We start from the raw sequence: 72,089 nt of genomic DNA, 5'->3' as shown, positions 1-72,089 counted from the left end.
ACTGTGAAATTCAAATTAAAACAGAAATATTCAGTCTGATAATTATTATTATTATTATTTATTTCTTAGCAGACGCCCTTATCCAGGGCGACTTACAATCGCAAGCAAATACAAATACATTCAAGTGTTACAATATAAGTCATACAATAAGAACAAGAAATACAATAATTCTCAAGTGTGACAAACCACAATTCAATAATACAGCAGATAATAAATGTGCTCTAACAAACTTAAGCTGACAAAATGTCAAATTAAAATAAACAACAGCAGTAACCTCATTTTTACTACAATATTTTGTATTACAATATGTCTTGGAAAGATTAAACTTTTCACTTGTGATTTAAAAAATGTTTTCTTCAGTCTCTTAAACCCAACTGAACATGTGGTCCTCTGGCAAAGTACTGTATTCTATAGTTGAAGCTAACTATTTGCAAGGGACAGCCTCTCTCTCTCTTTCTCTCTCTCTCTCTCTCTCTCTCTCTCTCTCTCTCTCTCTCTCTAACTGTGGATTTATTTTTATGTTTATACGGTTCAAGACCCTTCTTTTATTTTAATACATGTTGGTGTGATTTGTGGAAATGGTAACTTCATTTCCCTCCCAAAAGGTAAAACACCCCTGTGTTATATCTCTCCTTTCATTTACAGGACCATAAATTTCAGGAATTGTTAGATTTGAGCTGCCTAACAGAAACCACAAACTGGAAAGCTGCACAGTTTTTACAGCTTCTCAGAACGCACATCCTTGCCAAAAGATCTACACAAAGCCTCTAAACCTGCTTTCTGTTTGTGTTACTGCATGTTGGCAGGTTCTATTGTCTTTGAGTCAGAGAGTCTGCATTATTAGAGTAATGTACAACATGCTTCAAAAGAAGTACAGCTTTAAGAAAAAGAAAAAAAAAAGAAAAAATCCTACTGTAAAGGAAAAATGCTAATTATTTCACCACCATTTTCATTTCGATAAAGCAATCACACACACGCCTTTTTATTATTTCATTATTATTTTTCGTTTTTTAAATGTAATTTTCTAAAATAAGAATATTCAATCTAAAAAAAAATATTATTTTAATTCCTCTTTATTACTATTTGATGAAAAGAGTATTATTCTTTTAATCATTATTTTTATTATTATTATTATTTTGTGTGTGTGTGTGTGTGTGTGTGTGTGTGTGTGTTTATTTATTTAGGCATTTCCTAATGTTGTGATTTATTCTTAAGGGGGATTGAAGAGATCTTTCACAATTAGCTAGGGTAGGAGATTAATTCAAAATGATATGAATTTATATGAATTGAAAATATGTTTCATATTTCATCTGAAAACAAATAGGCGTTTGCCAGTTATTTTGCTATTATAAGCTACTAGAAATCAAATCAGCTCCATAGGGGACAAAAGTGATTTAACCTTAAAGTTTGAAGCTATGATAAATGGAAAGCAAGTCACAGTCTGTGTTATATTCACAACTGGTCTCTTCCTCAGGTTGATAGCGCAAAGTACAATGTTGAGGTCAGACCTGAGAGGGGTTCATTAGGCAGTCATACTCACCCTGTAGCTGTGGAATTTTCAAAGCAATGCTATACTGAACCAGCCCCCTCAACAGAACAGGCCAGATGCTACCATTACTGCCCTGGGTTCATGACAACAGAAGATAACAGAAATGAGTTTGTGCAAGCCAGGTGCAAGCTCAACCTATGACTTTCATTTTTCATTATTTGAGAGAAGCTGTACAGATTTCATCAGCCTTAAGCAATGGTTTTCCTCTATGTTCATTTCTATCAGTTTTTTTTTATTTAGGTTTTCTTAAAAAAAAAAAAAAAAGATATGGAACATATGAACATATAGATACGATATTGATGACATACATGGACAAAAATGAAAAACAAAAATATATAATTAATACTGTTCTTATGAAAGAACAATACACCCTAAACAGTAGTAAAAAAAGAATATATATATATATATATATATATATATATATTCTATAGTCTCCTATTTTTCAAGGAGACACATGGCAAAATAAGAATACTAGAATGTTCTGAAATCTGGCATTTTGATTGGCTGAGAGCGACTTCGTGCTGTATCATGTCAGTAATAGGTAATGGAGATCAACTATGTTTTCACAGGGTCTTATTAAACTCTTACTTTTGTTAGATAACAGTATTTTTTAATGTTCTGGGCTCTTCCCTGGGACACTGCAGAGTGACAGTGAGACGAAAGTCATATATACAGTACCAGGAAAACGGTTCAAAAGTGTCTTTTATCTCTGCAGTCCCTTTGTAGGTTTTAACCTGCATGTAAAACACTGCAACATGAAACACATTTACAATGTAAAACAGTTTGTCTGGACAGGAGTCAGAGTGATTTATAGAGGATTAGTGAGGCAGGTTAAGTTTGATTTATTCGTAATACCCAGATTTAATTTACACATCATTACATTTTGGTATTGCCAATGTATCAAATCAATGTCTACCTCTCCAGAAAAGTAAGCAAAACCTCAATGATAACATTTATTATTATTATTATTATTATTATTATTATTATTATACATGGTGAACAATAATTTTCCTATAAATGTTACAATCTTTTTATACACGATGGTGGTGCAAGACTAGGGTGAACAGATGTCCCTGTTTAGCCAGGAAAGTCCAAGTTTTCCATCGGTCCCTGTGTCCTGACATTTTGCTCAAAATCTTTAAAATTTACTGGTTTTCAGCCACTTCCTGTAGCACGCTACACTCTAAAACCTTTTCTCAAAATAGCGTAAATAACCATAGTTTATATCACCTGCAGTGAAAACAAAATAAATAAAATGCAAGGTACTAGGGTAATCAAGAACATATTTTTTATAAAGCGATTAACGCCATGCATTGTCATTTAGTTTATTTATTCACTATGAATCTACAATTGTGTGTTATACGGTAATTTTGTAGCTGTTTGGCAGAGCAGCGAGAAGTTGTAAGCACATCAACAATGTCAAGTATAAAGCCTGGTGCAGTGAGTAAAAAAAGAAAGAAAGAAAAATGCCTAAATGTAATGTATTTTTTTATGATTTATTATTATTATTATTATTATTATTATTATTATTATTAATAATAATAATAATAATAATAATAATAATAATAATAATAATAATAATAATAATAATAATAATAATAGTAGCAATACGTATATAACACAATATGGCAAGTTAAACTAATTAGCCAGAAATTATACACCTGGGAGCGTACTGAAATTAGCTAGCTGCTTAAAATAAAAAGACGCTAATACTAAGAGTGAGAGGGTGGCTATTTAAATAACCATTAACATAGCCTATATTTAAATGGTTTATAAATCTAATCAATTATTGAACAATGTTACCTGTGTATATGAAGATTAGGTGGTGGTGCGAGACCCATGTATAATAAGATTGCCTGTGTATATTAAAGTTAAAACTGCTAGCCTCAGTTTTTTAAAATAAACTGTACCACTCGTACATGAACACAACAAAATACTATCAATACCAAAACAATCAACAATGGCCTGCAGATTTAAAGTTTCTGTAGAAGACAGGGAGAAATTTGTGAAAGAGCAGAATAATGTGAAAAATGACGATATCATCCAACTCCACCCTAGAAAAAAAACCACGCGAATTGGGTTTCTGGTGACATTGATAAATCCATATGTCACCAGCTATTCCAAATGTTGGAAAGCCATCATTCTTATGCTTCTGCGCAGATCTAGATACTCTTATAACATTAATAAAAATGGTAACTCAAGACAAGGCAGTGACTTTAGCCTTTACTACTAGTCTAAATGCAGAGTTCAAGCTGCCATCTCTCCTGGAAGTGTGGGGCTTGAATCTTACTTATATGTACAGTATATTAGTCAAAGTTAGATTTACACCAACAAAACAAATGATTATTGTACAGTTTTGGATCCTTGAAATCCAGTATTGGATTTCAAACTTGTTCTATGCTATCTAAGCAATCACAGTATTGTTCTATATTTTTGATTGTATAGTGGAATTAAGTTAGGGGGGATCATATCAGATAAGCCTTTAATCCATCATTGTATATTGAAATCTCAAATTTAGGAGTTAAGGAGTAATAAAGAGAAAATGAAGGTTTCTCAGTGATGGATGGTGTCAGTAGACTAATAAGAAAGGTCTGCATTATACACACGCTCAATTTCAATTTGTGAATACCATCTGGAGCCTTACCATAATAAACACATTGGTTATCCAAAAAAAACACAGTTTTAAATAAGATATGACATATCCTAAGGCAGGTCAAAATGATGTCCACCGATATTTGATGCACAGGGGAAGAGATTACTCTTCTTACACATTGTTATATTGCGTGCCTTGTGTTTAATGTATTTTCAAGTATTCGTTCAAATTCAGTAGTAAAACCAGTGATTCATGTGTGTCATCTGCTTGAACAACCTAAAAGAATAACCTTTGGAGTTCAACTAAAATACTGTCCTCAATACATAAAGAAATACATAACGTAAAGAAATGCATAATGTATATCAAAGTGTGATGTGCGGAAAACAGCTGTTAATAGATAATTAATATAAAAAAAAGAGTTACTTAAAAAGACCCATAGAGAATGTTGTTGAATTGCTAGGAATGCCTTTTAGCAGTGCATTAAAAATAAAGTAATAATGCAATACACATTAATTGGACAATTGATAAACAAATACAAGCTTGCTGATGTTCATTCAGGATAGGGCAACTTCCTAAATCTATACCTGTATTTACCTGTGCCGCCACTGTGTTGTCTCTTGCCCTTCCCACCTTGCTCTTGTTTCTGTCTCATGCCATTATACAGCACATACCTTGAGGAAGACCAGCCCATGCGGCCCAAGACTGCCAGACCTCTACTCATTCCTGGGGTTCCAATCTCTCCTAGAACCAATGCTCCTACTGTACTCCCAAACTCATTGGCAGTCTTGATATCTACCTTTCTTTATGTTTGTATGATCTTATGCTTGCTGAACTTGATAAACCACTGGCAACATGCTTTTTACAGCTCATTTTGAAAAGTGTCACTGTATATTGTCCTCAGCAGGAATGTGACTTTGTTCCTTTAATTTTGTAATCTCTTCCTGTGTCAGTCTCACACCTCTAGTCTACCAGAATAATGTCTTCACAAGCTGAACCCAGACCAGTTCATATGCTTGACAGGATTAATTAGGTAAGTACTAGGAATCAGTGGGGTCTCTTTATCTCTATAATTTGTTACTTGGAACAACATTTGGAGAGCACAAACATCTCCAGCGCAAGAATAAAGGGATTGTGATCATGTTGCTGATCAGAACAAGAAACCCAAGGATGCAAGGATGTCAATGATGGAGTGAACACTGAGTACTGCTAAAAACAGATTTTCTCAACTTTGATGGACTGTGTGGGCAACCACATACACCAAGTTTGGGTGTTCACACAAAGAAAGCACATTCCAGTGAATCTCACATGTTTAGGGAATTCCTATTCATTAGAAGTCTTCAAAATTTATTCTGAGCAGATGTAGATTTGACAGGCTATCATTACTAGCAGATCCTCTGGTACCACACTGCTCCCTCTGGACTAAGACAGATTGCTGAATATGTATTAGCATTACGTGGTTTCATTAGGGTTTACTCTTTTTTGTGGAGGAAACTGAACGGCGAAGGAGCAGAAAAATTATGAGGTGGTAAAAAGAAATACATAAATCATTGATTTTTTAATGCTGTCAAAATTACTAAGCACAAGCAGTTTGCGACTTGGCAATAAATAACAAATGATTTTATATATATATATATATATATATATATATATATATATATATATATATATATATATATATATATATATATGGGCACCTAATTTGTTTTATTACTGATGCTATTATTATTATTATTATTATTATTATTATTGTTATTATTATTATTTTAAAGCTCTCCTTATTACCTATAAGGCCTTACATGGTATTCGACCTTCTTATCTTCAAGATCTGCTGACCCCACATGTCCCTGGTCGTTCCCTGAGATCGGAAGATGCTAATATTCTGACAGTCCCTAAAATTTGTTGAACTCTTTCGGAGCCAGAGCATTTAGTTATAATAACCCTCGTCTTTCGTCTTTCGATTCATATCTGGAATGCTAGCACAATTTAATCTTTTAAATCCAGTTTGAAAACATATTTGTTTGGGTCTGTTTATTTGTAGCTCGATTATATATTAGACACAGGCTTTTTTATATTTATTTGGTAAAGCGCTCTGGAATGCTTGCACTCTATATAAGTGAAATTTGTATTGTATTATTATTATTATTATTATTATTATTATTATTATTATTATTATTATTATTATTATTATTATTATTAATTTGGAGGCTTTAGGACCCTGGGGGTTAGGAGAGGACACTCCATCTTAGTAAGGGTTTAGTTACCAGACGGCCATCTTGGTAAATTGAATAATATGTTGATTAAGGATAATGATAAAATGCTAATCAGCTGCGACTGATTAAGTTGATGAATAAAAAGATCACAGTTTAAGTGTTCTGGTTGTTGGGGGTTGGAGACAGAGTTGGTGTGTGAACAAAGGAGAAAGTGGTGAAATAAAACTAAGAGAAATGTTTTGTTTGGAGACTGGTAAACTGCTTAGCCATCCGGCATAGTTAAAGTTTAGCTAGAGCTCTGGTTTTGGTTATTTTGTTTTTATATTTTTTATAATGACAAAAATCATCATTTTGTTTGGTTGTAATAAAAAATAAACACACAGGCACCGTCCTGTTTCCACAGAAAAACAATTGTGTTCATGCTTTATTGGACACAAGGAGACGGGGCTGGAACAGTAGGTACAAGGGTCAATGTCATCATATATGTATATGTATATATATATGAATTAGGCTAAGCATGATAATATAACACACATACATACATACATACATACATACATACATACATACATACATACATACATCGTAAAAAAACGGTGTATAAGTCGCACTGATGTATAAGTGTGTCGTCGTCCCGTCTGTCCTCCCCCTTTTTTGAGACAACAATTTCAGGAAAAAGCCTATAGGTCACACCGGTGTAAGTCATTCCCCCCTTTTTAAGACCTCCTAAAAATACCTAAAAAATTGACTTAAACAAAGGTTTTTAAAGTGTGTATATATATATATATATATATATATATATATATATATATATATATATATATATATATATATTTGTTTAACTTCCTATACTATTAAGGTAGTATACAGTCTAATTGTTGAATTAATATCATCTATTTCTACAGACCTGTATACAAATCTAGGAAATGTAACTGTAAATGTAAAAATGTAATTCCTGTAGCTGCAATGCTTTTATACAATATTGTTTAAAATGACAAAGATCATCAGTTCTCTTATACGCAGCTGTCATTTGGTTATTTGGTACTTTTTTTTTTTTTTTTTTTTAACAAGCCACTATATGGTTAGCAGTGTCATAATTAAAATGTAAGCCTAGGGTTAGTCCTGGCAGAGTTTGCAAGTCTTTCACACGGATATTCAACATTCCTTGATGGATGATATCCTTCAAGTGATTTTTTTTTTTTACAGCAGCATTTCAATGTGGTCAACAATCTTTCCCCTATTATAACATAAGCCACATTCCACATTAATTAGGGACAAATCGTATCCACAAATAAAGAATTGAGCAGAGGACAGCATCAAATACAAGATTAACTATCAAGTAACTAAGCACAACATATTAAACTGTGATGAATTAAAAGAATATCTTTCTTTTGACATGTTTCCGATGACCACAGTTAAGTTACAAAATAGCAACATCATCCTCTGAAATAGCGAGATAGCAGGCAACAGTGGTTAAAGGGTCTTACTTTAAATGTTGAGCACACTTTTTTTTTTTTTTTACCAAACTGGAAATGTTTAAATGAGTACTGAGGATTTAAAAATCTGGGGAACATTTTTCATTTCCGGGCACTTCATCAGCTGTCAGAAAACATCCATTACTTCCTTACCGAGAAACTGACAAACCTGCTCCCGAGAAGACAAGTACAGAGATATCTGTCTGGAAGATGAATTTGAAATGCAAAATAAAGGATACTGACATGTCAGAAGGGTTTTTCTTTCATTTTTAAAGAAGATATAAGAAATAGGGGCTATTTGGTAAAACACGCATCTTGTAACTGACCTATACTGTAGGTATTGGTCATCAGCTGTTAAAACTTCATATTTAATATATTTATTTCTAATATTACTAGTTAGTAGTTTGAGCTATTGTATCATATAACAATAATTGAAAAAAGAGAGGGAAAAAAAATTATGAGGAACCATTAACACTTAAGCACTTCTACCACACATCGATATCAACGTATGTATTCCTCATTACCTTTCACATTGATGTTCATAGTGACAGGATAACATGTCAATTGGAATCTCCTGGGTGATTTAAAAATGCTGTGAGGTTCAGGCGAGTTCAGGCAATGTCAAGCCAGAGGTTGATTCATATCATGACGCTCCTATCAAATGACATTCCATAGCTGGAAATGGAGTAAGAGGTATACAAATAGACCATGTGACATCTTGAAGTTCTATGATGATTTTTATGAAAAAAACCCAAAAACAAACATTTATCAAGTATCGTTTTTTTTTTTTTTTACATTTGCTTGGATTTGCAATCCCAAGGGGCTTTGATGTTCTCTTTATTCTACCACATTTGTCACTTCTGTCAGCTTTCTGGTATTGCTGGTCATAAATATTAGATAACTCAAAGCAATGGTTATCAATACTGGTATTCAAGTACCCACAACAGTTCAGTTTTTTGTTTTAAAGATGCATTATTGTGTGTTATGTGGACAGAAAGAAATATATGTTTTAAAGGTTATTGGAGCTGTTACAACAATCCTATAACCTCAATTGACCTACATTGTACCTACATTAAATAATTCTAAGAATGTCTTTGTTATATTGTTGTCAGCATACAATACATGCCTTTGTAAAACCTTGACATATGTTAGCGTTTAATTAAATGGTTAACAACAAACCTTGTGATACATGTGTATTTGATGGCTGAATGCTAAAACAGACCATCACAACACCAGCATGCTGCACAAAGAGCCGAAGTTCATATAACTTTAAATTGAATTCCAAACTTTCTCCCCAGCAGGATTATAGTCTCAAGAATACACTTTCATGAATAGAATCCATTAGTGTCAGGGCAAGAGAATCTGAACATATTACTGTACCCTCTAGAGAATATTCGAAAGGATTTAGGAACCCTGCAGCAAAATACCTTAAGAATCATAAAAGTACCAATGAAAATTTGTTACCACACATATAGCAGGGAACAATCCTGTTTCTTCGTTAAGGATGCAGCTTTTCCAGGCACTCGATTTCCATGACTATTTGATCTTTCCCTGGGGGAGGGGATTTTTGTCAATATATTTAAACAAGGGTGGGTCTATATACTGGGTCTATATAGTGCAGACTTTTAAATTATTAATTAGGACGCTCCATGGACTTGTACTTTTTTTTTTTTTTTACAAACATAACACTAAAAAGATGTGTATGCAAGTTAGATATTTGATTTTCTCCTCGATACACATTTCATGTTTAGATCTGCCACTGTTACTGGTGTTCTTCACTTAGTTTGAGATTATATGTGACTTGCCTGTAATTAATGGCAAAATAACTTTTTTTTATTTTTCATGAATCCTCAACCTGCTTGACATGAAGCACCAGAAAGAATGAAAAGTTTTATGTCGTATACCAATATCAAAATAAGAGTAAAATAAAGTAGAACAATACTGATCTATAAAGTGTCTCATCTTTGTGTACTGTGGCCATTTCTACTAGTGCACACTAATCAGTTTGGTTTACTTTTGCCTTTCAAAGCATGTGAGTGATGTTGATGGCACTGGAGAGAAGTATAATAAAGATGTAAAATGTATATTTGGTTTTGGTTGAAGCAAAGCTTCCAACTCCAGAGTTACCATGTGAGGAAATGGTCTCGACATATCTGAAGGAATCCCATCTGGACTGAAGATGAACAAGTTTTGATTTTGATGAGGCAGGACTGCGAAACAGTTGCTGACAATGACGTGATTATATATTTCAAAATGTATTATTGGAAAGAAATGATGGCTTTTTTTTTTTCCTTTCTAAAAAAATAGTCTTCTGTACCATACGTCATGACGCTGTATGAACTGAGGTCATTAGGGATGCAAAATACAGTTCTGCCTGTTCTATAAAAAAGATATGAATTCACAATTACTTATATGTTGCTAAAAGGGGTCAATTTGCATGCATCAACAAAATGTACTGCTGCTCTATCACAAGCCAACTTGTGGGACTGACAACCAGGTGACATCTTTACACATTCTTTCGTTCTTTTTTCCTCTAGCACCTGAAAGTTTTTTTTTTTTTTAATCTCCATTGTGCTCTATGGCTAACCCCCATTCAACAATTTAATTCCACCCCCTGAAAGTTAGGTCAGAATGGAATGTTTTATTTTATGATTCAGGCAACACATTTGAACTGGTAATGCTCTATGTAGCTCTTGATTTCTTTTGTCAGATATCATTAGTCAACGCGCAAAACGTTCCAGTAATATAGTGTTCCTGAATTTTCTCCAGCTCGGGAGAATTTACCTTTGATTGATGGCAGATCACTTGAAACCGGTTGACAGAATGTTCAATTTATTGTGAGGAAATTGCTCTTTTCTTAAAGCTATTCCCATCTTGGATTTAAAAAAAAAAAAAAAAACAGAAAGGTAGTCTGACACGCAACTGTACCTAACAACTAAATTTTGATTGATATTGCCCCATATAAACGGACAATTATTGACTCTTTGACTGTTATGGAATAGAAATTGCTTGAATAAAATATAAATGTTCTTTTAAGAATTGTAACAGCAAAATAGAAGACGACATTGAAGAATGTGTTAATTAATTAGGCTGTCAAGTCATATACACCCTACATATCCACGTTTAAACTCTTTGATATGTTAATGTACTGTGCTGAATTGCTGTACAACATCCACCTATTTCACTGTTTGTCATTTGATATCTCATATCTTTATACAACCCTTTCCACAATACATTAACCACTCCCCAAAATGTTATTTTTTTCTCATATACTGCATATTAAAACAAAATATTATCCAATACTAAATACAGTTCTCCAAAGTAATAGTCACCCACTGTCCTTAATTTCCAGAACAGCCATTAGACATTATTCAGAAATTCTTGCTATTGATACAGAATAGGTAAATATCTTAAACCAGAAAAACAACGATAAAACAATGAAAGTAACAACAATGGCACACAAACAGCTGCAGGAATCTTTCTCCCAACAGATATGTGAGTTAATCCACTAAACATAAGAACACAGCCTTTCCAACCAATCAAATCACTCTGTTGCCTTAGAATATGTCACTGCACAATGCCTTTGATTTCTGTAGTGTATGAAATAGAAGAAGTTTAAGCTGAAAAAAAAATGTATTCAGATATCTAGGCATAAACAGCAAAATAAAGTATTGAAATAATGGTGTATAGTAGCAAACATTCCAAATTCTAAATTGGCAGGTATCTCTGAAGGCGTTTGCTCTATTTTTAACAATATAACATTTGTATTTGTTTGTTTGTTCCCAGAGATACAGTGGGTCTTACAGATGGCATTAATAGTCTCCAGCTACTGTCTGCAGGTAGTAGCAGGAGAATGAATGGATTTCGGTGAGGGAGGAAACATGTATACCTTAAACTAAATTACCTTTTAAAAGGACTGTAAACAAACTGTTAACTGACAGTGGATACTGCAGTGCATACAAGGATATTTACATAGAGTCACCTAGAATTTTTGCAGTTTTAAAAATGACATTATAAATCCATTGATAGTCTCAACCAATCAGGTTCCGAGTGGAGTGGTCTTTGTCCTATTGGTTGATGCCCTCTATAAACTACATTTGAACATTAATACTTAAATAACCTTTTCCTGTATTCATACAGAAATTGTAATTAAGTGTGTGGTGTGTACAGTTCATGGTGATTTATAATGCACTTCACCACTATGCAATGCTTATTCTCTTGAAAACACACATCCAACCAAATTGAAGTGTGCCATCCATCAATATGTGGTGTGTGTCCCTGTACGACTGCATTTTGGATAGTATCTTGACAACGGAAGCTCATTGCAAGGTGAGTGGTTAATGCAAAAACACTATTAGGCTACTGTTACAGTGCCCTCTATAACCGTTGGTTGTAGTGCCTCCACCTGCCACCTTTCATTATTAAAAAAAAAAAAAAAAAAAAAATCACAATTACATTCTCTTTATAACAAGCTAATTACCAATCCCTGAAAATTATTAGCAGCCTATCAATCACTATTATAGCTTGAAGATTGATTAACACTTGGAGTGGGAAGTGGGTGGCCTTCCATCACATGTAAACACTTTTCACAACATCACTGCACAAAGATGTCAAACTAACTTCAAAGTCACTGAGCTTAAAGGCTGACAATACGCGGAGCTGACTTCATCAAATCACCAATAACCTGGCAAAATAAGGGTTGGAACAAATATGCCTGTTTGGCTATGGAACTAAAATACAGTAATAAGAATTGATTACAATAGTGCCCATTAATAAATATCTTTCGACATTACATTGTACAGGTACAACACAGTGTAATAACAAAAAACATAAAACTGTAAAAATACACGTTGCATTATCCTGTATACTGCATTGTGCTACCATACTTTATATTTATACTGTACACCAACATACTTACATGTAAACCTTCTAATCTTATGTGGCTTTTCACTTAATAACAACGTTCGGTTAATAACAACTTTTTTCTGGAACTGAGAGGTTGCTAATAAGCGGCATCTACTGTATATATATATATATATATATATATATATATATATATATATATATATATACAATTTAACTTGATTGTACATTATGTGTGATCTACAGGGAAAGCTGCATAAACGTGTTGATTTTGCATAAGATTTTAATGGCTTAGGATCCACATCTTTCTGGTATGACAGCGAGAAGGCAGGGGCCATTATTTATTCAGCTGCCTTTCACATTCAAGCATTCAATTCCATCAGACAGCCTCATAAGACCTGCATAAGGAGCTGGAGCTGGGGCTTGCCGAGACTCTTTTTGATGTCACAATCAGTGGAGGAAGAAATATCAAGACATAGCACAATAAGCAACTGACCTTTGTTTTGAAATTCCTAAACTAGTTTCCCGGGTGTAGAATGAGAAGTGACACTAGCCTGCAGCATCCTCCAGGCTCGTTACAGTCTATATCTCTCTAATACTTTCAAGCTGCTCCTGGTTTTTTTTCTGAATAACATCCATGTTTTCACAAGACATTCCAAACACATGATTGCAATATTATATTGATTTGCTTAGATTCACAATATATTTAAGGGTTTTCAAGGATTGTGTATAAATACTACTATGACTATGACTAGTACGACCACTACTACGACTACTACAACTACTACTACTAATAATAATAATAATAATAATAATAATAATAACAACAACAGACTATTTTACCACCATTTTTCTACCACATTTGAAATGCCACCTAACATCTGCAACCCACTTGTCTATCTGCAGGACTGATGAGCAATCTTCATTCCAGCAAGCCAATCTTTTCACCAGCCGGACATAAACAAGGGATGCTACCAAATTCCTGAACCCTGAATGCATAGGCCCAGACTGGGTGATCTCTGCCTGGACTTGTGGGGTGCTTGTTCAGTATGGGTCACTGAAATGCAATGAGGTGAATCATCCCCACACCATTTTACTTCTCAAACCACAGGAGTGCAAAAGTCAATGAATGCAGCACTCAGCATGACCAGGAAGCTCCATTTAAGCATTGCTTTTAGTAATTTTATCAAAACCAAAAAACAAAAATAAAGCATGCAACACACACAATACCAAAGGGACCTTATTGGTCACCCTTGGTCTACAGAACTCTTATTACTGGATCCTCTTACCGTTGAACAATGCATTCCCTGGACACCCATGTAAGCAGGCTGACACATTGAATATGATTTTCCAGGTTCAATATTTTAGATACATTATTTTTTTTTTTTTTATTTAATCTTTAAATCTTCTTCAAAGTTATTCATTTAGTGTGTGTCCCTTCTTTAGAAGGGTTTTATTCATCCTTTCATTTAATGAACATGTGTAGATGGCTTTATCAGCACCACATGGTTCACGAGTAAATTAAGGTTTTTTTTAATCAAGGTGTCCATAAAACCTCCTTCTCCTAATTAATTAATACAAAGGATGCACTATATAGAAGGCACTTGATAGGAAAACATGGCTGGCAAATGTTCATTGTCTACATTTGTTTAAAAACAAACCGTGTAATGCACCATGATGAGAGTTTGTTTTGTATGTATTTTCACTCAATCATCAGCTTGGAAAAAAGTGAGATATTAATCTTTAATTTAATGTATCAGCATACTTCCCTTTTGTTAGTTCTCATAAATCCCTCATTATGGTAATGCCATGATAACCTCTTTTGTTATGGGTCAAGAGTCAGTCCTCTAACTCATTCTCCTGCCATAATCACATTCACCACTGCTGCTTACAGATAATTAGCTATTTGAGATGCTGTTTTATATTTTATATTTAACAGATTTCTGTGAACTCTCTGTTCATTTCCTTTCAGCATTTAAAATAGAAAACTACATGCACATTACCTCATGTTTTATTCTTGGCATTGAGTGGCAGATTTCACATACTTGACTTATGAATTATGCACATGCTTATTTTAATCTTTTTATTCATTTAATAAAAGCAATGAACAATGTGAGAAAGTATCTTCGGCTTTGACAACAAATATGGGTAGAATTATTGTTTTATGGGTAATTTTGGGGAACACATGCTTTGCTTTAGTCATATTTAGACCATTATTTCCCTGAAGGAATTAGAGACAATATTTAATTTAAAATCAGTGACACCCTGGCTGCCTTTGAGGGACCTAACCTAGGATTACATTTGAAATCGGGTTCTGCTATCTTTAAAGTGTTTCTATTTTTTTAAAGTACCAAATAACATTAACAAACACTTTTAATTTATGATAACAATAATATATAATATTTTATTGGCATTTTATGCTGTATTAGCATTAATAGTACTTAATGTTGGGTAGTAAGTGTCTATATACAGTATATATATATATATATATATATATATATATATATATATATATAAACAAATCCAAAACAAACTGTGGCAATTCTTTAAAACATTTTCTTTTAGAATCATCACTTTTGGAACATCACAAGGCTTGTGTTTATCCCCCAAGTGTGCAGGTCTATTATACATGCTATTTGCCATTTGCCTCTTTGCTGCAGTTTTGTTCAATAAAAAAATAAAGAAAGAAAAACCTCAAGCCAGAACAAGGATTTATTACTTCTAACATCATTTGCATAATTGTATGCATCTCATTCAGAGTAAGTGCACAGTGGTTGCATGGGTGATCAGGTCTTATCTCAGAACTGCACCATAGAGATAAGAAGGCAGTTGAAAAAAATAAAAGTATTATCAGTTCTTGCCATATTTGTCAAATTATTTAGTGCCTAATACTCTTTAAACTATTACAACAGTAGCTTAACAATATTTTTTGCAATCGTATTGTGGTTTACTTTCTGAAGATTCCACCAGCTTAAAAATGTGTAGAGGAATCTAATTAAGCGATAGTGCCCGTCGATGATGGGTCTACCGTGTGGTAGTTGACCACGATGGGGTCATGCGTCCCGAGCCGATGGCGAGGGCGCTAACGAAAGTCAATTATTTTAACCATTGTTTTATTTTTTTTAAAAAAACACCTTAAAACCTAGATTTACCTTGAACTTGTACTGATTACTCAGGTACCTTTCCACTGAGTAAAGACGTTCTAAGAAATTTTTAAAATAAAAAAACCAGGATGACATACTGTACATATAAATAGAAAAACAATGAGTTTTTATTTAGTAAATCGATTTTTACTTTTTATTAATTTGTTAGGGTTTTAAACCCCTCTCTATAATCTGGACATTGGCTGAGGAATGAACAGAGCAATTACTGAACAGTCTGTGTACAATAGAGTCTGATCTACCAATACAACCAATCGGAAGACAGCATTCCCATTCTATTGATCTGACAGGTTTCAATAAGGTTTTTTTTTTCATTCTTTCACACATTTATATAGTGAAGGAGCTTCTGAGTATATGCAGTATGTCTTACATATAGAATAACAGAGGGTACAAGAATATTTAATCATGGACTAGTTGATACAGGAAAGTGATGGCAAAGCAACAATCATCATGGTTGAATATACTGAAAATATGTCATGATCATTACAGGCGCACGATTGTGTGTATTCAACAAAATGAGGGTGGCAGAATTCACAAAATATTACTGTATGTTATCCTTTACCTGTTTCTAAAATGTAATCAGATATATTTTAGCACTTCAAGGAAACCTAATATGTGGTTTATTTTTAAGATCAAAAAGGTTCCTGCGTTGGAAATAGGATTATTAATTCGCCTTTTCAGACAAAGAAAAAGTGACAGTCGAATTCTGTGATCATCATGAGTCATCAACACAAGCTTTACTTAACACTCCTAATTTAAACACCGTAGACCACAGTTTCCCTTTGATCTCTGTACTGCAATGTGGATCACAGGAGGTGAGCTCTGCGTAGTGCTTTTGAAGTGACATGGTGTACTTCATTTTAAAAAAAATCCAGTTTAACAGAAAACCTTGTAAAGATCAAGAAGAGGCTCTGGCCAACATTGATAATCTAGCTAGTTTTGGTTGTCCTCCTAGTGTAAACATTGGTTCTTTTAGCTTTCGTTGCTGAGTTACAAGTAGCATTCTTGTTGATCACCCATCACCTACAATGTTCTTCATCACACAGGTCCCGAGTATCTCCTCAACCTGCGGACCCGCTGTGTCCCTGCCCGCAAGCTGAAGTCCTCCGACGCTGGCCTGCTTGTTATCCCCAAGCAAAAGTGCACCACACTTGGAGAACGCTCGTTTAGCTTCATGGCTCCGACTCTCTGGAACTCTCTCCCAGCTTTGGTGCGTGATGCTCCCACCGTCGCTCGCTTTAAATCAACTCTCAAGACACACTTGTTCTCTCTTGCTTTCCATTCTCTTTAAGCCTGATATCTGCTATTAGCTGCTGTGTTTTTGCTACTATTTCATGTATTATGCTACTATATCATTTGATAGAAAGTTGTTAATAGAAAGTTGTGTCTTTAAATCCTTACTCTCCAGTAATGTACTGTTTTGATTTGCTATATCAGGTAAGAGTACCCATTAAAACTGTTCAGTAAGTATCTCTACACTGCAGTTACTCTATAATTGAAGGTGTGGTTACATAGTATTTAGAGTGTAAATACATACCCACATTTTAATAATAAAATACACTAGTTACACAAGCACTTTTGAAAATGACTTATTATTGGGTAGTTAGCTTTCATTTACTAAATTACATTTCGATCAGTAAAACGCTCCAGCCTTTGCTCACCTCTAAATAAAGATAAACGCATCAGCTGATATATTTTATATATATATTTTTTTGTATTATGCCCCTATATTTCAAATTATATTTTATGCCCTGGTTGGAACTCCGACAGAGATATCGTTTACTTCAGAAAAATTACTGTACAATTAAAACAATACTATCTTTAGCTCATTTTTAATTGCAAATGCTTTCAATAAGAAATGATGCTTTGAGCAAGTAACAATGCAAGTACGTTGAGAGTAAACCTAAATAATCAATACCTGTCTGTTTTAGTCATTACTTTTTTTCAAATATATGTGTTTGTGAAGCTATGGATATTTCTCTTAAAGCACAGATTTTAGCTTGGCGTGGTACCAAGAGTTTCTGATTACAAAGTGTAATAAAAAATCTAGGAATAAGTCAAACCTCCTCCAACCATCACAAACCACTGCTAAGCCTCTTTAAACCTTACTAAGAAACACTGAAGCTGAAGGGAGCTAAAGGACAATCACTGAGAAATCACCTAAAGAAGTCACTACAGCAGTCATGCCTCAAAGCCCCTAGGATTGCAGTGTGCTTCAATTATTCAAGTACTGTAAGTTGTAAGGTCCTGCTATTACCAACTAGAGCTTAGGACTAAATGAATCAGAGACAAGACACTGTAGCCCCTTCAAGCAATTGGTTCAGGGTCAGGTTAAAATACCACAAAGGGACAAACACATATTGATGTTCGTACATACAGTACAGTGAATAGTTCTTCCCATTCTGTTGCTTCAAGCATTTTTGTTTATGACAGATCAAAGGACAGTCACAAGTGTTTTTTTTTTTTTTTTTCAATAGTAAAAAGATATATTATAGAACCTAGGGCTCCAAACTGTCGAAAGTACAGACTTTTCAGAAAGGAAAATCTCACCCAATACATTTACCTTCTTAATCATGTATTTTACAGTTAGAGTATTGTAAAAAAAAAAAAAAAAAAAAGAAACCACATACATGTTTTTATACAGTGTAAATGGTTCATATTTGTCAATATGAAAAAAAAAAAACATTCCTCACACATTTAAATGACCTACAGTACTATGCAATGCTGTGCTACCAGTTGGCAATGTTGCATAGCAACAGCACCTTAGGGCAAGGACATTTTATGTAAGGGTAAATTGAAATTTGTTAGATACTCTGGGCCTCATTTACGAAAGGACACTAAATGGAGCTGTAATGTGCACATTAGGTAGTGAGCCTAACGTGCACCATATATCTAAATGTACTGTCCCGTTTACTAACAGAGAACGCATTAATTTACATGCACACTATTACCAAAACAAAAACAGACTCATCGCTGGGGCTGGTAGTCATTTGTAGTTTATTTTAGAATTTGAATTGGTGTTTTTACCTTTAAGTAAAAAAGCGCTCATTGTTAATACAAAAACAGAAAGAATGGTTTTCCATCTCAGCTCCATGTGGGCACTTTTAAGGAGATGTCAAGGATTGGATTTTCACCATCAAATATGCCCCCTAATGCGGGATAAAGGCACACTGGCAGGGCTGTGGGGAGACATTTGTTGAAGTTGCCCAAACAGTATCTATTCAGTGTTGTCAATCTAACACCTTTGACAGGTATTAACATATACATATAACCATACATTCTTCAGCACAAGAAAAGTATATTTTTAAAGCTACTTTAATGAATGTGCTATAATTGAGAGATTAATATAGTTAAATATATGTTGAATAACATTGTGGCAGGGCAATAGGAGAGAGCCCTGCACATATGAGAAAGGGCAGGGAAAAGCCCTGCTGATTTTAAAATGTATTATTATGTATTTGTTTATTATTATTATTATGATTTATGTACTATAAATATGATGACGAAAAGTAGTGTGTTTTGTTTATTGTTTGGCAGCAGGGATGGGGAAGCCCCATCCCACAAAACTTGGTGCAGAAGCTGGCCATCTCCCGATGGTCACCAGCATAAAAGCCTGCAGTTTTCCATGCTCAGGGTGGGTGTTTGACAGGAGCGAACGAGAGAGAGAGAGAGTCGGAAAACGAAACCGAAAGGAAAATGAAAAATAAAGGATCAGTGAAGGCAACTGCCCAGCCTGACCGTAGGTTTGTTTTTGTGTTCGAGATTTGTTTTTTGTTTCAACCTTTTATTTTGCTCTGTGAGCACTGTTTTTTTTTTTGTCAAACATATTTGATTTATTTTTGCTTTGTTAATAAAAATAACGCCGCAGTGCGCGTTGCACCCAACTTCTTGCTTGTGTTATGGTTCCTGTTTCTGGCCTGACGTCCCACCTCCGGCTACCCTGTCACAAACATAAAGTACTGTGACTTTTTATGAAAGAAAAATCTTAAATCCTGTATTATTAAAAAGGGTAAATACAGACACACCCTTAGGCAATGTTTTAAAAAATAAAGCTCTGAAACGGTTTGTTCTCTTGGGGCTTCCACTTGCGATTTGAACTCTTGCCAAGTGAATCTGATTAAGATCTCCGTCTAAGGTGGCCAAAAGAGTGTTAGGAAAAAAGCAATATAATGTGCCATACATGAGTCCTTGAAGAATACAGCCCAAAATATTCTAGTGCATCAATTCTGAACATGTTTGCCCATGCATCTCAAGACATTTAGTAATAAAAAAAACGAATCAGGTAAACTAATGTGTCTGTGTCTATGGTAAATATTGTATTTGAACATATCCGGACATCAAGAAGATGAGAGATGCCACATATAGTAAGAAGCATGTAACAAAAAGAAGGAACTGCTTATAAAACAAGCATATCGGTGACATCCATCCTCTGCCACAGGTATACATTTAAATTGAATAACATGAAAATGCAACCTTAACCTATATCCGCTATAACATACAGACAGATAAAGAGGAGCCTTCTGATTCTCAAAAGCTTGTGCTACAGTATGGCCATTAAAATTACACAAGCACTTCTATAGATATACCTATGTAAAATATATGTGTGACATATGCAGATAAACAAGGCAAGTACCACAGAGTTTTGTAGATATGAATTCACCCCAGCTTCTGGTACTTTTTATAAGTCATGCTAAATAATGTCCTTGTCAAGATGAATTATAATTGGATTGGTGGTTCTAGATATGTAGAAATTAAAGTGTGACATGCAGACAGACAGCCCCCGTAATTCCCAGATTCAGATTACAATACCATACAGTACACTCAACAACTAAAGCAAAACTCTGGGTCCACTTTATCCCACCGCATGGATAGGCATCCCCAACGGGAAATAATACAGGTTCCAGGTTCATTACCATACCTGAGATTACATTTTATAGCTCCTTAGTTCAAAGGCCAGAACATGTATAATATAGTGGTGTTGTCCAATCTGTTTTAATAAATAATCTGTCGCGTGAGTTTCCTGACTGAAAAACAGGGAGTCCTCAAACAGCTCCCTTTGTAAAGGTATAACCACGTGGTGTGCAGGGTGTCATGCAGACAAACAGGCACAGGTTAGCTTCGTTGCTGGTCAGCTCAGGAGATTCTGCAGGGAGTGTCGCTCTGGCACTCCCACAGGTAATCAAAAATCATCAGGGATTGTTTCTTCTGATACAGCATAAACCACACAGGAGGACACTGCCATACCTCAGAGTCACTCACAGCAGCGTTTTGTGGGGGTATAGACATAATGCTGTTTTTTGCACAGGAATGCACACGATCCAAGGGAAGATTGAGAGGCTGCTATAGAAACCAAAGCCAACAGCCAAGCATGCCCACAAACTGCTAGTGGATTAAAAGATGGCAGTCTTAGTAATAATGATGCTCCTCAGTAATTCACAGTACGTCGCTTATTTTTTTTATAACACCGTTTTTATAGCATCCGTTTAATATTAAAACATGAAACGATAGCCCTTTTCAAAGCACTCATTTACAGCAGGCTTGAGCCGAGACAATTTATCACAAAAAAAAAAAGCCTGCCTGTGGAAAGGTTTTTTTTTTCTATCTTTGTTTAATCAGTTTCTTCACAAAATAACTTAATTAGTAAAAACTTCCATAAATCCTTATAACAGAAACGCAATTATCAGTCCCCAAAAGGGTTGTTTCATATTTTAATGACTTGAGTGAAAGAAATAAAAATGCAAAACTTGGATACTGAGGACTACTGTGCAGTTACTTTCCGCTGTATTTTATTCACTATGTTGTTTTAAGGTGAGACATTTTGCACATTAAATTCACAGTACCACAAGACATTAAACGTATGAATCCTACACTCCAAATCATCCAGTATGTCTGTTTTTTGGGGTTTATTCAATTGATTAGACCCATTTTTTAAATATTCCATTCCACCTTCATCATCAATGTCCCATCTAAAATATCTTTGGTGGGACACACAAACAGACATCACAAATTAGAAATAATTGTTTTCATCATCATTGGAGATACTCACTAAGAGAATACTGTACTTATGATTGTCAAAGAGGAAAGGTTACCCTTTCTTCACCCCAAATCGACTCTTTTTAAAACCTAAAGAGGATTTCTGAGGACGCACTTTTATTTATTTCCATCACTTATTCATGTAGAACCCTCTAAGCTATTTTACTTTATTTTCTCAGCAGTGTCAGAACATGTAGAGACAAGGGAATGGTTACTAAGCTATTCTTAACATTCTATTCAACAGACTGACTGCGATCAGATTGGTAACAGCATTTTTTCGTTCTTAAAAATGTGTGTCTTCTGACTCAGTAATTAACAGGTAACTGATCTTCTTGTTAAGGCCTGTTAAACATGGAACATATGTTTCTTTGAAATATCTTAATCATGTATTTTACAGTTACAGTATTGTAAAAAAAAAAAAAAAAAAGAAACCACATCCATGTTTTTATACAGTGTAAATGGTTCATATTTGTCAATATGAAAAAAAACATTCCTCACACATTTAAATGACCTACAGTACTATGCAATGCTATGCTACCAGTTAGCAATGTTGCATAGCAACAGCACCTTAGGGCAGGGACATTTTATGTAAGGGTAAATTGAAAAAGTGTTAGATACTCTGGGCCTTATTTACGAAAGGGCACTAAATGTAGCTGTAATGTGCACATTAGGTAGTGAGCCTAACGTGCACCATATATCTAAATGTACTGTCCCGTTTACTAAAAGAGAATGCATTAATTTACATGCACACTATTTGACTAATTTACAAACCACAATGTGCACACTACATGTATTGTGAGCGATAATGTAATGTGCACCATAACGTCCAAGACTTACCCATGAGCACCGTGATATAAAAAGCCCCAGCAGTCCAGGCGTATCTTTTGGTCAATGGCTTATTGTGAAAGGTGGAGGTGGCTTACAAGTAATTTTCACTGCTGTATATGAAAACTATAATGCAAGTAATGCATCCATTATGCCAGATAGATTTCAGCGCAGAAAAAAATAAGTTTAAATAGTGTGCCTATTAGTGGTTAAAGTCTGGTTTCCAAACTAATTATCGCTCACTTTAAGGTGCACACTACGATTATCGCCCTTTAGTAAATATGATGTAAATAAAGCTCATCTCATTATTCAGAGCGGGTGCCTCATTTAAATACATTAGCAGGCATTAGCATACAAATCATATATTCATTCTGATTACCGTAGGGTGGCACAATAAAATCAGTGTGCGCCATAATATGCCCACTATTTCGCACGATAATGAATACAATTGCAATCGTAAATATGGAAATCATGAAGGTGCAGACTAATTGCAATTATGGTGTACCATAATGTTTAGTGCCCTTTCATAAATGAGGCCCTCTGTATGATAGAGAATTGATTGGGAATAGCAACATTTTCATGTTTACGGTTTTGTATTTCAGAACTAAATAGACATATCTGTACAAACAGCCATTAGAGACCGTGACTGTCTTGTTATCAGTTTTTATCTTATACTTTATTACCAAACACAATATTTGTATTTCCTTCTTTTTTTGCAAATAACTTTACTTCAAATCATTAAAAAACAAAAACAAACACAGACAAAATATACTTATGCGCAGTGCCCTAGAAGAAGGCTACTTAGCACAGCAGTGAGGTATACCCAGACCTTAGTGCTTCCTGTTCTATAGGTCAAATTCCCTCCAAGATTCTAGGTTCCAGGACATTCTAAATTGATTTTTTTTTAGTTTGTAGCCGTCAGTCCAGCAAAATGGTTACTTAGAGGAGTGCACTGTAATCTTCTCTTTATGATTTTTTTGTAATTATGCAGTCTTTGCTGAGGATTGTCAGAAGACTATGCCATGTCCCTATCTCCCCCTAAAACGACATACTCAGAGAACAGGTACTTCTTTCCTTTGTCTTTGATGGAAATTGTGCTTCTCACCCGTTTAGATTCACAGGAAGATACATTCTCTGAGATTTCTCCTATAAAATGCTCCAGTTCATTAGTTAGCACACCTCAGAGAGGTCACAAGTAATAAATTATTGTTGAACTTTTATAGCTTGCTTTAATACACTTACATTTCGAATGAGTGCCCTTGCAGATTTTCCTTTTTTTTTTGTTTAACCAAATTTGCTTGGATTAGATTAAATATAAATTGTAGCAGCCATGCCAAAAATTATTTAAAAGCAGGTTGTCATAAGTGGAATTTGTGACAAATGCACTATTCATTATTTAGATGAAGAGCTGGTGCTGAAAGAAGACAGAGGAATCGAAAAACAAAGCTTTTTGAAGGAAGGCTGACCTCGGGCACCTGCGCTTTATCATCATTCACCGCACAGCCTCGTGCTGGAGGTTTGATAGAATGAACACAATGTTGAAATCTACAATCCAAGGGAAATGTGAATACATTAGTATCACTCCTGCTGGTGGGAGGAATAAGTAATCATCTCTAAATTAATTCTGGAGGAAAGGGTGGGACTGTTCTTAATGACAAGGCAGACTCTCTTCCAATTTATTGAGCTGCTGAAGCCTGATATGATACCAAAAAAAAAGGAGAAGTATTGTTTTTTGGAATACAATTTTTAACCCAAACCCGAAACCTAAGCTGACAGCTTCTTGTTGCCAAAGAGTACTCAACAACAGTTGGTTACAATCTTTGGATAGTCATTTTTTTTATTACAGGAAATTTTATAAGGCAATTGGAAATCCACATAACTAGTAAGGACTGATGATAAAGTTTGAACAAGTGTAAGTTCTTTGAAGGGTTATTATACTAAAAGACAGGGGAATGGTTTTACAAACTCTATGTTATGGACTTTGGGTTTTCTACCCAAGTGGAAAATGTGACTGTGGATATCTAACCCTTCATATCGCTCAGATTGAACCTGAGGTCAGCTTTTAGATTGAAGCCTTCTACTGCGGCTTTCTAAAGGCAATAGAATCCCCACGAACAACTGTGTATTTATACATTTTTAAGCTTCGGTCACAGAGGGGAGTTATTCTGCACAGGAAAATAAAAACAGGGCACAGGAAAAAATAATATAGGGTTGGGAAGAACGGACACACATGGATTCTACAAAGTTAAGTTTCCCATCATTTCATAACAAATATTTTGTCAGCTGTGGTACTTTTTCACTCTTTTCCTTCCTAATCGTGTACTAAATGTGTACCTTTCCCTCTGAACCAAGAAAATGCATAGTGCAGACATTTTACATAAAGTATATTACAGTATACTGTACCTATAAGTGTTAAAATACATATATTCCATTAATACAGTCTGTCTATCTATCTATCTATCTATCTATCTATCTATCTATCTATCTATCTATCTATCTATCTATGTATACAATAATGATAATAATAGCCAAAAGCACATGTTGACATCTGCCATGAAAACTATTGTAGCAACACCTTTAATAGCAGTTTTACAGATCTTTAACCAAAAGTTTGACCAGAAAAAAATAAAAATAAAATAAAACTTGAAGTCGATAGTTATTTCAGGATTTGAAACCTATCACAAGAAGTTGATTAATTAGAGTTTTAGTTTCAGCGTGTATTGATACAAAAGCCAATTTAATCATCACACAGACACTGACCAAGCGAGATTGGACTGATTACATTGGACCAGGGCTGTGCTGAAATTAGACCTGAACAGGAGCCACCCACTCCAGTTCAATGGCATTCCTGACTCTGCCTCCTGTGTCCTTGGGGCCCAGTTTCTGTGTACCTCCCAGCAAAGTTAAATAAGTTTGCATCAATAGCGCGTGTGGCGGAGGTTTCTCCCAGTCATGGCTGTGTCGATTAGGATCCCCATGGGAGTTCATGCCACTCTCACTTCAGGGAGTATCTCTGTGCTTCAATTGATTTACATAATATAACCACCCGCCCCTTCCCTTCAAGCAATCAACCTTTTGTTTTAAGGCATTCACTGTTACAGGCACTATCCAGCTATTCATAAAGCCAGTCACTTGAGGCAAGTCAATATACCTGACTCTCATACAGAGCCTCCAACACGGTGTGACCTCCTCCACACATTTTCAGAAACTGCTACATGGCAAAAAAGTAATAGAGATGAGGGTAGACAGACAAGGAATAATTCTAAAAAAAAACAACATCATCGTATTAGCTTTTTCTTATCAATCTAAGGAATTCTAAGGAAGAGCTGGATGCTTCGTCTTGTAGTATGTTAAAGCAATACTTATTTTGCTCCTAGCAATAGCACAACTCCCACTTCACATTTATAAGGTCAGGGCCGCTGAAGTGGGAGTAAGTCTCCTGGGTTTAGTGCCATCCTATGACTCCTGATGCACCACCATAAAAACAACAACAAGGCCCATTTGTCTCTCTTCACTCAGCTCTACTGAGTCTATCAACAGTGCAGCGTGCTCCCAACTCTCTTGAGTTTAAAATTAATTTTAAAGGAGTATTTTAAATTGGCATAAGTGTTAGAGGGAGAGTGATGCATCACACAAACTATATCTTCTTTACCTTTGTATGTATTCTATCAAGTCTGATCATCTTTTACTGTTCTTCACTGCACAGTGTTTCTTTTAGACTTAGAAAATGTTGGCTGACCAATAAATAAGTACCCAGGAATGTAAAATGACTGCCATAAGCAGGACGTCTCAAAATAGTTTTATTATTATTATTATTATTTGGGAGGTAAACTGTTATAATCTAAATTTCAATGACGTTGTGATAGGCAGTGAACCCAAGCAGATAATCTCACCTTCTAGAAAGGCTATCAACAACTTGCTAATGTGCTGTACCACCCCCAGCATTCATTTGCTAAAATCAGTGTTAATTATCCACAGTGATAAAACCTTCCAATATCATTTACAAATCCCCTTACCAAGCTTTCACAATTTTACCGAATATTTGTATCATTTTTAATATTTTATTTTCAATGCCTCCAGCTACATAAATCAAGTCACACTTGATTTTGCTCGGGGGTGTTAATGCATTGGTACTAGAATTGCGTTGTTGCATTCCTGCTTCAGTTCTTTAGTTTACATGATAGGAACATGACACTTTTACAGGCTAACAAATCCTGAAATGACAAGTGGAACAGCCCTTTCTTCAGTTGCACGGTTTATTTAAAGATCTCCCTGTTGTAGCACACAATCCTCTATGACAGAACAATGGGTACATTATGAATTGTAGTGTCATGCTTAGCTGCATAAACTGGCTTGACTACAGTAATAGTGCAGGAGGGTTACTTTCACAGGCTGCAAGTAATAACAGAGAAACACTTAATAATAAACTAATGTCACCATTTCAGTAATTTTGGAAATGAGGTCTGTTGCCGCTTAGACACTTTTTGGTGATTATATGCAAGTGATGTTCAAGTCCACATTCAGGGCTCAGAAGTGGAAAGCGACACATTAACAGTGAATACCTTATGATGCCATGAATCTGGTTTCACGGATCCTGATCAGCACTTTCTTTGAACAACCTTACCAAAGGTAACATTAGGTAGTCCCCTAGGGCTAGTGCTGATAGGGGTCTGTTAATAACCAGCCAATACATTTATAGACCTGTAGAATGTTTTTTTTTTTTAATTACACATTAACAGATCATAATGTTTCCTAATTTTCTTTTTCAAATATGTTACGTAGCATTATATATGTTTCCTGAATTTTAAAGTTGTTGACTTTCTATAAAAATGTTTTGCTAATTTACGGAAAAAATCATTGGTTGGTAATTTACGGAAGAAATCGCTGGTTATCTATAATAATTTGAATTTAAGACAACCAGTGTGTCAATCAATCAAAAGGTTCAACGGCATCATACAAACAAATGCCAGGGCTCTCTGCCACAATACAGTGAATAGGGAAGTAGTGTGGAGTAGGGCTCTGGATTCTTGACCAGAGGGTCGTGGGTTCTATCCCAGGTGGGAGACACTGCTGCTTTACCCTTGAGCAAGGTACTTTACCCAGATTGCTCCAGTAAAAACCCAACTGTATAAATGGGTAATTGTATGTAAAAATAATGTGTAAAAAAAATAATGTGATATCTTGTAACAATTGAAAATCGCCCTGGATAAGAAATAAATAAATAACAATAGTGAATAGCAGACAGTGGGTGACTGTGCTGTCATTGAGAAACATAACATGACAGGCTTATAGTCTGTTTCTGTCACTTTATTACTGTAAAGAAATACTTTTGTCAGTGGAATAAATAACTGTATTCTTAACTTAAGAGCAGTACACAAAACACAAAGCTACTATTCTGCTCTGTTGTTTTTATAAGCAACAACAAATGCCTAATATGATAATATCTTTCAGTTAGCATGCTATTTGATTATCATGCTATTTTATGGAGACATTTTATTAACTGTTCATCTGAACCCTTGTTTAATGGTATACATTGCTGTGGATAGAAATATGCAGTTGTTTCATATATGTAGAGTGAGCCCTTTGTGAGCCCAATGTTATGCAAAAAGTATTAAACATTGGATTGTTGCAACAAGCTCCATAAGTGAACCATCTTCAATAAATACATAGATAGAAAATGTTGATATGTTTTTATACAACTGAAATCAAAGTGTTTACATTCTTTTTATAAATGCAGTAGTGGTTTGAAGCAAACCAAATGTTAGCTGATAGCATCATTCTGTTAAGTATCAGGTGTTCAAAATTGCCAAACCTAATTACTTAATTATAGGAAACAATAAGCTGTGAATAGTTGGAACCCTTGCATATGTAATTAAAATGTTTATTAATTACGTTACTTATGTGCAATTTTTTATAAAACTTTTCTGCATCCAAGTGTAATTTTCCAAATCTTGCTATCTACCTGAAAGTAGATCTCTAGCTACAGTTCAGACATTGCAAATCCCAAAGCAACTAAAACAGCTGTGCTGTGCTGCCGGTGGGAAGCACTTACAGTATGTTAGGCCTATATTTCTAGCAGTGGGAATAACTCATGTTAGGTCTACCTTACTTGAGGCCCTGCAACTTTGTGTTAACTGTTTTTTGTTTTAGGCCAGAACGTATATATTTCCAATACCCCTAGTGTGCCTCTCAGGTATTTTCTAATGTACAAAGGTAGTATGGAAGGCAGGAGCAGGAGACTTTGCATACTGATGACATTTTGTTGTTGCTGCTGGGATCTGGACAGACAAAAGGGGGTTAAAACATGTCAGATCTTGGATGAGCTATACCTCCGGTTTACTGTTCCTCCAGTCCCTAGAGCTCAGGGTATGTCCAGAGTCGGGGGGGGGAGGAAATAAGCTGCATTCAGAAGCTGAAAGCTGCAAAAACAAATATACTTACAGTATACTGTAGTGTCTATAGTGAGAACTGTATGAACATGTTATCGTATATGCACCCTTTAAGAAAAAAAAAAAAATACTGAATGGATGTTTGTTCCTTTAAAAACTCTGGAATGGGATTTGACAGCATTCTCCACTGGAGGATTGCACATGAGACAAATTATATTCACAGTATGTTACTAAAAAATCCAGTGCAAGCACATCCAAATGAAGAACATTCTTGTTTTCTTCAACCAGCTGATTCTACTGTATCAGTGACATGCTGCTATTTAAACCCTGTGACCCCCAGAGACAAACTGCTTCCTGATAAAAGAGATATACAGTGCCTATAGAAAGTCTACACCCCCTTTCAAAATTGTCTCCTTTTGTTGCCTTATAGCCTGGAATTAAAATGCATTAAAATTGTTTTTTATTTCATTTATCTACACATCCTACCCCACAACTTCCAAGTGAAAAAAATATTCTAGAAATTTGTAGAAAATTAATAAAAAATAAAAACTGAAATAGCTTGGTTGGATAAGTGTCCACCCACCTTGTAATAGCAATCCTAAATTAGCTCAGGTGTAACCAATCGCTTTCAAAATCACACACCAAGTTAAGTGGCCTCCACCTGTGTTAAATTGTGGTGATTCACATGATTTCAGGATAAATTCAGCAGTTCCTGTAGGTTCCCTCTGCTGGGTAGTGCATTTCAAAGCAAAGATTCAAACATGAGCACCAGGCGCTTTCAAAAGAACTCCGGGACAAAGTTGTTGAAAGGCACAGATCAGGGGATGGGTATAAAAAATATCAAAGGCCTTTTAAGAAGTGGAATGTGTATGGCACCACCAAGACCCTGCCTATATCAGGCCGTCCCTCCAAACTGGATGACCGAGCAAGAAGGAGACTGATCAGAGAGGCTACCAAGAGGCCAATGGCAACTTTGCAAGAGCTACAGGCTTTTATGGCCAAGACTGGTCAAAGTGTGCATGTGACAACAATATCCCAAGCAGTCCACAAATCTGGCCTGTATGGTAGGGTGGCAAGAAGGAAGCCATTACTCAAGAAAGCCCACCTTGAATCCCTTTTGAAGTATGCAAAAAAAAAAAAACTCAGGAGATTCTGTAGCCATGTGGCAAAAAGTTTTGTGGTCTGACAAAACTCAAATGGAACTTTTTGGCCTAAATGCAAAGCGTTATTTTTGGCGCAAACCCAACACAGCGCATCACCCAAAGATGTTATGGGGATGTTTCTCATCGGCAGGGACTGGGGCACTTGTCAGGATAGAAGGGAAAATGAATGTAGCAAAGTACAGAGAAGTCCTTGAGGAAAACCTGCTGCCCTCTGCAAGAAAGCTGAAACTGGGACAGAAGTTCACCTTTCAGCATGACAACGACCCAAAGCACACAGCCAAAGCTACACTGGAGTGGGTAAGGAACAAAAAGGTAAATGTCCTTGAGTGGCCCAGTCAGAGCCCCGACCTAAATCCAATCGAAAATTTGTGGCATAACTTGAAGATTGCTGTCCATCAACGCTCCCCAAGGAACTTGACAGAGCTTGAACAGTTTAGTAAAGAAGAATGGTCAAATATTGCCAAATCTAGGTGTGCAAAGTTGATAGAGACCTGTCCCAACAGACTCACAGCTGTAATTGCTGCCAAAGGTGCTTCCACCAAGTATTAACTCAGGGGGGTTGAGACTTATCCAATTATGATCTTTCAGTTTTGTATTTGTAATATATAATTTTTGTCTCAATAAAAACTTTTTTCCCCTTAACAGTGTGGAGTATGGTGTGTAGATAAATGGAAAGAAATCCTCATTTAAATGCATGAAACTCTGAGGCACTGACACAACAAAATGTGAAAAATGTTCAAGGGGGTGTAGACTTTCTATAGGCACTGTACACATACTGTATATACAGCAGCAGCATGAACAACTTTAAAGTGATTGAAAACCTTTCAATGCAGTTAACATGTTTGCCACTAGGTGGGGCTCAATGACCCAGACTCCTAACACTCCAACAAAACAAAACCAGGCTGATTGGAAAGCTTTTGTATTCAAGATTCTTCCTTTTTTTTCAGAGTATGATCATTGAAGACAATTTTCCCCTATGAAACAATATAATCCAAATCTTTCTCGCACATATGCATTACCCATGAGTGATATTTGGCAAATACAAATGTGATTTTTCAGTGTCTCTTCATAGTGAGGTAATTGCTTGTGATTACAAAATTGTTAAATGACAGTTTTGTGGAAATTAAAATTATATTTTACCTTTAATTGGTACATCACGTGGCATGTGTTCTATTCAAAAATCCAATTGAAAGAAACTGTGGTTACAACCCATTTCCAGTGGTGACACTAAACACTGCACAAAAAAATAAATAAATAAACAAAACAAGAGCAAAAACATCTATTTTGTTTTACCTTCCCTACAAATATTACACCTAATGTAAAGTCTTTCATTTTTTTTTTCTGAACAGGCCTAAGGTTACTGTGCTCTGTAAACATATTATGTATACATTATTCATTTTGATTTGCTCACAAGATCAACGGTCATTTTATATCTGTCCTATAATACTGCCAGGTCGGGCCACCATTCGTCCTGTTCAGAGCCTTAACACGATGTGGCATAGACTCCACAAGGTACTGGAAGCGTCTCTAACCATCTGTGGTCACAGCTATCTCACTTGTTTTAGCCATTGCTGATATACTGATGACCTATTGTCTTGGAGCAGCCTACCAACCTGCCTGTCCTTGCTACTGTGGCACCAGCTCAATGTTCCCCCACTATCACGCCTTTTTCAAATGCTATTAGCTGTCTGCCTTACCCCATTTCTGGTAGACTATTTGTAATTGTACTGTCCTCACAGCTTTAGCATACTGTAGGGATCAACCTAATTTGCATCTGTAATTCAGAGTGATGCCAAATCCAGTCAGGAATACAGGTCCTAACTTGGGTCCATCACCAGAACTCAACATTATAATACACAATTATTTATGTAGCTTAATCTAGATCAGTGACCGTTGGCTTGCATTCTGAATGTGTGACACTTGCCTGAAGAGTCTTCAAAATCAGAGCTCGTTAAGCTTTTTCAAAAGATTTATGTCAATTAGAAAAGCCTTCACATACAAACCAACAGCCCATTTCAATTAACGTGTTTGCTGGGGCATACAAAACACATAGGAATGGTTTGCAATATTAATTTCAATACAAGTAACCTATTGTGAGTTGGATGTTAATTTCAAGGAGATCATTAGAAGAAGAGTTAAACACAACATGACAATGACAATTTTACAACAGGAACATGACAATTTTATAATGGTATGAAAAAAAGTATTTTTTTCTGCTGAAACAAGTTATTGTTTTTTTTACCAGTTTTATACCGTCAAAATGATGCTGTTCCTCTCAGATGATTTGCCTGTGCCAAGGCTAATGCATCGACATAGGGCCCTATATACAGTATCCTGAAAATAAAGTGCTGTACCAGTCCAGCTGATTTGTGGTGCTTATTAGTCCTAGTGCTGGTATTTACTACAAGTGGTCTATTACTGAAGAACAGTCTGCAACACTGGAGTCAATTTTAATGATGGAACTACAGGTAGTGGACCAAAAAAATGGACACACCAATGTAAAGTCACTTAATAGGGCGTTGGGCCACTATGGTATCCCACTCTGTGGAGTTCTCGGCAGACCGTTATTAATGAAACTGGCTGCTAGCACCTCAGGTTGAAATTTACAGTCAATTGATCTGCAGTTGCTCGCCTGTTTTGCCTTGCACTTCGAATTAATGCACGGATATCACGATCCTGGATTATGCGCTTCTGCCCACTGTTGCCCTTTGCTGATAATGTCTTTCCCTCGGAGTTCCATGCCGACATCACCTTAGACACCGTTGCTCGTGAAACATCAGCAAGTTGAGCTGTCTTGGTCACTGAAGCTCCTGCCAAACGTGCCCCAACAATCACCCCTCTTTCAAAGTCACTGAGGTCTCCTCTTGCAGCCATGCTAGCCATAATTATAAGCAACCAGGCCTGTCCAGCATTTTTATACATGACCCTAAGCATGCTGGGATGTTATTTGCTTTATTAACGCATGAGCCACAGCTGTGTGGAAGCCCTTGCTTTCAATATACTTGGTGTCCCTCATTTACCCATGTCCACTACCTGTAAATACCGATTTTTCACAGATTACTGTACAGTATTTAATAATGTAATACGTGGGTCAATAAAGGATTAATATAGAGTGAAAAAGCTGCAGTATTCAGATCTGCCGCCATTCAGAGCATTAAAATAGACCCCACTGTCTTTGGAATAGTTTATGTGTATGCATTATGATTGCCACAAATAAGGACCGTATACTACACATTTTATTATTATTATTATTATTATTATTATTATTATTATTATTATTATTATTATGTATTTATTTTTTGCTATTTAGCCTTGCATTACCCAGTTTACTTTGATCAAGGTTGTGGGTTTTGCTTCAATGTGTGTGAATCTTGTTGAGCCTGTGATGTAGCCTAAACTACAGTGATAATCATCATAATGTTTCTTTCAGTGTTCTGGTTAAAAAACTACCAGCTCTGTCAAGAACAGATTGATTTTTGCATGACCTTGACTGCAGCTAATGTAGCTCGAGTACATGAATTATATTAACAGCTCTTTCATTCTTTCTTGGTTTGAAAAAAAAAATTATCATGGGTATTTGGTTCAAATAAGTGAACACTACACATGTATAGAATGTGTGCTCTTCCTGTCAGATTAAAGTATTTTTTCTTTTTTTAAATCTTTTTATAATCTTGTAGAGCCTGTGAAACAGTTTATCTTTTCAAACACTGTTTAGATTGATACAGCTCTAGACAGAAGGAGCTCTATTTGTATTCACAGGTCAGGCTGGACATTGATAGACAGGATATTGTATTTTCTCAGGTATGTTATCCCTCTTCCATTAGCTAGAATTTGCAAGTTTTTGCTACAGTGGAAGCACCTCCTGAAATGTTTACTTTTCCACACAGAAAAGTGTGTTGTAGTTTTAAAGATCTCTTACAGTTTAGGACTTCAAAACCACCTAGTGATTACTTATATTTATAACTGATGATTCTAATTATCAGTATATTGTATGCTCATTTTTCAGATCTAGAACCTTTCTCACTTACATAGGAAATTAAAAGACCAATCTTGTTTGTTTTTACTGTTGCTAAGTACCAACTTACTCTGTAAATCTACTCACCAACCTCCAGTTGCTAATTAGTAAAAATCAACTACACTGTAATTACACTTTAGTAACCATGAAACCTTCACATATGGTTGTGTAGTCACAATGCAACAGCATGTTTAGAATTACAAAAATAAAAATGTTGGTAGTCTTTTGTAATTGCAATGTAGTTACAAAGTGGTTAACCCTAACCCTACTGTAATTACTGTGTAACTACACATTACATTAAAAGTGTTCCCAAATAGTTTAACACTAGGTTTTTTGGGCTGTTGAAGAGGTTGATGAAACTAAACTTTCAATATTGAGTATAATGAACATACTGAGAAGAGTAGAAAGATATGTACCCCTTGACCTTTGGATATTCTATGAAGTTTATAAACAGTCTAAGATCCAGTGAAGCCACTTGTTCCACACTCGCTTCGTGCTGTGCAGGAGATGGTTGGGAAGACTGCCCCGACATGCGGTTCTCCCCAGACAACCCCTCCTCGTTCAGTACGTTCCTTCTTGATGCCACCCAGGCCTTCAAGGCTGATGCGTCACAAAATACATATGGGCAATCAGCGGATAGTGTATTTTAATTGCTTGATTGTTCATTACTTTGCGTCTTGTGCAATATATTATACAAAGATTACATCAGAAAATAATGAAATCAACAGGACAGTAATTTTCCTGAACACGATTATTTTGTGTTCAGTTCTGGTCACCTCGTTACAAAAAGGATATTGCTGCTCTAGAAAGAGTGCAAAGAAGAGCAACCAAAATTATCCCGGGTTTAAAAGGCATGTTGTATGCAGACAGGCTAAAAGAATTGAATCTATTCAGTCTTGAACAAAGAAGACTACGCGGCGATCTGATTCAAACATTCAGAATCCTAAAAGGTATAGACAATGTTGACCCAGGGGACTTCTTTGACCTGAAAAAAGAAACAAGGACCAGGGGTCACAAATGGAGATTAGATAAAGGGGCATTCAGAACAGAAAATAGGAGGCACTTTTTTACACAGAGAATTGTGAGGGTCTGGAACCAACTCCCCAGTAATGTTGTTGAAGCTGAAACCCTGGGATCCTTCAAGAAGCTGCTTGATGAGATTCTGGGATCAATAAGCTACTAACAACCAAACGAGCAAGATGGGCTGAATGGCCTCCTCTCGTTTGTAAACTTTCTTATGTTCTTATGTGTCCGTCACAAGCAGTACATTTCTCCATGTCTTTAAACTGCTTTTTAAGAGATGGTCCAAAGATTTCACATATTTCAAATTCTTCTTTTTTTATACTGTATAACTAGAACTTGACTATAATCAAAGTAAGCGCCTTTCTTGACAATCAACATCTGGCAACATTTTCAGCAACATTAATCAAATGGTAATAAGTTGATTTGTTCATATCCCTGGGGTCTTTTTCTGCCTAAATAAATTCACATCAGAAAAAAAAGAATGATAGAACTGTCAAAAGAGTATCCTTCTCAATTATTATCTGCCTCAAACTCCCAGTTGCAAACATAGCCAACAAAGAAAAATAAATTAGATTTTTTAGGGGGAGAAAATTAAAATATCCCAATAGATAAACAGAGTGCAGGTTAAACCTTGAATCTCCCCTGCTAGAGCATTAAAATACATTAGTATATCAATGAAACTTGTCCCTGCAATATAAATTGGATTTGGGAATTAAAATTTCCGCAGTCTAATTATGAAATGTCTCAACTTGATGATATAAACTTGTGTGGTCACGTAAAGACAATTAGACATTGAGTTATCAATAAGAATTTAAATTGTGTTCACTTTTTAAAAAAATTATATTACTTGTAAGACAATTAGGTTGCATGGTCCTGTGGAAGGATATATGCTAACACACTAGATTTAGGAAAGCAGTTAATTGTGGAGCTTTCTCACCTGTATTCAAATCGATATTCTTTTCTATGTTAAGGCTGTTATCCTTATAAGCACACACGTTTTACAGTTATGCAATCATGTATTGGAACTCACATGCATCATATCTGTAACATGAACATTACAGAATGTGTCCTAATGCAGTAGGAATGGGGATATTATCCCAGAGAGTCACCCAAGGGGAATTATACATTCTTTCATAGGTATAGGTATACTACTGTAGTTGCCACCATTAGTACAACACAGAACTGAAGTCTGCATAGCAGGCAGATGGTGGGCATGATCCATAGATCTTGCAGTTCCAAGCATCGTAACTACTGTACACAATGACTGATCCCCCTGGACCTTACTCAAATGGGTCAACAGTACTCATATCTGTAGTGTAATATCAGTTTCTGGAAAAACAGAACAAAAATATAACGTATAAAATCAATCTTTTTATATATATATATATATATCATAGAAAATAAATACTGTTCTTTGTCGAAATATGGGGGAAAAAACACATAAAAACTGCAAAATTACCAGGCAAATTTGCAGAGGTAAACGTACAGAATATGGAATCTTCTTCTTCTTAATGTTTGTATGGTTGAAACTTTAGTTCCCCCTCACACACACGTTTGCATTCCTATATTTGTGGGGACTTCTCATTGACTCCCACTATATTTGTATTTACTATTTCTAACTCCAGTCAGACAAAACTCCGCACAGGGTGAAAGTTGACAAAAATGAAATATTTTAGCACTTTTATTTTATTTATTTTTTTGAAGGCATATTTAGTTCTTTCATGTTTTACAACGTGGGGACATCCCCACAGCTTTGTTTTTTTCAGGAGTTACTATCTTTGTGGAGACATTTTTTTCACATTTTGTCCACACATTCATAGTAATACCTGCCCACACATGACTGTAGGTCTTTACTTCTGTTAATCCAGAATGATTTACAATGAGTTTTTAGAGACTTAGTGACAATAATGAATGGTCTTGCCTTTAATTAGAAAAAAATAATGGATTAATTGAATGTTCCAATGATCAATAATGGATGAAAGATAACCTCTAGCATTTAATGTAGTATATACACTTGAAAGATAAACTCGGTGTGAAGCACGGATCAATTAAAGTAACAAGGTTCTATTAACCATCTTGTTGCATGTATAATATACATCACAAGGATGACACCTTGACCTGTACTTTTTTAAATGAAAAGCACCTTTTGGCATCTCCTGCTGCATATTTAAAATCCTTCAATCCAGTGTCGTATAATGAATCTAAACTACAGCCAAAGGGAATTTATAAGTCAAAAGAAAGCTCGTTAAAATATAGATAAAATAAAAAATAAAATAAAAAAACACTTTAATAAAAAGAGGTGATGAGGACTTTACAATACATTATTTATTATCTTCTTGTTCAGGCCCACTGAATGATGCAGAGCACATACAACAATATTGCAAAACATCCAATTGTAAACTTGATCAGAAAAAAAAAACACATTAGTTTGCTATGGTATTTCATACTAAAACTAGGCTGAAATAAAAATGTTCTCTTGACGATTACAACACTGAACATCAAAATGCCCTCCAAAGAGATGTCCTATGCAAAATTTGTATGACATATCCGGTCAGAAATCTAATCAAAATGCACTCAATTCTCTCTGTTGACTTTGTCACCTAAAAAAGCCATTTGTTTTGGAGATCTTAGAATGTATATTTGTACAAACACTGATTTTTAATCATTTTTATACCCACCCATTTTTCTCTGGCTGTCCCAGTTTAAATGCTATGAACAACCATATTTATTCCACATCATTTCTCCACAGTTGCTTTTTATTGATGCCTGGCCATTCTTGAAAACAAAATATTCCATCTCAAAGTGTTCTTCCTGTCTCTGTAGTTACACTGTAATTAGGGACACTTAAAACTAGTAACCAAACATACTGGGATCTTTGTTGAACCAAATTGATACTATTAACCAAATAATAACAATAGTGCAACTTGTACTTTTTGCAAAACATAAAGGACTACATTCAATTTCTTTATAGAACAACCAGGTGGTTTATGCTGCTATGGATCGCTGGCTGAGAGCAAAAACATACAGTTTAACTACCATAGTTTTAATAATCAAATTATGCATATCCATGCCGTATCTCGTTTATTGGAATCTTGTCATTGTGATGATATTGTACTCAGCCAGAGATGTGCACCCTGAAGGCAATAGCAAGGAAAAAGGACGGTAAAGCATGTTAAACTGCAAAATTACTGTGCAGATTTATAATTCTAAATATTTATAAAGGAAGGCAAATGCTCAGGATTTTTGACCCTCGAGTCCTTATTAAGCCAGGAGGGCTGTTTCCAAAGGTTAAGACTTTAATAAGGTCAGGTTAAGGTGATTTTCAACTTCATTTGTTTGCTGTGCATCAAGACATTTCTTCGACGGAGATGAGAAGAAGGAAACACATGCATTCAGATTTCCTTTCTTGCAACAACTTCCTGTAATGAAGACAATAATACTTAAGCTATACTTAAGTTATTTAAACATTTAGATTGTGTGGATGAGGAAGTTTAATGTTTCATTTTCTTTAGCAGGACTACTATACTATAATTTGTGGTACTATTACAGAAAAGACTGACATAAAACCTGAAAGCTCTGCATAGTAAGATCCAGCAATCATCTTTTATTGAACAGATTGCCTTTATTAGTCATACAATCTAAAAATGGCCAGTGATAAAAACTGAACTGTAATAAGGTGCAGTACCAGTTGTGCTGTGGATTGAGGTTATACGGCTTAAAATACATCCCTAAGTCACACTGAATGAGGAGTATTCAATCGATATAAAGGGTGGCTCTAAATAACGGCACTGTTTGGGTATACAGTATATAGAAATGAAAAACATATCCAACTATTTATTTAGGGTTGTTCTTTTATGCAAAAATACTTTGTGCTGAAAGTTAAATATAAAAAATAGGACCAGCCCCTGCTCACCTATGTTTTATCATGCTTTACTGTGCTTTATTACACTCCGCTATGCTTTACTATGGTACACTTGTTAAGCATTTGGTTCTTCTTTGAATTATTTTAACATTGGTGGCCTTTAGATCTGTCACTGTTCAGATCAATTGACAATTTATTTATGCTGATGCTTGATTAAATTCCATTTGGACAAGACATGGTGCAAACACCATCACAGATGGAGTTTTGGTCTGCAATTGCCTGTCTGAATTTGCTCGTGGCTACCCTCTATTTTTGCATCGCATGGGCCCTTTAGATTCAAGCTCTTTTATGCCACAAATCCTGCTGAAGGCTGTTTATCTGTGTTGTGCATCTGCACGATTCACATGATCTCCCGTAATTATGTGCACTTCTTGTTGAAGATGATGTCATGTGCATACCAAAGATACATGCTGATTTCATATTCATCATACATCTGCTCTCTGGTGTGTCTGAAAAAGAAAGAAGTGCACGTTTTTGATAATTTCAAGTGTTATATCAGCATTTTACATATTCGCAAGAATAATGTATGTGACAAATCTTACACATGTACTAGGAGGCTTTTAAGTAAATTGGTATTATTTCAGTTTTTTGTTTTTTTTAAGTATACAACTGATGTGATTTTTTTGGGGGAGGAGGATGTAATCAATATTGGGGAGTACTATATTAGTGTAATCTGATAACATTTTTCATTAACTTGTAACTGTAATTGTTCCTTTTTCAGACAGATAATGAAATGTGGTAGCACATTACATTGTAAGTGAAAAAATGACATTTACTTTTAGTTATATTTAAAAAAGGGACTATAGGTAATGCATATAATGGAAATCAGAAAGTGCTTCAACAGTGCAAGTTAAACCTTACATGTCATATTATATCATCTTGCTAGAACATGGTGTCAGATGAGGATATTTGTAGGTTTGATAGCTGACTCTTCAAACAATATTTGAGTTGCATCCTGACCAAAAACAAAAACAAAAACAAAAAAAAAAGAAGTACAGAAAAATCTAATTAATACATTATTGTAACCCGTTACTTTTAAAAGTAACTTCCCAACATGTATTCACATTTGATAGAAAAAAGTTATTAAGCTTTTATATTTTCCACACTTGAAATGTCCTTTGTGCTGTGCCGTCAGTCTGCTTTTTCAATTTACCAAAAGCAGTTGATTAGTTTTTAACACAACATTGTTGCAAACATTCCACAGACCTTGAATCTCATCGGCCTTGTCTGCCAGCGTCAATATGCTTCATATTCCAAGGCTACAGCAAGTTTGTGAAAAGTACTACCCTGCAGAGTGCTTATCAATAGAAATATAAATGTGCATTGTTTTGATGCAGTACAATGAAGTGTGTTACAGTTAAGTCAACACATTTCAATAAAGAAGTCACACATGATCTTCTTTTTCTGTTTGAATTCCCACCTTTTAATGGGTTCATCATTTCCTTGACCTTGGTTATTGAGCAGTGCTGGATGTGTTATACTGTAGAAATCAGCTTAACTATCTTTGATGATGCATATTACACTCAGATGTATTTAATGAATACTGTACCTACAAGTAGTACATAAAAACAGTCCTTTTATACACTGTACAGTCATGGTCTGTTCAATTTATCTGTACCTGTAAAATAGGAAAATGCTAGGACAATGTACAATACATTTATTAAAGTATTTAAATCAGTCATATTTATAATATTTATAATATACTTATTCATACCCATTTCCTCTTTCCTCATATATATATCTTCAGCAGAGGATTCACATTGTATCAAAAACTTTACTCATCAAGATGAATATTGGAACATATTGTTATCTGACAGCAAGAACATTGTACCTAACAAACATAATAGTTTTGCATTCAGCTAAGAATATGGTTCAAATAACTTGTACCCTTTTACAAATTTCAGAAGCATTCTAAAGTACAAGGGTTACGCATTATACAAGGGAGGTGTGTTTATACCTACACTGGATCCATGCAACAATTTCATATTGAAAGGAATCATCGTTTTTGAGCAATGTCTAGAAAATGAGGTGGGAAGAAACATGCTTGAAACGGTAATGCACACATCTTTGCTCAACCCTTTCGTCTCAAAACCTAAAATCTGGGGGAATCACCTATTCTCATGGTGTTAATTCCAAATCTGGAACAATAAATACAAATGGATATTAATTTTAAACCTACCTCAGCTAGCAAATAAAGATGTCAAAGCAGAATGCTAAATTCAGATACCCCTCCTAATGAATTCTTCTTTTCCCAGTCTTTAGCCCTGTGCTCAACATGAATAAACAAATTCATTTCAGTGTGTCCACATGCAAAGAGGGAGAGTAAACCTTCCAAGATGCACATTTATATTGTAACAGTCTCTTTTCTGTAGAATGGAGCGAGCATTGCAGTGAATTTAAATAGGCTATGAACACAATATGAAGGATGTGTGACCAAGGAGGTTTTTGGTATTTATTTGGCCGAGTCACAAAAATGTATGGGTCTCCCATTTTCATCTGAAAGATGCACACCTTATGATAAACGTGTATTAAAGTGACATATACATTCTATAAATGAGTAATTAATTATGCTAGTAACAGTTATTATGATTAGAAATAATAAAGTGGATGACAATATACATTTGAAATAATTTTCGCTCTAACATGTTATAAAAATGTTGCAATTCATGTATGTCTAATAATTCATATAGCTTTTAGCTAACAAACCATTTAGTTAAAAAAAAAAAAAAAAAAAAAAAAACACACAGCACTCACAAGTCATTGATATGAATCACATGTTTTGTGAATCCAATGTATGTTTGGATGTTTTCTATTTTAAATAGTTCACGTATGCTGACACAGACATTAAGAAATTAATGCAAATGCTCTCCATTGACTGTTAGCCATCTGAAATATCGGTGTCTCATGCTCCAGTTGTGAGCTTGATCTACTGTACAGAAGCAGGAGCAGACAATCAATTTCAATAAAAGTTTAATTTGTGAAAATCCATACAGCGGAACTCCGTTTATCCACACGATTGGGGGGATATACTGTAGGTCCACGGATGTCTGAAATCCTCAGATAAAAGAGGTGTCATTGTGTGTGACTAGAATGCATGAATAAAATACAGAAACTGGTAATGTAAACCAAATTAGCGTTTGCTGGAGAGGTATACAATACAATATATTACAAAGACAGAAGAATGTTTTAAAATGAGTTTACTTTGACAGTGATACTCCTAGAAAAATCTTTTCAAAATGCGATACACCGTTTCCCTAGCTTTTTCTGTTACGAAAAAATAAATACTAATAAAAAATAAATATGCTACAAATAAAAAATAAATACAACAAAATTACAAGATCATAAGACATTTTATAATGGGAAAACATTTCACTGCTGCAATCGTTCTTTTGAACCTTGACAAAGTCCATCATAGTCTTTTGTTTCAGTGAGGCAAAATATATTTGCTGGGCTTCACTAAGTAACTGCCTCAGGAGAACTGATTTTACAGAATCCTTCTGCTGTTCATACCAAGATGTGAATCCTCACATCTGTAGCACTGCTGTCTTGGTGTCGACTCCACGGGTTAGACTGATGCATGTGTCTTTATGTGTGAGTGTGTGCACCTTGGGCATTAAGTCTACATTGGCAATAATGTACTGTACTTCAACTTCAGAGATAAAACTAGTTAGGGAGCCGCGGATAACAGAAGTCACGGTTGAACACGGTGCGGATAAATTATCTACTGTATATACAAATTGCCATTTTTGTGTTAAACACTTTACAATACAGTACAGTATGTGTGTTAATATGCTACAGCTTTTGTGAGCCTACTTGTCAGGTCAGCATTGTAAATGAGAGAAAGCTCTCAGTGTTTTTTCAAGGTTACCCTGAGTAAAGGGATTTATTGGAAAATTCTTCCTTACTTACCAAAACAAATGTCAGTTCAATGGGCCAGATATTAAAAAAGATTTTCATTATTAAATATGTATAAGAAAATACCTGTGTCTTGACACATTCCCTCTAAGATGGGATCAACAGAGGATGCTGATGTCGCAGGTAAGTTCTCAGTTTCGGATACTGGTTCAATAAAAACAGATTTAGCTGTGCCTAGAGTTCTCCCAACCTCTATGGGAGTTGTCTGGGACACCCTTTCTCTGTTAAAGTGATTGGCTCTGAGGCTGATCCGCCACCAGTGGATTGCCAGATTTTGAGAAGTTTTTCCTTAACTTGACTTTCAAATCATATTATATTTTAAAATATCATCTATATCCTGTTCAACCAACATTTACATTATCTGGGGAGTGGGTAAAGTTGAGCAAGACAAAACTGACAGGACAAGGCATTAAAACAGTGTAACTTATTATTTATTTCTTAGCAGACGCCCTTATCCAGGGCGACTTGCAATTGTTACAATATATCAAATTATTTTTACATACAATTACCCGTTTATACAGTTGGGTTTTTACTGGAGCAATCTAGGTAAAGTACCTTGCTCAAGGGTACAGCAGCAGTGTCCCCCACCTAGGATTGAACCCACGACCCTCCAGTCAAGAGTCCAGAGCCCTAACCACTACTCCACACTACTGCCCTAAGTGTTAAAAATGATACCAAACTTTTGTAGTATAATTAGACATTTCTCATTAATTTAATGCCCTGTCTGGACAGGTTTGTCTTGGTCTGGACGCATTTAATGTATGAAAAAAAAATATGAAAACTCATACAATGATAATTATATTTTTAATATGTAAACCGCAGAGGCAGTGTACTTGTGTGGTATGGTTTTTAATACTTTTCACATTGTTTAGTACCAAATGTATTTTTTGTTTCACCTTTTTGTCAGCTGTTATTATAATCTCCTCTTCAGTAAAGTTGCCCTCTCTATGCTTTTGACCACTTTGAGCCATCGTCTCATCTTGTACGCAAGTATAGCTGTATCAGTTGGGTGTCTACTGAGTTGTGATTAATTTCTTGTTTAGATTTATTTAAATGTATTCATTTCCACAGCCTTGTGATATTAGCAATTTCCCTGTAACTCTTTTGAATTTCACAGACTTGCGAATATGTGCAAGGTATTTGCAATGCAAGCAGGGTTGCATACAAGTTGCATACATTCACAAAATATTTAAATATCTGGCCCATAGTTAATCACTTTTAACTCAAAAAGCTTAACTACTGCCATGGTCAATTATCTAGCTGGTGCCAAATCATATTGCCCTTAAATAAATATGATTTTGAGTTAACTGTGTTCTTGCCTGTAACAAAAACACTGGTGCTGTTTGGAAAGCAATCAGAGGAATGAGTATTGGTTAGAAAATGTAATTATGGGAAGGATCTATAAATAATATTTTTTCTACACAGTTTTTTGTAAATGGAGTAATTCATTCTTCTTTTCTCACTGTAATGCTTTTCTGCCGGTTTTACAGCGATATGATATTGCAGATTATACTTAAAGGACTACTAGGATACTGGATTGTAATGTTCCCTGAAGAAGGAAGTGTTACTTCAAGGTGAAAATTGCTGGTAGTTTCTGCAAGCACAGCTTGGGACCTAATATCATCTGAAGTAAAAGTGCAGGTAAAAACAGAGGACTAAACTTGAACCACAGGGCTCAATGCTGAGAAAAATTCCTGGCTCTGTTGTCATGGCAATCTGCTATTCATTTTATTATATTCCTTTTTATTCAAAGTTCATGAGAGACAATGTTATTATTTTGTTAATAGTTATATATATATATATATAATATATATATATTAAAATAAATAATACAGTTGTATTTGTTTGTAGAAAGCAAAATAAGGAATGCATGGCCTTTGGAGTCGGTGGTGTTCACCCAAACGTATGAAATCTAGACGCAAGGCTACACATTCACTGGGTTAGGAAAATCTTTCTCAGTTGAAAAACAACTGCCATGAGACCAAGATCCTGCTATTCAATCCAATTTATCAAAAAAATAAATGGGCACTGCCAGCAAGACTGCTGAAACTTGGGCGTCTGCCAAGAAATAAATAATAATAATAATAATAATAATAATAATAATAATAATAATAATAATAATAATAATAAACTGGAAATGATAAAGGCTGCAGTATAGGGATATACTACTGCGGGTGGGACAGTGGACACAATCTTTTCCAGACGTCAAATCCTGTGTATGATTAGGACGTCATTAGCTAATGGCATATGCTAAGGGAAGTGTGTCCCGCCCCTGTGTGCATTTTGTGTTATATGTTGCGTGAGGCATGTTAATGTTGGTGTGTATATAAATATGGGTGCACGGGATATGAATGGGTCTGTGTAGCACAAGTGATTTAAAATAGATAGTTGTATTTAGGCACAGGGACTGCACAATCACTTCACATGCAGATAAAGTATGTAATAGTATGTGAGTACAGGGATTGCACAAATTAGTTCACATGCTGGGATTCAAGTGAATAATTAATTAGTAATTGAATCTCGGCACAGCTGTATATATAGAGACACGAAGCACTCACTCGGGGTTGGGTGTTCGGTGTGGAGAGAATGGGAGAGAAACCCAACTTGATACAGGTATTTCTCAATGTATAAATATGTTAAACAGTGAAAGCTGAGTAAAGCTGTTTTTTTTTTCTCTCCTATGTAAATAGGTGTACATTATTGATTCAGAGTGTGTATCAAAATGTTTATTTTCCTTTTTTTGTTGTTGCCAATTTTAACCTGCAAATCAGGTCATATTTGTTGAAACTAGCTGTAGAATTAACACATTCATAGTTCCTATCTCATTAGAGGATGTAAAAGGCCTATCTCAATAAAATAGTCATTGTTACATGAAGTAGACACATAAAGAGCTCATCTCCTCACAGGAACTTTTGTATATTAAGAAAAATGTTTTCACTTCATCTTTTTTTTAATATTATTATTTTTTATGGAGATCTCCTGGGAGTGCTTAGAATCTGCAAGGTTGACATTTTCAGTAGGGGTGACATTAACTTGGGAAAGTTATTTTGAATGCTGCAACTATGCACAAAAACAATTTGGTTTGGTTTCTTTCATATATTGGGAAGTACTAGTGTATGTATACAACATGCATATAAAGACTGTTGACATATGACCTTATAAAAAGCTTATTATTTGTCTATGAGCAATAGCTTTATACAAATTGCAGTGATTCCTATTGTTAATAAATGTGATGGTAAAACCCATACGCATCTCATTTTCACAAGGTACAAAGCTTTAAATTTACACCATTTCTTTGGTAACCATGGCTAATGCAGTGAGACAAAGTACAGTCGTACTCTATTGCAAATTAAAGGTTTTGAAATCTCCTGAAGGTTATGTGGGAACAACTGTGTGTAGTATATAAAGCACAGAATCATAAAACATGAACTCAGCTTAATTAATGCAGTATGAATAGCAAGGTTTATAAGCTGTGGTTACCTGCAATCAAGTTCCATTTCATATTAAAATGCATTGCATTTGACCTTGTTCAGGCAACTATATTGTTCCATTGTTATTTTTCAGTTGTATGTGAGAACGTTACAATGTAATGCACTTTAAAAAAGTCCCTTAATTAAAACAGCCCTTACTGTTTTGTGGATAGGGGCCATTAACAGTATATAAATCTTATATTTCACCCTGGGTTCATTATCAGTTACAGCTTTCTGAAATAAAAGATTTTTCATAGAACAGACAGTGAATGAACTGAAGACATCTTCAGGTTGCAATTGTTAGGTCAGGCACCTGGAAATAAGTGGCATTGCATGAAAGGACAATGATCTCATAACACAGAAATGAAACAGCAAAGGAAAAAAAGAGGAATTCTCCAAAAAATAATTTATTTTGTCAAATTCCTGACTGTTAAAAAAATCTAAATTGGAAAAGTAAGGTCACAAATGGAAACCAGATCAGTTTACAAGATTTGATAGCAATTCTACTTTCTGTATTTTCTTTATTGGAGTTCTTCAATTCTGAAATACAGTACATACAGTACAGTATGTGCAATCTAATTATGCATCATTAGGATGTATTATAGTAAGTGACACTTCACGCTGTGTGATGGAATAGGTTGTTATTGGAATTGATGTTATAGTACATGTAACAACTGTACGAGAGTCAGATATTAATAAAGGGTTAGGACATCATGGTCCTATCAGAAAACGGAACCTAAATCAGCCCTGGCAGTTGTAAACATAACAAAATGCAAAGATCTGCCGTTATCATATGAAAAGATTTCTGTACTTCATAATTTCTTGTTTTGATTTCCATAAACAATTTCTTGGATTGCTTAACTATTTTTTTACATGTGGCAGTCGAGGTAAAACAAACTCAAGCAATTGCTCTTTGACTATAATGTTGGAGTTGGTTTCCAGTCAATAAAACGGTTATTTTGTTTGGCAATTGGCAACAAGAAAGTGTGGTAGAAGAGGACAGAATGTTGTGCAAATAGATGGACAATGAAGCACTTTTATCAACAGCGTATACTAATTTAGACTGCTGCAAACCTAACTTACCTTTTTTAGAAAATAAGACATAAATAATATGCATGTTAAATGTCTCTGGGTTCTCTGTTTAGAGTACCTAAATTGCAACACTTCACTAGCTGCTTGATGAGATTCTGGGATCAATAAGCTACTAACAACCAAACTTTCTCATGTTCTTATGTTCTTATAACCATGGCCCTAAATTACAGATTTGTTTTTCCCACTGACTGCCAACTGAATTAGTACAGTGATGTGACTGCATTTGTATTATTTTTTTATTCAAAAGTGTTGTTTGAGAAGAGGCTGTTGTGTAGCAATGAGTTTGCCCGTGTGTTTTGTAAAGTAATGTAAGTTTTTGCTTACATTTGTGAATATAAAGCTTTTTATTACATGCTCACAATGTTTGTATTTGTTCTTTGATATTGAAATCTATGTGAATGCCAGGTAAGGAGATGCAAACTGTTGCTTGATCGATCTAGGGTTGATATAGTGCTGTATGTGTCTATTAAAGTACAGCGTTCCTGCATTATACAGGTAGTTGTTTAGTATCTGCCGGCTCAGTCTATGTTACATACCGACGGTATGTACTGTGATACCGTGCTCTACTCTTGATTCTGTTTTGGGAGTTATTCTTTCAGCACCAAGAAAGCGTGCTTGAGAAAGTGATTAGTTTTCTTTCGGTCCGAAAGAACGATCATAATTACAGCTTCCATGTTTAATTTTTAAACATGTATTAAAACTAGTGATGCTGCTAACACAATCATTCTATTGAATATAATTTAATCATTATATAGAACCTGGTATTATCGCTGGGTATTTTCCATTGTTGTAGTACCTCGGAAAGCACCTGCATTTCACTTCAGTGATTGGGTGAGTGATGTGCACGGAGTTAAGGCTTGCTTTTTAGAAGTGTTATTTTGTGCCTCGCAAAACTGGTTTTGTGCTTGGTGCATAGTTTCGAACATGGCAGGAAATTGTCGTCCACTCCCGCAAAATTGTGCTATGCATATATTATATTTGTGCACAGCACAAAACGGATTGTGGCACGCAGAAAGAAGTTTCGAATATGGTACATGTTGTGCATAACACAGCCATTTGCGATGTGCATAACCCTCTGCGTAGTGCGCAATCCTTTAGAATATCTGAGCCTGAAGTGGCTGGTGGCCCCAATAATTGGGGACTGCATAAAATATTGGCAGGTTCTGACTTTTTCGCTATTTTTTTAAAATTGAAACGATGCTATTCAATACAAATGCTGCAATTTACCTAAACTTCTTTTTGTTTACTATGATACACCAACAAAGCAAAGCGCTAATACTGAATATGCAATTGTGAAACCAGACAATACTACCAACATCATATAATAATAATAATAATAATAATAATAATAATAATAATAATAATAAGCAGCCATTACTATGCCGATTATAAAAAAAAATCCCCAAGAGGACGATTATGGTAAAAATCAGTCTACTTCACTGCCAACCAACAAGCTTACTCGTCATAAATAACACCACAGCATTATCTATCACACTTTAAATTGAGACGGAAAACCAAGTGTTGGACAATTGAAAAAAAAAAAAAAAACACTTTATGCATGTGTATGTTTGATCATGTTTTTTTTTTTTTTAGTTTTTTTTTTTTTTCTACAAAGAAATGCAAATAAGAGCTACCGGTATCGTCGTTCACTTCTCGTTCTCTCTACTGCTGCCTTCCACACACAACCAATGCACGCTAGAGTTCCGGCAGAGTGAAACCACTGATTTGCACACACAGCAGAAGGAAACCCGCCTCCTTCCTCCTCGGCTGTGTTTTTTTTAACATGTGTGTGACGTTACGAGATTAAAGTAGGAGGAATATGATTGGCTAATCACTCTGCCGGAGTAGGCAGAATCTCCCTTATCCCTCGCTGCTCCAGCGACTGTATGGGAAGCTGCACAGCACAGAGAAGCAAGATTTTCCGTCAACTGATATTGATCTCAACCGCGTTGGTGGAGCATCTTGCATGCAAAATAAGTAATATTTATGCTTACATTTTTAAGGCGGCAGTGCCTCCTTTGCTTACCCCAAGGAGCCGCCACTGCCTATAAGTATTCAATTATGGACAGAAACTTATAAACAGTTAATGAAAAGCATTTAAGTGCAGAATTTAGCCACAATGGCTATCAATGAGAGTGAGACATCATGCATAGAAAGTCTGGGGAATACACACAAATACTGATTTAGTGGCACGTTTACATGTTATATGCAATGTGATCTGTATAATGACCCCTTTCCCTTTAATTGTTTCACCTTCCAGGCTGTAGTTCTCAGTATATATAGCCTGCTTGGTAAGTGAATATATTCCCAGAAATGTTGCAGCCCATATATAGGAACACATTAGAACTCACATAAATATAATAACGGGATGAATAATAATGGAAACTACACTGGATAACACAATGGAATTAACTGAAGGATTTATATCATTGTATTGTTTAGTCCCCAGCAGGATTAGAACTATATTTCTCACTGATAAATGTCAATAGCTTTCATATAAAACACACTAATGCTGTCAGATTTTTGCATAACGTATTTCGTATTTACTTTAGGATATATATTACTAGAGATATTGCATGTGCTTTTAACAGTTCACTGTGTTGTACACTGATTTCATAGTCTTTGTTCTGACATATTTATTTTTTGTATTATTTATTTCCAATGCATGTTGCAGATGATTTTAATCTGTGATGCCTCTGCTCCAATCGTGTACTAATGGCCCTAATACTGGCTTCAAAGAGTTTTACACAAACCTATCTATAACATAAAGAGAATAGGAAAATAACATGTCACCATATCCCTTCAGTGAGCATTTATTTCAATATAGTTTGTTGGAGCCAATATCTAACTTGAAAATTCAATTTTGGCCTGTCGGCACCTCATAAGAAAGACAAAGTATTAAAGAGATGTCACATGTGGTGGAATGTTTCAAAGTGTTTTTCTTTTCTTTTTCTGTTCCGTTTCATTATATATAGGCCTGCACCTATAGGCCTATCTCCAGAAAGATGAGCAGTACCAGACAGGGAATTGAAGTTTCAAACACTTCTGCTAAAAGTAAATCATAGCTAGACTTGTCAAACATTGAACTTTAAACTCTTAGCATCTTCAGGTCCAAGGACAGCATCCAAGTTAGTTGCCCTCATAAACTGTGTATTGAATAAGCACCTTGGGTAGCAAACATTAATGCGAGATATTGTACTTAAGGAGTAAGAGCTACATTCAGAAAGCATTACTCTGCTGAAAAATGGATGGTTTTGCACTTATTTTTGTTTAACCCTATCCCATATTTTATGAATACAGACCTATATGTTCGATTTTACAGGTAACAGCAGCTGAACTTTCCACTGCTACCAATGTCATTGTGTTTTACTTCCGATAGAGTAATGTAAATGTTGACAAATTATCATTATTATGTGTTCATGGAAACATCCTACTGCAATGCTCTTTTTGATGGTCTTCCTATCATTCTCTGAATTGTCTTCAGATGGTGCAAAATGCAGCGACAAGGGTCTTGACAAACACTAGGCGGACAGAAGATATCAGCCCAGTCCTTATGCATTTGCATGGACTTCCTGTTCATTCTCATGTTGCCTTCAAGATTCTGTTGCTGACATACAAGGCTTTGCATGGTCAGGGTCCTAGTTACATTATGGACCTTCTCATCCCTTACATCCCTGGATGACAGCTCAGATCGTCATACTCTGGACTTCTAAAGCCTTTGGTTCCAAGATGTGTTACTCTTAGTGGGCGTAGTTTTAGACGTGTTGCCCCTTCTCTCTGGAACTCTGCCCGGCTGCATTCAGGACTCCACATCAGTGTTGAATTTTAAACCCACTCTTAAGACACATTTGTTCTTGGCAGCCTTTTTACAGTGATCCTGTGGACTTGTTCTTAAAACTTTTAATGTTTTTTTTTTGTAATTATTGTTTTTATGATCTTAGGAATTTGTTTTTATTTGTATTTTACCTGTTTTTAATGTATTTTTTAATTGACTGTTTGCTTTGTTTTATTATTATAGTTATTACTATGTTCCTGATTTTGTTTTGTTTTTCATATTGTGCAGCACCCTGAGACACCTTGGTGTGAAGGCTGATATATCAAATTAAAGTTATTATTATTATTATTATTATTATTATTATTATTATTATTATTATTATTATTATTATTATCCACATGGAAGTCACAGGCAATATATAGAGGCTTACAGATGAAAAAAAAAGAATACGGACAAAAAGCAAGCACTAAGTGGATTTTCTGCCTGCTTGTGACAGGCTGACCAAGGTAAGGAGACTCAGAGTCAGGATGTGCAGGGAAAATAAAAGACTTTTAATTAAAAAAAATACACAAAACAAAAGGCACAATGGCCAACCAAAAAGACAAACACAAAAACAGCCTTTAAACAAACTATACCAAAAAGAACCACTCACACTCACACTCACACTCACACTCTCACTCTCACTCTCACTCTCACTCTCACTCTCACTCTCACTCTCACACAGGTCTTCTCACTCTCACTCTCACACAGGTCTTCTCACTCTCACAAACACTCACCAACTAACATACCCAACCACTCCCTTTTATACAGGTGCCTGGGCTAATTGGGCAATTCGCACCTCATTAGCCCAGACACATTCCACACATTCCTCACACAAACTCACTGAACCACACCCCAAACTCACTCTAAACAATACAAAAAACACAAAACCACCACAAAATAGGCTGCACCCCATCATACAGCTCCATCATCATTCTTTGGAATTGGTCTCACATCAGAAGTCTATTATAATTATGTTTAGACTGGGTTGCAGTAATCCCAGTAATCACAGGTCTGTGCTATATTCAGCCAAATGAAGCAATATTCCAGAGTCATGGCTATTGTAAGGAAACACTGCACCATGTCCTTAACTCTTCAAGGCAGACCTGTCACTGTAAAATGACAAACTGTCACAGGCTTTAATTGTTATGACTGGGATGTTTTCCGCAAAATAGAGCATCGTCATCAGAATATACAGTGTACTGTGGTTTAACTGGGAAACAATAGATGCAAAAATACTTACTTTACAGACTGTGTTTTTGTTGTAAATCATACATTGTAATCAAGGGAAACTTAACTCATGGTTGTACTTGTTTTTTTATGTTGTTGGACAGCAATGGAAGTATATTAATATTTTACAATGTTCTATAAGATATTACATCAAATATAATACTGGATTTACTGAAATATGTTAGCTACACAGAATCGATGAATGCTAAGGCAGCATTTAGTCAGTGAATATTAGGCATTTCCATGTATGATTCCAATGGAGCAAACTAGCTGATGCATCCAATTTGTCTTGCAGACTTGGGAGTAGAAGCTGAGTGGCACAGAGTGCTTGTTTTGATCCCAAATGATGATAAACCACAAATACTGTAAACAAACAGAAAATGTTAAGGTTCTAATAACTAACTGTTAAACCATCATTAGACTAAATTCTCTGTCATGATACTGGCTAGATCTGTGCAAAACTGCACTTATAACTTCACAATGAGGTTACAGTGGTTAAAATGGGTAATTATTTATCATAAATATATTGTTAAAAGTAATCGATGTAGAAGTGCAGACTCTATAAAGACAATTTTTCTGGTCTGGTTGAAGGGAATGCAACACTACAAATGAGAATTGTCAGCACTGTGGTTCATAAATAATGAAAGTATAAGCCTTATATTGTAAATGTGTGTAAAATACCAGTGTCAGAGGATGAGTTCAAGTCAAAGACCCTGGTTTTAGGGTTTACTTGAAGACAGTTTGTTTAAATGTTCATGACTTGAAGGATGCAAACAAGATAATTCAACACAGTTGGCTGAAAGAAGAATCTATTTTGTCACGCATTATAACTGGGCAGAAGTTAAAGAGAACATACAGGTAGTGGACAAAAAAATGGAAACACGTGGGTAAATGAGGGACACCAAGTATATTGAAAGCAAGGGCTTCCACACAGGTGTAATGTATACCAACTAGCCACAAAATTACAATCGCCTGCTATAGAAGCAATTGTTTCAGTGAAAACAGGTGTGTCTTGTCTAGTTGTTAAAGATTTCTGTAACTTGGGCCACTATGGCATGTCTGTTGCTTGTCACAATACACTGCACATGTCTGCAGGCTCAATCAGTCATACTTGCAACTGGTGTGGTACTTTCAGGTGGTTTTCTGCAAAACTTGCCATATCAGGGACACAGTGTGGGGCTGTCTGGGTGGACAATGCAGTCACTGCATGGGTGCCCACTATCCACTGTTGAACACTTTTTTCCTAGCTTACCTGTTTGCCTGTCAAAATATGTAGTTCCTCTATCTGGGTGGATAGAAGATCAGTAGATTGAACATGACATCTTTATATTGCATTTGTTAATAATGCCTTATTGAATATAAAACTAATCAGATTTTACTAGGGGGAAGACAAACAGAGAAAGTAATGAGTGCCAATACAATATGTCTCTTCAATGGAAAGCAATTCACCATCCTAGCTCAAACTGCATTCATTAATCTTGAGGCAAAGTTTTAATACACATCCCATGGCTGGTGCAGTTCATATTTCTTTTAGAGAATTTATGGGTTCATTATGCCTTCAAACAAATGTATGTTCTTCACAAGGATAATAAGATAATGTGTTCAGTTTATGATTGAAGGGAGTCAGTGATTACGTATTACCTTGCTCTGTGGGGATTTGAAGTTAATGCATGGAGTATTTTGCACAGAATATAAGATTATTATCTTTTTATGTGTGAGGGTGTGTGTTTGCGTACTTAAAATTCCTGCAACAAAGCCACAATCTAAGGGTCAAGGTACAGCATATAACAAAAATACTTTCTTCAATTAAGCGGGTGGGAAAGATTTAAAAAGAAAGACTCCTACAATTTAAATGTTCAGAAAACAAAGACAGTTAAATAATCCCTTTTTTAATCTGTATATTTGAAACTCAATATAAAAACCTAATAAATAAAAATGCTGCTTGCAACTTTCGGAAATTGGTCCACAGGCAATCTATGTAAGGTTGGCAATCTATATTTGCATCTACTAGCCCAAAATGCTCAGAAAGTTTACCAGTTAGGCTGCTGTCCAATTCAATGTTTGCTACTAGTTTTCCTACCCCTGAGCTACTTTGCTCCATTCAGGAAAGAATCTTCTGCCATTTTGTTTTATTTACATAACTCTCATGGTGGCACTTCCTTACTGTGACAGCTTGCAAACAAATAAAAAAAAAACACAAAACCTGTGCCCTGTAAACTCTTACTGTGTTCACATACAGTATGCTAGAATTGAAAGAGGGTATACAGCAAAAACACTGACTTTTAACCTAGTTTCTTTTCTAGGATAAATCTAACCCTTTTCCTTATTCTCATGTTCTCTGTGGTTTCAGACGTCAGACAGTTTTTATATGCATACTGTAATTTGCTTTCTCCCGACAATTGTATTCCAGTACTCTGGTATGTTTTTCATCCAAATTGTCCTTTGCTCTGCTATACTCTTGCATGATGATGGCACCAGGGATTTTGCATCATGATGTGGTGCAGATGCAGCTATGTCTCGTGTCTCCCATGTGACTTTATTAATTTGTGTCCCTCTCTCTTCATCTCTTTCTCCACCAGCAAATCAGAGGTTTACAATGAGGAGAGCTTCATCACAGGCACAATGCACCTGGTTTGACTCTCTTTCCCTGAAAACTTGCAGCCAATGCTCCTTTTGCCACTCACATGTACAGGAATGCTGCAGTGTATTATGGGATGTGGTAAGAGAAAATAAAGGGAAATTGGAGAAAGAAATCTGTATTTCTCCCTTGTTCCACATATAGCTTACACAACCAAAGCTACTGCAAAAATTACCTTAAATTTCATACCATTATTTACAATACAGTTGTTCCTTGTTAATGCACTGATAAATGATTTGAGACACATATTGTGTATGTTGATGTTGATAAGAATAATACAGTATATAAAAAATACTTTATTATGTGTCCTTAATGAAGCAAACACTTTCAAATACTGTAATTAGTTTATATTGCTTTTTAGCGTTGAAAAACAGATTTCCAGGTGTACTCTGACATAATTCAAGCTTCTACAGTAGCTACCTGTGTGCTTAGGCGCATACATATTTGAGATTTGAAGTCTTTTAAGATGGGGTTTAGTTTTAGCCACAGTATATTCAACTGAGTATTCCTCAGGGTTCCCTTAAGCTGCTTCCGGTGAAGAACTTTTTGTTTTAATATAGTGCATTTAATACTTTTAGCAGGTTCACGTCCTACCAAATGCTTAATGCAATTTACTAATTGAAATCATACAATTTAGAATTGCCCAAGGAACTGCGTCTGTGAAATCCATTTATGATATATATATATATATATAGTACATGTAACAAAGTGAAATATTTCCTATAAGTTAATTTGGTCACAAAGGGGTCTATTCATAAAGGGTTAATGCCTGTCGAAATGAGAAAACAGGACTACATGAGCGTATTTCGGCCGTAGCCACCTATTTAATGGCACTTGCTTTCTCCCGACAATTGTATTCCAGTACTCTGGTATGTTTTTCACCCAAATTAGACATCATTCAGATGCGTCGTTAAGCCTCAATGATTTTCGTCTATGAAGGCATGTTTTTAACAAATTGAGTGAAAGGTTAACGATTACCTCATTAGCATAAAGTTTTCATCCTTAGTGTCAACCTGCTATTCATAAAACAAATGCTGTCGACAACTAGGAGTTATTGAATGCTTTCTACAGTCAAGTCTAAACTAACGACAGCACCAACTATTTTTCTAAAGACATATTTTATTACTACACTTGCTCTGTTATACAGTTTGATATACCCATGATTAACACTGCCGACAGCTACTGACACCACCCAGGGAACATTAATAATGCTGATGATGTCATGGGTATACAGTCGTTCTTGAATGACTGTATACCCATCCATAAAATGCTTTGCGACAGTCGCCCGTTTGCTCAGATCTTTTTATGAATAGCAATATGGATGACTTTAGTTAGTTTTAAACAAAATTTGTTTTATTACGGCAGTCGGCAAGTACTTTTATGAATAGGGCCCAGAGCCAAATTTAATTTTCATAACTTACAGTATGTAGATGTTTCATTTCATATGGTTTCCAATAAGATTACTATGTAAAGATTGTTTCAATATGTTAGCCGGTAAAGTGATGAGTTCAGCACTGTTCCGCAATGTAAAAATTGTCTAGAGCCACATAACATATTTCGGGTTTTATATTTAAAAGAACAAAAAATCAATAGTGAATTAGACATGGTTACATTTTTTTTTCTGTGCTTGCTTACTATCCTTTTTATTATTTAATAGAATTACTGCTTGGTTAAAGTACTGTAGATATGTTGATTTGTAATATTTTACCTTTGCGGTCAATGTTAGTTTAAGTACAAAAATTGCAGCTGTCAGTAAATACCCTTTGTTTCATTCACAGCAGTCTCCCTCGTTGTTGTTAAAAGTCAGGGAAGAACAGCTATTTATTAAACCATTTAACCATATTGATTAGTTTGTATTGATATTTTCACTTACGAATAAATCTTCCAGCATTTAATTCTAGCAAGAATCAGAGAAAAGTCAACATAGCATACCTCATGTCGATGTTGTTATAATTTTGTTAAGGGCCTTATATTTATGTGTTAAACTACACTGAACAGCAAACCCTTATATGAATAAATAAAACCTCTCCTACCAGCAGGAATAAACCCATTCTGATTGAAGTCTTAAAAAAAGGGGTTTTAAGAGCCACCTAGGGCAAAATCTGAAATACAATATTTATTAATTTCTCAGTCCTCACTGACTTATTATTTTGTCACAGAACCACATACTTTGATAAAACGCTCATATACACAGCAGCAGAAAAATGTGAAAGTAATTATTTAAAGAAAAAGACAGACAAAATGGTAGTTCAGACCATTTTATGAGGCAATGCATTTTGCTTCACCTTTCTTCTGAATATATTGAAAATGTATTGAGAAACCCTGAAATCCCACCTTCACTATGCTTTGTTAGACACAATCCTATCCAAAAGCTGCATGGCAGTTTTACGGCTATGTATACACATTGGCAAGAATAACCTTGCTCTTCTATTTATTTAGGTTTTGTTTGCATAAATCTATGTAACTGTATGCAACACAACAGCAGATGCAGTTTATGTCTCCATGAGCTGGCTTTTGATACAAATGTTAACTCCCCTAAACATGTTAACTCCATACTTAACTCCTTAAAGGGGCAATGAAAAGTATATGAAATAATGTTGTCATATAAATAGAAATTGTCATAGAAATGTTTCTTTGTTTGGGGGATGTCAACCTTACACATTTTAACAACATGTCTGTTTTTTAAACAGAAGAGTCTGTACACAACAACATATAAGCTCTGCCGCTCTTGTACTACTGTATATTGTTTATGTTAATCCTGTTCATGTTTTTCCCAAGGCGTAATTTATTGACCATGTATTAACATAAACTGCAAATACAGTGTAATGGGGTCTGTAAAACATCAGGTTTATACATTTTAGGGTGGCGGTATTATATCCCCGGCATTCTTAAGGCACAATACTTTTTGTGTCACCATAAACAGTTTTGTTGTCCTCGGGATCTTTATTGTCAGGCTATTCCTAATCTAAAGGAATAAGCCACTGACAGCACAGCTTCCCCCTTCCATGCTGGGGTGTTAGCAGATTCACAGCATCTCGTCATTCCTGAGGCTGAGGCTATGCTACCTATTGAGCAGGTGTCACAGATAAAATAAAATCACATACTAAAACATTCTCCACAGGCAAAGGTCAAAACAGCTTGTACCTTTCCTGTCTGTTTGACTGTTATGTTTGTGCTATAATTGGTTCACAGGTTTTTGACCTTTCTGATATTTTTAAACAAAAATGTTTAGGAAGCTCAGCACAATTAAGTTTCCTCAATTCTTGGAGTTATCCAGGCTTTTTCTTTCAAGAGGGAGAGGTTGGAAAAGCAAAACATTTTGACCCAAATTCTAAAGTCGCCCGTGGCAGCTACATACCTCCCTGGCGCACGCTAAGATAAAAATCAGACGTGACCTTGGACAAAATTCGACAGGGCGATCATACCCTTCACAATTTTAAAACAACCTTTGTGCATTTACTCTGTTTCCATGTCTGTAATAATAACAAGTCAGTTCGAGTCATGTTTCAATGCAAGAAGAATGTTCACCCAAGGAGCAGATCTTACTGGTTGGTCTAAAAATAAATTGCTTGGGTTTTATTTGACTTCATTGAAATAATGTGTTTGCTATCTAAATGAAACACCAATAATACACACCTCTCCTTTGTACTTGTTCCTACTCTGTGTTATCTTCAATTTTACTAGATTTGTGTTTTTTTTTTACCTGTAGAATTTCAACATTTTACTTAATTTCACTAACTGCCTTTACTTGTGAGATTACATCATCGTGGCTAAATAAAGCACAAAAAACAAATACAAATAATAATAGGCTTACTATTGATTATTAATGTGGATGCCTGTACTGTCTATAAAGGGTGAATCTAAATACAGTACCATAACTGTTACTGGATGAAAATAATGGTGGTATTTCGATCCACCGGTGTTTATATGAGCATAATCCACATCATAGACCAGGCAATTCAACTGTCCATCTCTCTTTAGGACAGAAACCAGAAGATTCTGGTTAGGACTGAAGTGAATTGTCAGATGCAATTAAAAAGACCACATTGAAAATGCTAGATAATTGTAGTATTTCAAATAAAAATATAATAATGCCCTTCATTATAACAAACCTGGCCCCTGGAACCCAAATAAAAAAACAAAAAAAAACCTAAAAAAGATAATATAAGCACACACTGCCAACATCCCGGTCTGTACGCATGGGATGCCACCTGTGCAGTGAGGTCAACTTTTTTGTCTTCAGAAAAAGCGCACGCTGTGTAACAATGCCTCCGGAACGAAAATCATTTTATGTTGCAACAAAGCTGGAAACTATATTGATCGTTTGAAAAAAGTAATAACGCAGGCATATCTCTGTTGTGAATATAGGTTGTCAAATTTTTTTTGGCTTGTTCAGCATCCACGCGGTAAAGCAAAATTGATTAAAGAAAAAACAACAACAACAAAAAAACGGATTAACTTTTCATGTCGGGCTGATTTGGAATAAAAGATCAGTTTGAGATTCTTGCATGTTGGATTAAGATTTGGTAAATTCTGAAATGATTCATGTCAGATTGATTTTGAATAAAAGTTCAGCTTCAATTTGGGATTTTTGCTTTTTGTACTGCATTTTAATTCTTTAACGAATAGGATAAAACAAAGGCAGAATACTGCATACATGAGACAAACAGGTACATGTAATTGTACTTTTATTCACAATCTCATCTCATTAACTTACTCCAACAGTTTATCGTTCATTCTGATTGTCCTTTCACTATAACGAACCCCTCGATATAACGAAACAAAAGGCTTTGACCCCAACAGATTTGTTATAGCGAGGGTGTACTGTATTTGAATCCATAACAGCACCAAAAGCTTTGAATATATTACTGCATTCTGTTTCTGTTTCGCTATTCAGTTTGATTGCGGTATGATGTTTCAAATGGAAAACAAATGGCAATCTTTTAAATGGGTAGCTTACACAATAAAACACACATTTGCATTTGCATGTGATTGGATATAAATGTTTAACTGCAAAGAACCACCATTCAAACTTTTTTTTTCCCCTTTTTTGTGGCTGTGTTGCTGATAGAACTCTAGCAGCATTAGGGGTACATGTAAGATTCAGGACAGAAATGGAGTAGTCATTAAAATCTTAAAACTAGGCTTTTATTCTCTATCCACAAAACAAGGCATTGTAGATGCATAGTCTGCCTCCTGTATATTTTATAGGAACAAGTCTCAACATGTATTGACAACATCACCTGGCTTTACCCTCTATCATAGGACTTCAAATGTTTTAAAGGAGAACTTTTTCCCCCCTTTCATCCATTATCATGTGCGTGTATGTTCCTGGTAATGTTACCTTTCATCTACTCTTTGAGACATTCTGATTTACATAATGATTAAGTCAAGCAGAAGATGACCTTACATGCCAGTTCTCTGAATATCATTACAGTGTAGCTGTTGCCTTATGCGAGGCACATGCCCGTCAGCCACGGAGACAGGACAGAAGAACTAGAGCTATCACTAACTCTCTTGCTCTTTCACTTCTCTTGAGGTTTGTGGAGGCTCCTTGGCACTTTAGCAGGTACTCTACAACAGGAGATCAGAATCCAAGTGGAGAACAAGAAAAAACAACTTCCATTGCTGTTTACACATCCGAGACCACCCAAGTGACACTCATTTCACGGGTCAGACCCACAAATTGACATTAAAACATGCAGACCCGACAATCATTGCACTACCCACAAAATACAACTTATATGTAAGATCACTGTTTAGGTAATGTAAAAAACTGAAGTTTGTCATTATCAACACATGATTGTATGCACACTCCATTCATTGATGGGTTCTTAATTCAAGTTACACATTATATACATTTTAAAATAAACAATGTTGTTGTTTTCTTTATCTTTATATTGATTTGAAATGCAATTTTTATAATTTAGATCAGTTTAATCATGGTGCAACATTTTCTCGAGTCAATGGGATACCCCTGAACCCCAGCATCCCTGTGGATGAAACGGGACCTATGCATACAGGGCCCTATTTTTTGTGATTTAAAAATTGTGATCTAGCATCACATTTATTAATGTCTGTCTTTGCAATGTAACAGCATGTGCCCAACCATAAATGGACATTGGGTGGAAGAATGTGCAAAACAACCATAGCAGCCATTGCCACCCCCTTGAAAGGTTTTAGTGTAACGACTGCTTAAAGCTAACATAAAAAATACACTGCACATTAAAAAATAAAATGTTTCCCAGAAATCACTTCATAGGATTATCAAAGTTGTACACTTGATAAATAACCAGAGGGGGTTACATTAATATTTCACACATATAGTCATTTAATATACTGTACATATTCAACCTCTGCCATTTTATTAGCAAAACCCACAGCAAGAAATGTAGCAATTGAATTCATAATTCCAGTAAACAAACACAATTTCTTACTGACATTTAAAAACAATGGATATTTGCATTTGCTGTGTTTGCTTTCTAACATGATTCTTACAACACTTTTTATATGTCATAAAAAAATTAAGTGTGTTACTTTCAAATAAACACAAACTTTGTAGATGGATTGTCTTGCATCTAAAAATATATGTTTTGCAATAGTACGTACTGTACAGTTACTCTTCAGATCCTAAATACAGACATACTGCTTACAATCATTCACCTGTGCTAATTCTTTCTGTTTAGAATCCAGAATCAGCCATCACAGTGAGTGCTGAGGAAGGACAGTGTTGCCTAGCCACAAAACTCCTACTCAGCCTGACACTGTTAGTTGGCTTTACTGAAAATAGGCCACAACATAAAAAAAGCCAAGGTCTTAAGTGCCCTCTCTCCCTATCAAGACTGGAGTGACAGGTCAGGAGTGAGTAAAGAACTGTGTCTGCCCTTTGTTAAGCCCAATCTGCAGATAGATAGTAGGCTTTAGTTTCTTGCAGTGTCAATCTCTCACCTTCAATGCTTGCTGAGTAGAAGGCATTTCTTTCTCAATTCTCAGCATTATGTTTCCTCCTCAATATGTCAGCGAGGTGCAGTCATCATTAACAGCTGGATGAAGCCATGCGTGTGGATGTTTGAGGGCCATGGTATTTACTAGTATACATAAAAAACATCCATTTTTATGAAAAACTTTTTATTAACCATTTAGCTCTCTATTCATTTCAAGTTGAATGGTTCATGTAAATAAACAGCATATGATTGTGCCTTTAGTTTAATGGCCTTGGTTAAGTCATAATGAATTAAAAACAAATACATGCTTACCATATACCAGTATATTTATTTGTATGTGTGTCTGTGCAATTTCATTACTGTGAATATTCATCAGCTTCATCCAGATTGTAATTATGATTGCAATATGTTTAGTTTGTTTAGTTAGTTCATTTTACGTGTACATTTGACAGACTTTTTGTTTTTTGTTTCCAGAAGCAAATCTACTCTTGGTGCTGATATACAAAATTCCAGATGGATGCAGTGGAACCTTTTTGTTTTACCCATTTCATTAAACATTTTGAACCTTGTATACCAGTAAAATGGTAATATCTAACAGTTAATAATAATAAGTCAATATAAGTCAAAGTAAATGCGTTTTAAATAAATGCATTCAGTAGAAAGTTGATTAATTTAGATACGAGAGGAAATGGGTCAATACAATCAGATTGATTCACCAATGGGTTAAACTAATCACCAAAATGTGAATTAAAAAAAAAACACAACACTATAATGATGGAATTCAAGCACGAAAACTCACTATTTCCAGCTTACTGAGAAGAATACACCTCACTGTTTAATTAGATGTTCAGGAATTACATTGAAGTTATCATTTTTGCTTACTTGATAAACAAAAAATGGATAACAAGGGTTTTTGTGAGAGCAAGAGTTCGCCCTGGATCAAGTATATGTCTTGGTGTCTCACAAGAAAAATGCACAAACTACATGTTCACTGTCATGAAAATACTGATCTGCAGATTAGTACAGTAGGCAATCATATGTAGTATTTATCAGACTAGGATAAACAATATCTCATTTACAACAAACAGCACGGGTGACAGTGACATTGTTACAAATGTTTGATTTACTGATGCTGTCATTTTTGCTCCTCAAAGCATAATGACTAATCATTGCAGTGCAACAAGGTTATCCTCATTTCTTTCTTTATTTATTTTTCCTGTTTGCTGTTGCCTGAGGTTATTGCAGCGATCAGTTTTTTTTTCTGGAAAAGGTGTTGCTGTAACTTATTTTTAATTCAACACATTATTGTATATTCAATCATTGTCTCATTTACTTTTTCCTTGCCGTGTCAAGCATCTGCAGACAAAATCTCTAGCCATTTGCGTTCCACAGCTTATTAGGTTTATTGAAATGCATTTGACAGCATGTATTCCATTTCCATTTCACATAATTCTGCAAGACAATCTTATTGTCACATTCTTCAGAAACATGTTTTCCTCAAACCTAAAATATATCTCCTCAAGATCTAGGTGCCTAACCATCCGAAAGCAGTTTTAAAGTATTGGTAAACAAGTCCAAGTTCCTTTTTGTCTAGATTTATTCGCAATACCCTTCTTGGGATGGCGTTTGAAGTGTACTGGCATATATGTTGCAGGATCAATGGTGATTACAATGGTTTAACAACAAGTACTACCCAAAACAGTGTTTATATACTGTACCATATAAAAGAGGTGTATACAGAGATGAAACCCATACTAAAACGAATTGTGAGAATTAATTATGTGTGTGCCTGCAACCACTTTATGAATAAGGAGTATATTATTTAAAAATATATATATATCAGAATATCAGTAAAGTACATACAGTCATGCAGGTAGTGAACAAAAAAATGGAAACACCAATGTAAAGTCACTTAATAGGATGTTGGGCCACTATGGTATCCCGCTCTGTGGAGTTCTCGGCAGACCGTTTTTGATGAAACTGGCTGCTTGCACCCCAGGTTGAAATTTGCAGACAATTGATCTGCAGTTGCTCGCCTGTTTTGCCTTGCACTTCGAATTAATGCACGAATGTCACAATCCTGGAGTATGCGCTTCTGCCCACTGTTGCCCTTTGCTGGCGATGTCTTTCCCTCGGAGTTCCAAGCCGACATCACCTTAGACACCGTTGCTCGTGAAACATTAGCAAGTTGAGCTGTCTTGGTCACTGAAGCTCCTGCAAAACGCGCCCCAACAATCACCCCTCTTTCAAAGTCACTGAGGTCTCCTCTTGCAGCCACGCTAGCCATAATTATAGGCAACCAGGCCTGTCCAGCATCTTTATACATGACCCTAAGCATGCTGGGATGTTATTTGCTTAATTAACACATGATCCACAGCTGTGTGGAAGCCCTTGCTTTCAATATACTTGGTGTCCCTCATTTACCCAGGTGTTTCCATTTTTTTGTTCACTACCTGTATGTACAAATCCTGTTGACATTATGTAAAAAAAAAAAAAAATTCTACTGGTACAACTAAACTTGTAAAATGAAACTTGCACAAATGAAATTCAGACAGAGCACAAGCCACTCAGTGGATTGCTGCACATGCCAAGTTACATTTACACCAGGGTGGTGATGTGTTTATTTGTGTATTTCATATGAAACAAACAACAATAACAACAAAAATAATGAATTATTATATCATCCCAATCCCTCCCAGATATAAAATAATAAAATCCCCCCCCCCCCCCCCCTCCAAATTGTAATGCAATCTGAGAACCTTACCTCTACATCTTCATTTTTACAGCTGCAGGGATGATAGATGAGACAATCTGAACAAGTTCCTTTCAGAAATATATCAGAATTAGACAGGAAGAGATAAAAAAAAAATATGAAATCTAGATACCTATACTGTGGTTGCTCATCCACCAATCTATCCCTTAGGAGCAATATGTCACACACATATGCAAACTAGTGTATTACTCTCTAGCCCTGGATGAGTCTTCAACCTCTCTCCTCCCTTGCATTGGTGAACAGATGAACAAAAATAATGTGGCATTCAGTAGTAAGGGAACTCAATAGTGAATTAAGTAGAGACTAAGTAAAATGAACAGGAACTGTATGAAAGTTGAACAAACTACTTCAAGAAACAAAAGGGAATAAGAAAACTGAACAAAATAATCAATAAAACCCTTGAACTGTAATATATATATATATGTTACAGGAAAGTTTGAATCTGGTTAATCTTAAATTTTACCAGCAAATGTCAGCATTTATTAAATAAGGTGGTAAATGTCTGAAATTATGAAATAATAGCTTTTTGAACACTTTCCAGTTAATCTTATGATTTACCAAAGTGCATTGGTAAATGCAGGTATATCATCGAAGAATGTATTTATTCCTTTATATAAATTGTGAATGAACAAAATAATCATTAATGAGCTTACAGTAATGCACAATTGAACAAGGTACTGAAGAATATTGTGATGCAATAGAACGACCAACATTCTGGTAAATTTGAGTACAAAACAATTCACAATGGTGTTGAAGGATATTGTACTCCAATTTCATAGTCGTTTAATGAAAAATAACATTTTGTTAAATACAAATAAAATCATTTAGGACCTTAGTTTTTCCAACAGAAATCACACTGTGGTTGTGACACAAAATGTGACAAATACAGGCGCTGAAAATATATTTACTTACTTATTGTATCATGGTAGACTCAAGTTACACAGGATTCCTGAAATCTTACAATGCAGGAAAGCGAGACATTCAGTCATTAGTCAAAGGCACTTGGTTATTCTTGAGATTTATCAGTAAATGTCAGAAATAAAGCACAATTTCTGACATTTACCAGTAAATCCTAAACTATGCCAATATTCAGACTTTTACCATAAAATATATTTTAAATTATACTTCAGATTTTTTAAAAATAACAAATTTGACTCTTATTGATCTTTAGTTGAACTTTGTTTTTTTTCCACTCAATCCATCTCAAGCTTCCTTGTTACTGTGTGTCTAGGGATACAAACATAGCCATGAATGTATTCTTTTTCATCGTCCATTAAATCATACACTTGTACAATTAGGGGTCTATAGTGATCGACACAACATCCCTCTTTCACTAGCTGAAATCATTTGAAAATGTTGCAATACATCAACAGCTTTAGTAAATAGCCAGGTGTTCATTTCTCCTGCCCTCTTACTCTCCCACCCTTCACAGATTTGCTAACGTAGCATGGTAAAGTTAATCCTGCACAACCTTTTAGATAATTTCAGCTTACAAAGTAACTTTTGACCAGGTGTCTTGAATTTTCAAAACTAATTAGCTCATTTTAGAAACTGCATAATTGCTTAATCATTTGTTCTTGTAAAGTAAATTATACAGTGTCTCTTAATATAATATTCCAGTGGTTGTTGATTAGCTGCAAGATGAAGCCTTCAGGCTCAGCTGCGAGCACAGGGGACTGGATTCAAAGGACTGGAGGTCCATCTGCAATAATACAAATTACATCTTAACACAAGAACAAAAAATAATGTTTATTCACAAAGTAAGCAATGAATATGTTGGTAGCATCAGTGGCTAATATTTGGCAGTGCTCAATGGTTGTCCACTGTCAATCAGAATGAGCTTAGTCACCACCCCCATATTATTTGGAAATAAAATTCCACCAGATAGATACATAAATACAAATTTTCACGTGAGTTTTAGGCCATGTAGCATAGGGTATGCCAGTCTTTGGTGTGTCAAATGTTGTGTACTAACACAAGCAACCAATATCATACAGAATGCACTACCCTGGGAAGGATACAGCTTTACTACTGGTGTCTCTTGATTAATGTCAGTAGTAACTTAAATGTACCCATATTATTCTTGAGCATAGCCTGCGACCGAAAGGCATACAGCAGTAATTCGTTTAGTGCTGACGGGGTTTGTTGAACCTTGCATCCCTGGATGATTACCATTTTAAGTTTCGGGTAATTTGTGTATGGAGGCTTTACTTCTGCAAAGCTCTTCTCTTTAACAACCAGTCAACATTATTTATGAGTGACACATAATACCCACAAGGGATCTGCAATCCAGAATTTTTTTTATTTTATTTTTACTTTAAGAAAATGTTGTCCTCACAAAAGCAATTTTTTAACATAATTGGTAAGAGTCATATTATAGACTTTATTAAAAAATAATTGGATCAGCAGAGCCATTTAAAAAAAAAGTCTGTTTACTGAATATAAAAAACATGTTGATTCCTTTGCAGTCTTTTCACTACATGTCTATTTCACAATGCTGTATTTAAAACACAACACAATAAACCATAATGCAATAGATTGCCAATTAGTGGGTAAATTGCACTTAGACGAACATTCAGATTTTGATGAATGACTTTTTGGAGCCCCATAATCTTTGAGTAAAAGCTTTTTCTCTGTTATGGGAGAGTAAGGGAATTAAGGCTAACAAAATATTGATTTTGCAAATCTTTATTTGATAGACATCTTACTTAGCATGTGACTCCCCCCTGTTTGTTTCAGAATTTAAAATGTAACCTACGTGGGTATCTTTTTATCTAGGCAACTGCAAACGGGAAATTACATATCAGAAGCTTTACTACAAGCTTTAATACAAACTTAAATTTTGTTGAAAAAGTGGAACCGTATGTTATGTCTCTGCTATTATCCGGAACTGAATCTGCAGTGTGGGTTGTCATACAGAAAATCTTTATATATATATATATATATATATATATATATATATATATATATATATATATACAGTAGAAATATTTCACCCCTGCCACAATTGAAGTGTCCAAGTTCACGTTTATTTATTTCATAGTTCATAGATAGTGCACCACAACACATATGATATGGGTAAGTCTTGAAACACAGACATTCAAATTACATTTATTAAAACAACACGTGTTCCTACACTGACTGGGTACCATACATCCTGCTCCATGAAACTTCATTACCATTTAATTTGAAAATGTAAGACGGGAGACTGGTGATAATAATAATAATAATAATAATAATAATAATAATAATAATAATAATAATAATAATAATCTTACCTAGGCCTATTAAAGACTTGGGGCTCACCAAAGGGCAATATGCTTGGTTCTGAATAAATCCACTGATCCTTGTTTAGGTAGTCCTGTGATGGTGATTGATTATAGATGCCATGTGTCCGTTTGAGTTTCAGTGGAAATTCCTCCATGTGCTGCTGGGTATTATATGACTGGTAACAAATGTGTGTGCCAATTAGTTACTTTGGCTCGTGGCATGATATATGGTCTGGACAAGGTGTCAAGTTTGAACCCCATCAAAGGTTTGACAGTTCTCTAGTAGGTGTATATAGATCTGACAATACAGTTCTTTCATCTTTCTTTTTTTCCTTTTTTTCTGCAACTGTCTGCAGAAACATCACTTGATTTTGATTATCTGTAGACAAAATATTATATAAAAAAGACAACTAAATATACATTTTGAGAACTGTGTGAATTCCAAAGTACATTTTGCAAAAAGGACCCTGTGCTCACCAGCTGGCAATTAAAGGATTCGGTTTGAAGAAGACATTGAAACAGTTTTCAATTAAAAATAATAAATACATAAAAAATGTTTTATGTTTTTTTAATAATGGCTATTTCAAAATTAAATCACCAACCAGCAATACTTCCCTGACAATAAAATATATTCGTAACCCTTATGTTCTGCCTACTTTGTTTTCTGCAGTCCAAGATCTAAAACCTTCCTCTTGGATGCTTTGCATTGGGGAACTTCCACCATCAGTGTGAGTTGGCGAGATTGAGTTCTGCCAGCCCGCAATCCTAACTCAAACTGACAGAATCCCAATTTAAATCAATTCGATCTTGATCTGTTGCTGATGGAAATGAACAAGTCTGATTTCTAACCTCTTTCATGTCAGTCCCAATGGCGGATTGACTTAAGATATTTGTAAAGGAAGAGCTTAAAAGCATGATTGTGGACCCTTATTTTCTTGTTGTGGGTCCTTCATATTGCCCCTCACCTATATGTTATCCAGTTTGAGAGTACAGGGACAGAACTGATACCACAAACACACACACACACACACACACACACACGCACACACACATGCACATGCACACACACACTACAGGAGTACCTCTCCTGGCTGAAAGTAATTTATCCTTTACAGGCAAAAGGCGAGAAAAGAAGAAAAACAGTCTGAAATAGAGAATTGATTCTTTACAGGCTTCAGTTAGCATTGCAGGCAGGTCTAAGATAGCACAACAGAAGATAAGGATGTGATAGGAAGGGGCAAATCTTCTAAAAGGAAGGCCAGTTTCAATTAATCATGGTTCAGGAAACAGAGAAAATGCCAGTCTTACTATTATACAATGTTTCTTGAATTGAATTGTGCCAGGGCTGACATACTTTAGTATGAAACTACTTCATGCATGAATTGCAGCAGTTTCCAAATATTTCAAGGCAGGCAAAAATAACAGCTGCCACCTCCATCTCCCACCACCCACATCCAACCATCTCAGTCTGAATTGTGACTCAATGTATCACAGCATGCTGCTCTCCTACTTTGACCCTTAGAAGCCTACTTAAGTTAATTCTACTTAAAACAAATAGTACAGTATATTATGCTTGAAGTAAACCAGTAAATCCACCTAAACTGGAGCAAGGACTGCCATGCACCAGTAGTAAGCTCACAGGTGCTCAGTTTCCCATTTCATCCAATAGGTGTCACTACTAAGCAATGCAATTTGCTAAACCCCAAAGCTCCAACCATGTTTTGCACAGTTGCCATTCCAAAACCCATAACATTCATTTGCTTAAGCTCCTATATAAAGAATAGCTGCAGACTTTAAAATATTTCAACTAGACTTTGCTAAGAAATATTTCAATGCTGTTTAGAAAAGGAACAGTATGCAGGTGACAGCTTACATTAGATGATGTGTGTAATACAGACTGTAGGCACTTTATATAATTCTCATGACAGTAAATACTTTTAATGACAAGTGGAATTAAAGTATCTGTTTAATAGATTCAATTAAGCCACATTTAATGGATTATATTAAACAAAAGTGAAGAAAAAAGCTTTCATTGTTTTCTGCCTGAGATAGAGCACAATTTTAACAATTAAAAATGAGATATGGGAAGTTATTGCAATTTCTGTTTACTTTGGAAACCAATCATATCATCTCCACACTATTAGCTCACTCGGTAATCTAATACTTTTACATTTTAACAGAAAGAAAAAGAAAGGTCGCGGTAGGGAAGAGACTTGGAGCTGATTCAGACATGACTGAGTAGAATATTTAATTTCAATATTTTAACTTTTCATATTCAGTGGCCTTATAAAAAATAAAAATAAAAATAAATAAATAAATAAACATGGCAAACCTTGATAAAGTATGGTAAATGCATAGTGCAACCAGAGGGAAAAGCACGGGAACACTGAAATATGAGCATAGTAACCCTTTATAAGGGTTCTTGGAACTCATATGGGAATCTATTGTGCATTCAAAACAGAAGGACACATTTTACTGTTTCAAATTACACCGTGCTACTAAGCAGATACAGTGCTTAATACATGTAAATTCAAGTATCTTTGGGGCTCTTAGTTTTCAATTTTTATTTTTGGTCATGTGATGTCCCTTTAAAGTATATTGAGCCGTTTCTTAATGGAAAAGCGTTGATTGTGAAACAGATCACTTTTGTTTTTTCTCCCATAACTTGATTGGGACAATGGACCTGTTTCATTGATAATGTAAAAAAAAAGATAAAAAAAAGACAGCTCCTTATTCAAACCGAACACAAAAGGCGAGTTCAGTTAAATAGCATTTCCCGGATTTAAAATCTTAATGACTTATTGCAAAAATGTTATAACCTGTTTTGCAAATCATAGTTTCCTCTTAATTATGATTTAATTTAATCAATTTAACTTAATTTGCTGTTGGTGTTCAGTTTGAATTAAAAATAAAGAGCTGAGTTTTTTTTTTACATTATTAATGAAACAGAATCCTAGTCTCAATCAAGTTACGGGAGAAAAACTAAAATAAATAAAAAAAAAAAAACTAAAGTGATTTCACAATCAACGCTTTTCCAAGAGTTTAATTAAGAAAAAAAAGGGACATCACATTATCAAAAATAAAAACTGAAAACAAAGAGCCCTATATATCTTCAATTTCTCTAAATTGACATATTACATAAGGTGACATTGTTCTTGACAAGCTGAACCTGTGCAAGATATTTTCCCCAATTACCATCTTAAGAGCCCCTCTCATGTTTCCAGTTCAGTGATCACCAAGTTGCTAATGCTTTACACTTTTCCTTAACCAGTTACAAAAATCTGGAAATCATAGTGAGTATTTGCACATCTGCAAGATAACGATTTTGTTCAGAACATCATCAACCAGTCGTTCGGCTGTGCCTTAACCAAAATCCCCATGTGCTGTTCATGGTAATAATATGAAATCTTGCCAGGCATCAATTATATGAACAAAGTCATGAAGTTGGCTATTACAGTTGGCTATATTTGAATCAGTATACAATGCAGTTTATTATTTATTATGCAGATATCTATAAATCTATTTCAGTCTATGTATGTATTGATTAATAAAGTGTTGTTTTTTTGATTGACGTATTGCGCTTGTATACATACCAAAGGACTGAATTAGGTTGAAGTACAGCTACAGTATATACTATAGTGCAATTATAATTACTGTATGTCTCCATAGATATGCATTTAACAGTCAATGGAATTAAGTGCGGAACTGGATTTCTGGGCATGG

Source organism: Acipenser ruthenus, chromosome 19 (assembly GCF_902713425.1).
Source record: "Acipenser ruthenus chromosome 19, fAciRut3.2 maternal haplotype, whole genome shotgun sequence".
NCBI classification, from domain to species: Eukaryota; Metazoa; Chordata; class Actinopteri; order Acipenseriformes; family Acipenseridae; genus Acipenser; species Acipenser ruthenus.
The sequence above is the reverse complement of the archived record's forward strand: the minus strand, read 5'-3'. Positions refer to the sequence as shown.